Raw genomic sequence first — 72089 nt, forward strand, 5'->3', positions numbered from 1 at the left:
ATATATATATATATAGTATAGTATAGGGTAGTTTTATATTAGCTTAGTTCGAGTTATGTAAAGGTTATTTTACAGGTTTTTGAAGTCAAAATTATGTCCGTGTAACACTACGCGATAAATACTCAATGTAAGTTATGTTCTCCTTTTTAAATTAATGTCTCGTACTTAAGTTATTATTATGCTTATTTGAGCCAAAGTAATCATGATGTTGGACTAAATATTAAAGACGGGGTAATTGGGCTTTGTACCATAATTGGGATTTGGACAAAAGAACGACACTTGTGAAAATTAGACTATGGGCTATTAATGGGCTTTATATTTGTTTAACTAAATGATAGTTTGTTAATTTTAATATAAAGATTTACAATTGGACGTCCCTATAAATAACCATATACACTCGATCGGACACGATGGGCGGGGAATTTATATGTACGAATAATAGTTCATTTAACCGGACACGGGAATGGATTAATAGTCACTAGAATTATTAAAACAAGGGTGAAATTATGTACAAGGACACTTGGCATAATTGATAACAAAGTATTAAAACCTTGGGTTACACGCAGTCGATAACCTGGTGTAATTATTAAACAAAGTATTAAAACCTTGTTACAGTTTAAGTTTCCAATTAGTTGGAATATTTGACTTCGGGTATAAGGATAATTTGACGAGGACACTCGCACTTTATATTTATGACTGATGGACTGTTATGGACAAAAACCAGACGGACATATTAAATAATCCAGGACAAAGTACAATTAACCCATGGGCATAAAAATAAAATCAACACATCAAACATCATGAATACGGAAGTTTAAATAAGCATAATTATTTTATTTTATATTTCATCGCACCTTTAATTATTCGTCATTTATATTTTTTGTTATTTATTTTATTTTGTTAATTAAATTTACTTTACGCTTCGCTTAAAATATAAAATCGACAAACCGGTCATTAAACGGTAAACCCCCCTTTTATATATTATTATATATATATATATATATTTATATATTTTTGTACAAATGTAATTATATAAAAATACAGTGTAACCGTATCCCTGTGGAACGAACCGAACTTACTAAAAACTATACTACTCTACGATTAGGTACACTGACTATAGTGTTGTAGCAAGGTTTAGGTATATCCCATCTGTAAATAAATAAATAACTTGTGTAAAAATGTATCGTATTTAATAGTTTTTCCTAGTAAAATATACACTATTTCATATACACCTCGCATAACATCAGGCTATTAGTGAGCTTTATATTTGTTTAATTAAATGATAGTTTGTTAATTTAATATAAAGATTTACATTTGGACGTACCTATGAATAACCACATACACTCGATCGGACACGATGGGCGGGATATTTATAAGTACTAATAATCGTTCATTTAACCGGACATGGAAATGGATTAATAGTCAATGGACTCATTAAAATAGGGGTGAATTACATACAAGGAAAATTGGTGTAATTATAGTTTAAGTCCCCAATTAGTTGGAATATTTGACTTCAGATATAAGAATAATTTGACGAGGACACTCGTACTTTATATTTATGACTGATGGACTATTATGGACAAAAACCAGATTGACATATCGAATAATCCAGGACAAAGGACAATTAACCCAGGGTAATAAATTAAAATCAACATGTCAAACATCATGATTACGGAAGTTTAAATAAGCATAATATTTTTATTTCATATTTCATCGTACCTTTATTTACTGTCATTTTAATTACTTCAATATACTTTATCGCAATTTAAATTCTGTCATTTATATTATCATCATTTATCTTTACGCTTTATTTAAAATCGACAAACCGGTCATTAAACGGTAAAACCCCCTTTCTATAATAATAATACTACTATATTAATAATATTTATTTATATATTTATACAAATATAATTGTTTAAAAATATAGTGTACGCAATTAGCCGACTGGCTGTGGAACGAACCGGACTTGCTAAAAATTATAATACTCTACAATTAGGTACACTGCCTATAGTATTGTAGCAAGGTTTAGGTATATTCCATCTGTAAATAAATTAATTAAAACTTGTATCATATTTCGTCGTATTTCGTAGTAAAAATATAACTATTTCGTATACACCCCTACGCACATCAAAAACGTACCAGAAATCGAACGTTTTAAAGAAGTTTTCCCCACCTACCTGTGATGACCCGTCCTAATCCATCTGGACGAAGTTATCAACATCTGGTCCCATTGCGAGGTACTGACCTAAATATGTCATGAATGACTCCATGTATTATCTTTAAAATGAGCAAATGCACATCGGAAGATTTATTTCATACCTGAGAATAAACATGCTTAAAAGTGTCAACCAAAATGTTGGTGAGTTCATAGGTTTATCATAACAATCATTTCAATATATTAATTGACCACAAGATTTCTGTTTATAAATATATGTACACTCACATGTGTATAAAAGTATTCTATAAGTTGTTGAGCGCTTCGGTAACCATACTTAACATTTAATGTGGCATATTCCCTTTATTATGAAATCTACCTACACTGTACCAAGTGTAGTAAAAATGAAGTACTATGCAACCGTTTACGATACTAAAGCGACTAGCCCGGTTGGGGTGGTCAAACCCGATAGATCTATCAATAGGATTCACGCTTACATGTTCTTCCAACATGTAAATATTAGTTACCAAGCTATTAGGGAAAATATGCAAAGTGGTACAACTCAACGTAGAATATGTTTTTAGTACTTGTGTCCATTTCGTAAAACAGTTATAAAACAGCGCATGTATTCTCAGCCCAAAAATATATATAAAAAGGGAGTAATGAAACTCACCATACTGTATTTTGTAGTAAAAATACATATGACGTCATTGAACAAGTATAGGGTTGGCCTCGGATTCACGAACCTATATCATTTATATATTTATTAATATACATGATTGTAGTCGAACAAATGTATTATTATTAGTGATGTAATTCATATACATATATAGTAGATTTATAAGTTTCATTACATATATTTTCATTTTTTTTATATAGATATATTAATATAGTTAGGGTAGATGCATTAAATATGTATTTATACATTATCTTTATTTTTATGCTTGTAACTTTAACAACGTTATTAAAACTATTATTTTCATAATTATAATTATTAATAATAATGATATAGATAGTACTGATAACAATAATAATAATAGTTTTAATGATAACAAAATAATAATTTTAGTAAAAGTGATAATAATGATTATAATTTTTAGTAATAACAATGCTAATAGCGATAATCGTACTAATAATATTGATAATATTAGTAATAGTTGTAACGACCCGGATTTTTCTGCTAATATATAGAAGATTAATATTTACATAATTAATGTTTCCAACATGTTAAGCAATCAAACTCATTAAGATTTGGTTATTTGAAATGAATTTTATACAAATGTTTGGCCACCCAGTTTGTCTGACGATTCACGAACGTCATAACTCAAAATAATTATATAATGATGTATATATGGATATATATATATATACTTATGATTTGATAAAATGATATTTAAGTATCTCATTACATATAATAACAATTGGTTATATACATAAAATGAGATTACTAACTTAAGAACTTCAAGATTATATATATATATATATATATATATATATATATATATATATATATATATATATATATATATATATATATATATATATATATATATATATATATATATATATAACGATTAACGTTGTAATAACTTCTAAATTAAAATGTATGTATATGTATTGTATTAATATGTATTAATACACTTTTGAAGGACTTAAACATATATACTAACATACTTATACTCAACAAAGATAGCTATACTCATAATCTCATTCAATTCCATCAAGAATTCTATTCGTATTCATTCGGTATTTACACATGTATCATACCCAGCTTCCATACTTAAATACTATGAGTATATACCAATATGAAATACCAATTATAGCCTCCTTAGCAGCCCTATGAGTCATAAGACAAGGATAAACATGATGGAGACTTGTGGGAACCAACATTTAACTTCTAGTTTGCATTATTATGCTATATTCTAAATTTTGATAAAGTCTCTTAACCATATGCATGAACCACGACTTTTAACACTCTTTTTACTCATTTATATCAGCTATTTAACTTACCTTCACTCTCATAATACTCACACACAAGAACTCCAAGTATTCTCTCCATTTCTTACTCTTTAAACACACATACTTCAAGTACTAGAAAATCTTCATTCACTTTGATCATAAACTAGCTTCAAAAACACTTTGTTAACTCATCTACTCCTCTTTATTAAGGTAAGAATCATATATAAGCTTTAGTTCAATTCATATACTTATAACTATCTTAATTCAAGATAGAAATTTTATTCGAACTTTTGTTCATTCTATGATTCTACTCCAAGGATTACAAGCCATCAAGGATATCTTTGATCACAAGATTATCATCTTATTTTCTTAGAAACTTTGTTCATTTAATTTGAGGTAGTCACCTTATTCATAATATTTTTCGATTCATATCCATATAGCTATCTTATTATGAGTTTATAACTTACAACAACAAGAACATAGTTTAGATTAATTCTAAACTTGTTCACAAACAAATTTAATCATTCTAACTTGACTTTTAAAATACTTCAACATATGTATTATAACAGTATATCAAGCTAACATAAGGATATACAACTTGTAAACACGAAGAACACCTTAAAACTGAACATACACCGTCATAGATCATCGGGGTCTGTTTTGGGTTTAATTTTAAAAACCTATCTTAAACTTTGAATTAAAAGATTTCATTTGGTGAAAAATCTTATTTTATATGGATATGAAATATATCCAAAATCCATGGTTAAACTCTAAGGGGAAGTATGTTTTTCAAAAGGGTCATCAAGATGTCGTTCTTACGACGTATATGACTATCTTCTCTTATTTGACACCTAAGCTGTATTTTCGAATATAAACCTATACTTTTTCTATTAATATTAATAATGTTGAGTTTGATACGAAACCATGGCAACTCGAATCACTCAAAATGGATTTGTAACGAAGAAATTATGGGTAAAACAAAATTGGATATTTTTGCTTGTTTTTAGCTACGGTTTTGATTAATAAAAATGGATGCTAACCTTATCCTAGCTAACTTACCTTGTATCCTACATATATTTATATATGTCTTGGTCTCGAACTTATGGAAATACAATTTATAATAGTCGTGATTAAGTTCTACGACAATATATTATAGTCTTAATAAAGATTGTAAGGCACCATATATATATATATATATATATATATATATATATATATATATATATATATATATATATATATATATATATATATATATATATATATATATATATATGACTTGATCACCGTGGATCCGTATACAGCGTTTTGACATATCATTTTGATTTCTTCTATATATATTATTGGAATGAACTATAAGACACCATTGGCAGTAATTTCAAGTTAGGTGTGGGTCGAAGTGGATTCCAAAATATTATATACTTTGAGTTGTGATCGAGCCTGAGACATGTATACAATAGGTCGCGGATTGCTTCAGACAATATACATATTATGTGTCTTATTATATTAAGACAATATATTATAGTGTTAGTGAATTCTAACACAATATACGCATTTATATTTATATATATATTTATACTGTTGGACTGTTGGACTATTGGACTACGAACGTTGGACTACTAACAATGGACAATTAAAATTATCACAAGTATCATAAATATGGAATATATATATATATATATATATATATATATATATATATATATATATATATATATATATATATATATATATATATCTTGACACAAGAATATTATTATTAGGTTCGTAAATTTGTCAAAAGGCCAAGTCTTATCACCATCTATTCGGAAATCATCACAACTGAGTTATAGTCCCATTTTTACTATCTAAATTATTTTGGGATGAGAATACATGCAAATTTATAAATGTTTTACAAAATAAGCACAAGTTCATGAAACTACATTCTACGACTATTTTGTTATACCGGATATATGTACTTATTATTATTATGCTTGGTAACCTAAGAATTAGTGAAAAACACTAATTGACGCGAATCCTAAAGATAGATCTACGGGCACCAACCACCTCCATTTTTGAATAGTGGAAATGCTTTAGTACTTTTAAGGGTTCTTTTCATACATTTGAATAGTGGAATGTATGATGCCAGATATCTTAAGCGCTCTATGTTAAGGTCGGTTACCAGGCGACTCATCGTATGAATGATTTTTTTTGCAGTTGTAATGATCCTGCGCATTTAATTAAATAAAATCTTGTGGCTTATTAAATGTTATGATTATTATATAGAAATTAAACCTATGACTCACCAACATTTTTGTTGATGTTTTAAGCATGCTTATTCTCAGGTGAATATTAAAAACGCTTCCGCTGTCATATGCCAACCCAAGGTCAAGATTTGGAGTCGGCATAATTGTTTATATTGTTTAAACTTGCATTCGGAGTATTTGTTGTAATATATTTGATAATATTGTAATGGGTTGTGTAAAAACTTATTTATTTGAGGAGATTGTCTTTGATAGACAATCTAAATTATGTCATTAAGACCTTTATTCAATAATAAAGGTTATGGTTGTTTTTAAAAACGAATGCAAGGTTTGAAAAATGTCTCATATAGAGGTCAAAACCTCGCAAAGAAACCAATTAATATGAAATGTTTATAATTAATATGAACGGGGCATTTCAGTTGGTATCCGAGCGTTGGTCTTAGAGAATCAGAAAATTTTTCATTAGTGTGTCTAACTGATTTTTGATGCATTAGTGAGTCTGGACTTCGACCGTAATTATTTTAAAAATGATTGCTTAATATAATTATTGGAAATATAAGATTATTAACATATAAATATTATAAGATATATCATTCTCTGAACGTGCCTGCTATTATGTGATAGATGACTTCATCCGATCATATAAGCATCTCTAGTGATTCAGATTTCATTTACTTATCAAGTGATTCGGAGGCTGAGTCAAAGCATACGACTTATGAACCAACGGAAAAGTTAACTTTTGGTGCTACCATTAGAGAAGTTGTGGAAATAACACCGTGATTTGGGAAAATCTTTGGCTGTTATACCCGATCCCAAACTGATAAACCTATTATGACCCAAAATGTTTGTGATCATCCACCTGAACCACCTAAGAGACCAGTTTATAAAATGACCGCTCATATAAGGACTATTGGTTTTGCTCCCAAACAATTAGCCGAAAGAACCAATTGGGAGGAATTGGAAAAAGAACTATCTAAACGAAAATCCAAACGTTTGGCCGAGAAAGAAACAACGTCAACATCTAAGAAATCTCGCCGTTCTTGAACCATCGGCAGCTATCCTGTATTCCATGCATTGTATAATATGTATTATATTGTGTGTTTAAGTTTGTAAGAAAATCCGCAATGTAATTTTTCTTATGATTGTATAATAATAAGAATAAGCATGGAAGGTTTATTATTATTATTACAACTTATTATTACGTAGTAACGTAATAACTTACCATAGTTTTTCATATTAGAATTTTAGTAGTTAATTTGTGTGTTAGCTGCTAAGTATGAACATTATTATAGTTATAAAACGCTAATATGAAGAAAAGGCTTTTATAATAATAAGTTCATATTAAGCTACAAAATACTTTTTGGCTACTTCTAAAATTCTATATGATTAACTCAGTCGGCTATTTTAGAAGGAAATGGCTCCTCCAGCTACTTGACAACAACAATTGAACACATAAGAACTTCAAGCTTTCGCTGCAAATATGGCTGCAGTGGTGAATGCAATGAACAACAATAACCAATCGGGTTCCAGCAGTAGAGGAAACAATGGTAACCGGGTAGGATGTTCCTACAAAGCTTTTATGGCCTGCAAACGCAATGAGTTTGAAGGAACTGAAGGACTCGTTGGACTAAAGCGGTGGACAGAAAAGGTTGAAGCCGTGTTCGCAATCAGCAACTGTGCAGAAGAGGATAAAGTTAAGTATGCCACACATACTTTCAGGGGTACTGCTTTGACATGGTGGAATACCTACATGGATTACATAGGACAGAATACCGCCTACGCACTTCCATGGTCCGCTTTCAAGCACATGATGATGGAAGAGTACCGTCCCAGAACCGAAATCAACAAGCTCAAGGCAGAGCTTAAAGCACTGACAACCCAAGGGTTAGATGTCACTACTATAGTGACCCGAACTTTTACATGTTTATATATATATTAAATGAAATTGTTATTTACATGATTAAGTGTTTCCAACATGTTAAGCAATCAAACTTGTTAAGACTTGATTAATTGAAATAGGTTTCATATAGACAATTGACCACCCAAGTTGACCGGTGATTCACGAACGTTAAAACTTGTAAAAACTATACGATGACATATATATGGTTATATATATAGTTAACATGATTTTATTATAAGTATGTATCTCATTAGGTATTTTAACAATGAGTTATATACATAAAAATGAGACTATTAATTTAAGAAACTCGAAAACGATATATATAACGATTATCGTTATAACAACGTCTTACTAGGTACATATGAATCATATTAAGATATTGATACACTTGGTTAATTATGTTAAATGATAAGTAAATATATTATTAAGTGTATTAACAATGAAATACATATGTAAAAATAAGACTACTAACTTAATGATTTCGAAACGAGACATATATGTAACGATTATCGTTGTAACGACATTTAACTGTATATATATCATACTAAGATATATTATATATCATAATATCATGATAATATAACAATTTAACATCTCATTTGTTATAATAAATAATGGGTTAACAACATTCAACAAGATCGTTAACCTAAAGGTTTCAAAACAACATTTACATGTAACGACTAACGATGACTTAACGACTCAGTTAAAATGTATATACATGTAGTGTTTTAATATGTATTCATACACTTTTTAAAGACTTCAAGACACTTATCAAAATACTTCTACTTAACAAAAATGCTTACAATTACATCCTCGTTTAGTTTCATCAACAATTCTACTCGTATGCACCCGTATTCGTACTCGTACAATACACAGCTTTTAGATGTATGTACTATTGGTATATACACTCCAATTATTAGCTCTTAGTAGCCCATGTGAGTCACCTAACACATTTGGGAACCATCATTTGGCAACTAGCATGAAATATCTCATAAAATTACAAAAATATGAGTAATCATTCATGACTTATTTACATGAAAACAAAATTACATATCCTTTATATCTAATCCATACACCAACGACCAAAAACACCTACAAACACTTTCATTCTTCAATCTTCTTCATCTAATTGATCTCTCTCAAGTTCTATCTTCAAGTTCTAAGTGTTCTTCATAAATTCCAAAAGTTCTAGTTTCATAAAATCAAGAATACTTCCAAGATTGCAAGTTTACTTCCAAGTTTTCTAAATCCATTCCAAGTAATCATCCAAGATCAAGAAACCTTTGTTACTTACAGTAGGTTATCTTTCTAATACAAGGTAATAATCATATTCAAACTTTAATTCAATTTCTATAACTATAACAATCTTATTTCGAGTGGAAATCTTACTTGAAATTGTTTTCGTGTCATGATTCTGCTTCAAGAACTTTCAAGCCATCCAAGGATCCTTTGAAGCTAGATCTATTTTTCTCATTTCCAGTAGGTTTATCCAAGGAACTTGAGGTAGTAATGATGTTCATAACATCATTTGATTCATACATAAAAAGCTATCTTATTCGAAGGTTTAAACTTGTAATCACTAGAACATAGTTTAGTTAATTCTAAACTTGTTCGCAAATAAAAGTTAATTCTTCTAACTTGACTTTTAAAATCAACTAAACACATGTTCTATATCTATATGATATGCTAACTTAATGATTTAAAACCTGGAAACACGAAAAACACCGTAAAACCGGATTTACGCCGTCGTAGTAACACCGCAGGCTGTTTTGGGTTAGTTAATTAAAAACTATGATAAACTTTGATTTAAAAGTTGTTATTCTGAGAAAATGATTTTTATTATGAACATGAAACTATATCCAAAAATTATGGTTAAACTCAAAGTGGAAGTATGTTTTCTAAAATGGTCATCTAGACGTCGTTCTTTCGACTGAAATGACTACCTTTACAAAAACAACTTGTAACTTATTTTTCTGACTATAAACCTATACTTTTTATGTTTATATTCATAAAATAGAGTTCAATATGAAACCATAGCAATTTGATTCACTCAAAACTGATTTAAAATGAAGAAGTTATGGGTAAAACAAGATTGGATAATTTTTCTCATTTTAGCTACGTGAAAATTGGTAACAAATCTATTCCAACCATAACTTAATCAACTTGTATTGTATATTATGTAATCTTGAGATACCATAGACACGTATACAATGTTTTGACCTATCATGTCGATACATCTATATATATTTCGGAACAACCATAGACACTCTATATGTGAATGTTGGAGTTACTATACAGGGTTGAGGTTGATTCCAAAATATATATAGTTTGAGTTGTGATCAATACTGAGATACGTATACACTGAGTTGTGGATTGATTCAAGATAATATTTATCGATTTATTTCTGTACATCTAACTGTGGACAACTAGTTGTAGGTTACTAACGAGGACAGCTGACTTAATAAACTTAAAACATCAAAATATATTAAAAGTGTTGTAAATATATTTTGAACATACTTTGATATATATGTATATATTGTTATAGGTTCGTGAATCAACCAGTGGCCAAGTCTTACTTCCCGACGAAGTAAAAATCTGTGAAAGTGAGTTATAGTCCCACTTTTAAAATCTAATATTTTTGGGATGAGAATACATGCAGGTTTTATAAATGATTTACAAAATAGACACAAGTACGTGAAACTACATTCTATGGTTGAATTATCAAAATCGAATATGCCCCTTTTTATTAAGTCTGGTAATCTAAGAATTAGGGAACAGACACCCTAATTGACGCGAATCCTAAAGATAGATCTATTGGGCCTAACAAACCTCATCCAAAGTACCGGATGCTTTAGTACTTCGAAATTTATATCATATCTGAAGGGTGTCCCGGAATGATGGGGATATTCTTATATATGCATCTTGTTAATGTCGGTTACCAGGTGTTCACCATATGAATGATTTTTATCTCTATGTATGGGATGTATATAGAAATATGAAATCTTGTGGTCTATTGTTACGATTTGATATATATAGGTTAAACCTATAACTCACCAACATTTTTGTTGACGTTTAAAGCATGTTTATTCTCAGGTGAATATTAAGAGCTTCCACTGTCGCATACTTAAATAAGGACGAGATTTGGAGTCCATGCTTGTATGATATTGTGTAAAAACTGCATTCAAGAAACTTATTTCGTTGTAACATATTTGTATTGTAAACCATTATGTAATGGTCGCGTGTAAACAGGATATTTTAGATTATCATTATTTGATAATCTACGTAAAGCTTTTTAAAACTTTATTGATGAAATAAAGGTTATGGTTTGTTTTAAAATGAATGCAGTCTTTGAAAAACGTCTCATATAGAGGTCAAAACCTCGCAACGAAATCAATTAATATGGAACGTTTTTAATCAATAAGAACGGGACATTTCAGTTGGTATCCGAGCGTTGGTCTTAGAGAACCAGAAAATTTGCATTAGTGTGTCTTATCGAGTTTGTTAGGATGCATTAGTGAGTCTGGACTTCGACCGTGTTTTCTTTAAAAATGATTTCTTAACATTTTTGTTGGAAACTATATATTATTAACATGTATATATTATGTGATATATTAATCTCTTAACATGTTTGATATTGTGTGATAGATGTCTACCTCTAGCACAAATCCCATTAACTCACCTAATAATAACGAAGAGTCGAATATATATTGGACTGATTCACAAGTTCCCGAAGAGGAACCGGAAGAAGAATCAGAACCGGAAGAAGAATCAGAACTGGAAGAGGAGGAACCGGAGGAGGAAATAGAACCGGTGGGGGAAATAATAAAACGGTTAAGTAAAAGAAAATCCTCAACCAACCGACCAAGGTTAATTATGGTCAATGATGTTTCCGCCAAGGAAGCAAAATATTGGGAGGATTACCAATTCTCCGATGAATCGGATTCCGACGAGAATTCCGATGATGTTATAGAAATTACCCCAACTGAATTTAAAAAAAGCAAAAGAAAATAATAAGGGAAAGGGCATAAAAATAGAGAAATCTAATTCCAACCCTGATGAACTTTATATGTATCGTCAACCCCCGAAGTCCTTAAGTTGTAACAATGACCCGAGAACCTCTAAACCACCAGGTTTTTCTAAACTGTTATGGAAAGCGACAGCTAGTATTAGGGGAACATCATATATCCCTAGAAACTTGGCAAAATGGACCAAAACATAAGAAGAAGAAACGAGCGAGTCGGAATAAGATAGTTGTATTCGTGTTGTGTAATATATGTAATATAGTGTGCTTATGCTTTATGATATATGTAAAAATTGCTTGTATTAATAAGTATTTTTTTTATGAATCTAACTCTTGTCTATTTTACAATTTAAAAACACAAAATGGATAGACAACCCAATATTTTAAGAGACCTACCCGGAGACATGATTGATGAAATCCTGTCTAGAGTCGGTCAGAATTCCTAGGCACAACTATTTAAGGCGAGATCAGTTTGTAAGACATTCGAAGAACGTTCCAAGAATGTCTTGGTTTATAAGAGACTTTCGTTTGAAAGATGGGGGATATCACATTGGGATATCACATTGGGAAACCCATAAGTTACGATGTGTTTACTTTGACGCATATATTGCGGGGAACCCAAATGCTATTTTACGCAACGGGTTAAGAAATTATTTTGACTCAATGTATCCGAATATAGGACTTCATGATTTAGAAAAAGCGACTAACATGCAACATAAAGAAGCATGCTATGCTTACGGGTTAATAATGTTCGCTTCTCACCAAAATGAGAAAAAGAACATCGGGCTACAGCTATTAAACAAAACGTTCCCACAAGTGACGGAGTCGGTAATTGGGGTAAGAAATGAGGTTTTTAGGTTATTACGAGACTTTTGGTCATTACGTAACCCTCGTCCCTTTGACGACGTTACAACACGCTGTCTTATCAACGGCCATAACGGTTATGTTCCACAAGACCAAGGATGGGAAGTAGTCCTAGTAAAACCAGAATGCATGACTTGTTTCTGGACGTATGAATTACGTGTCTTTATTGCCTTTGCTGAACGACTTGTGTACTAGCTAGAATTATCTTCACAACTATCTTGTATCAAAGTTATTGTGTGCTATATTTCATGCTTTATGTAAAATAAGCGGTATTGTAAGTTTGTAAAATATTGTATAAAAGTTTGAACGCGAAATATTATTATAATCAGTTTTTCATATAGAATTGTAGTAGTTGAATTGTATATTAGCTACTAAGTATGAACTTAACGGGTAGGTACTACCCGAATTTAAACTTATAAAACGCTAATATGAAGAAAAAGCTTTTATAAATGAGTTCATATTATGCTACGAAATACTATTAACTACTCTTAATATTCTGTATGATTAACTTGTTCCATTTGAATATTTTGAAGGAAATGGCACCGACTACTCAACACACCGTAAATATGAATGAAGAGGAATTCCGTACTTTTCTAGCTTCAAACATAGCCACAGTACAGGCTGACCTACATACCAACAAGAACCTTGGATCTAGCAGTACAGGAAATCGTGTAGGATGCACCTACAAAGAATTCACTGCCTACAAACCTTTGGAATTTGATGGAACCGAAGGACCGATCGGATTGAAATGGTGGACCGAGAAGGTCGAATCAGTGTTTGCCATAAGTAAGTGTACTGAAGAGGACAAAGTGAAGTACGCTACGCATACCTTCACAGGTTCTGCGTTAACATGGTGGAATACCTATCTAGATCAAGTGGGACAAGATGATGCATACGCACTACCGTGGTCAGCATTCAAGCACTTGATGAACGAGAAGTACCGTCCCAGAACCGAGGTCAATAAGCTCAAGACAGAACTTAGAGGGTTACGAACCCACGGATTTGATATTACCACGTACGAAAGACGATTCACAGAATTGTGCCTATTGTGTCCGGGAGCATTCGAAGATGAGGAAGAGAAGATCGACGCATTTGTGAAAGGATTACCGGAAAGAATCCAAGAAGATATAAGTTCACACGAGCCCACCTCCATACAACAGGCATGTAGAATGGCTCACAAACTAGTGAACCAGATTGAAGAAAGAATTAAAGAACAGACTGCTGAAGAGGCCAATGTGAAGCAAGTCAAAAGAAAGTGGGAGGAAAACGGTGATAAGAATCACCAATACAACAACAATAGCAATTACAACAATAATCGCAACAATTATCCCAACAATCGCAACATCAATCGCAACTACAACAAACGGCCCAACAACAACAACAACAACAACAACAACAACAACAACAACAACAACAACAACAACAGCAGCAACTACAACAATCATCCCAACAACAATAATAACCGCAACAACAACAACAATCAGAAGCAGCTATGCCAAAGGTGTGAAAAGTATCACTCGGGGTTCTGCACCAAATTTTGCAACAAGTATAAAAGAAATGGTCATAGCGCGGCGAAGTGTGAGGTCTACGGACCAGGGGTTAATACAATGAAAGGAACAAATGATGTCAGAACGAGTAATGGCGGAGCAAGTAGTGTCGGAGCAAGTTATGCCAATGTAGTTTGTTATAAATGTGGAAAACCGGGCCACATTATTAGAAATTGCCCGAACCAGGAGAACACGAATGGACAAGGCCGCGGAAGAGTTTTCAATATTAATGCGGCAGAGGCACAGGAAGACCCGGAGCTTGTTACGGGTACGTTTCTTATTGACAATAAATCTGCTTACGTTTTATTTGATTCGGGTGCGGATAGAAGCTATATGAGTAGAGATTTTTGTGCTAAATTAAGTTGTCCATTGACGCCTTTGGATAGTAAATTTTTACTCGAATTAGCAAATGGTAAATTAATTTCAGCAGATAATATATGTCGGAATCGAGAAATTAAACTGGTTAGCGAAACATTTAAGATTGACTTGATACTAGTAGAGTTAGGGAGTTTTGATGTGATAATCAGTATGGACTGGTTGAAAGAAGTGAAAGCAGAGATCGTTTGTTACAAAAATGCAATTCGCATTATACGAGAAAAAGGAAAACCCTTAATGGTGTACGGAGAAAAGGGCAACACAAAGCTACATCTTATTAGTAATTTGAAGGCACAAAAACTAATAAGAAAAGGTTGCTATGCTATTCTAGCACACGTCGAGAAAGTACAAACTGAAGAAAAGAGCATCAATGATGTTCCCGTCGCAAAAGAATTTCCCGATGTATTTCTGAAAGAATTACTGGGATTACCCCCACATCGATCCATTGAATTTCAAATAGATCTTGTACCAGGAGCTGCACCAATAGCTCGTGCTCCTTACAGACTCACACCCAGCGAGATGAAAGAACTGCAAAGCCAATTACAAGAACTTTTAGAGCGTGGTTTCATTCGACCAAGCACATCATCGTGGGGAGCTCCTGTTTTGTTTGTCAAGAAGAAAGATGGTACATTCAGGTTGTGTATCGACTACCGAGAGTTAAACAAACTTACCATCAAGAATCGCTTCCCACTACCGAGAATCGACGACTTATTTGATCAACTACAAGGCTCGTATGTTTATTCAAAGATTGACTTACGTTCCGGGTATCATCAAATGCGGGTGAAAGAAGATGATATTCCAAAGACAGCTTTCAGAACACGTTACGGTCATTACGAGTTTATGGTCATGCCGTTTGGTTTAACTAATGCACCAGCTGTGTTCATGGACCTTATGAACCGAGTGTGTGGACCATACCTTGACAAGTTTGTCATTGTTTTCATTGATGACATACTTATTTACTCAAAGAATGACCAAGAACACGGTGAACATTTGAGAAAGGTGTTAGAAGTATTGAGGAAGAAAGAATTATACGCTAAGTTTTCAAAGTGAGCATTTTGGTTGGAAGAAGTTCAATTCCTCAGTCACATAGTGAACAAAGAAGGTATTAAGGTGGATCCGGCAAAGATAGAATCTGTTGAAAAGTGGGAAACCCCGAAAACTTTAAAACACATACGCCAGTTTTTAGGACTAGCTGGTTACTACAGAAGGTTCATCCAAGACTTTTCCAGAATAGCAAAACCCTTGACTGTATTAACTTATAAAGGGAAGAAATTTGAATGGAATGATGAACAAGAGAAAGCGTTTCAGTTATTGAAGAAAAAGCTAACTACGGCACCTATATTGTCATTGCCTGAAGGGAATGATGATTTTGTGATTTATTGTGACGCATCAAAGCAAGGTCTCGGTTGTGTATTAATGCAACGAACGAAGGTGATTGCTTATGCGTCTAGACAATTGAAGATTCATGAACAAAATTATACGACGCGTGATTTGGAATTAGGCGCGGTTATTTTTGCAATAAAGACTTGGAGGCACTACTTATATGGGGTCAAAAGTATTATATATACCGACCACAAAAGTCTTCAACACATATTTAATCAGAAACAACTGAATATGAGGCAGCGTAGGTGGATTGAATTATTGAATGATTACGACTTTGAGATTCGTTACCACCCGGGGAAGGCAAATGTGGTAGCCGATGCCTTAAACAGGAAGCACAGAGAACCCATTCGAGTAAAATCTATGAATATAATGATTCATAATAACCTTACTACTCAAATAAAGGAGGCGCAACAAGGAGTTTTAAAAAAGGGAAATTTAAAGGATGAAATACCCAAAGGATCGGAGAAGCATCTTAATATTCGGGAAGATGGAACCCGGTATAGGGCTGAAAGGATTTGGGTACCAAAATTTGGAGATATGAGAGAAATGGTACTTAGAGAAGCTCATAAAACCAGATACTCAATACATCCTGGAACGGGGAAGATGTACAAGGATCTCAAGAAACATTTTTGGTGGCCGGGTATGAAAGCCGATGTTGCTAAATACGTAGGAGAATGTTTGACGTGTTCTGAGGTCAAAGCTGAGCATCAGAAACCATCAGGTCTACTTCAACAACCCGAAATCCCGGAATGGAAATGGGAAAACATTACCATAGATTTCATCACTAAATTGCCAAGGACTGCAAGTGGTTTTGATACTATTTGGGTAATAGTTGATCGTCTCACCAAATCAGCACACTTCCTGCCAATAAGAGAAGATGACAAGATGGAGAAGTTAGCATGACTGTATTTGAAGGAAATCGTCTCCAGACATGGAATACCAATCTCTATTATCTCTGATAGGGATGGCAGATTTATTTCAAGATTCTGGCAGACATTACAGCAAGCATTAGGAACTCGTCTAGACATGAGTACTGCCTATCATCCACAAACTGATAGGCAGAGCGAAAGGACGATACAAACGCTTGAAGACATGCTACGAGCATGTGTTATTGATTTCGAAAACAGTTGGGATCGACATCTACCGTTAGCAGAATTTTCCTACAACAACAGCTACCATTCAAGCATTGAGATGGCGCCGTTTGAAGCACTTTATGGTAGAAAGTGCAGGTCTCCGATTTGTTGGAGTGAAGTGGGGGATAGACAGATTACGGGTCCGGAGATTATACAAGAAACTACCGAGAAGATCATCCAAATTCAACAACAGTTGAAAACCGCCCAAAGTCGACAAAAGAGCTATGCTGACATTAAATGAAAAGATATAGAATTTGAAATTGGAGAGATGGTCATGCTTAAAGTTTCACCTTGGAAAGGCGTTGTTCGATTTGGTAAACGAGGGAAATTAAATCCAAGGTATATTGGACCATTCAAGATTATTGATCGTGTCGGACCAGTAGCTTACCGACTTGAGTTACCTCAACAACTCACGGCTGTACATAACACTTTCCGCGTCTCAAATTTGAAGAAATGGTTTGCTAAAGAAGATCTCACTATTCCGTTAGATGAAATCCAAATCAACGAAAAACTTCAATATATCGAAGAACCCGTCGAAATAATGGATCGTGAGGTTAAAAGACTTAAGCAAAACAAGATACCAATTGTTAAGGTTCGATGGAATGCTCGTAGAGGACCCGAGTTCACCTGGGAACGAGAAGATCAGATGAAGAAGAAATACCCGCATTTATTTCCAGAAGATACGTCAACACCTCCAACTGCTTAAAATTTCGGGACGAAATTTATTTAACGGGTAGGTACTGTAGTGACCCGAACGTTTCCATGTTTATATATATATTAAATGAAATTGTTATTTACATGATTAAGTGTTTCCAACATTTTAAGCAATCAAACTTGTTAAGACTTGATTAATTGAAATAGGTTTCATATAGACAATTGACCACCCAAGTTGACCGGTGATTCACGAACGTTAAAACATGTAAAAACTATACGATGACATATATATGGTTATACATATAGTTAACATGATTTTATTATAAGTATGTATCTCATTAGGTATTTTAACAATGAGTTATATACATAAAAATGAGACTATAAATTTAAGAAACTCGAAAACGATATATATATAACGATTATCGTTATAACAACGTCTTACTAGGTACATATGAATCATATTAAGATATTGATACACTTGGTTAATTATGTTAAATGATAAGTAAATATATTATTAAGTGTATTAACAATGAAATACATATGTAAAAATAAGACTACTAACTTAATGATTTCGAAACGAGACATATATGTAACGATTATCGTTGTAACGACATTTAACTGTATATATATCATACTAAGATATATTATATATCATAATATCATGATAATATAACAATTTAACATCTCATTTGTTATAATAAATAATGGGTTAACAACATTCAACAAGATGGTTAACCTAAAGGTTTCAAAACAACATTTACATGTAACGACTAACGATGACTTAACGACTCAGTTAAAATGTATATACATGTAGTGTTTTAATATGTATTCATATACTTTTGAAAGACTTCAAGACACTTATCAAAATACTTCTACTTAACAAAAATGCTTACAATTACATCCTCGTTCAGTTTCATCAACAATTCTACTCGTATGCACCCGTATTCGTACTCGTACAATACACAGCTTTTAGATGTATGTACTATTGGTATATACACTCCAATGATCAGCTCTTAGCAGCCCATGTGACTCACCTAACACATGTGGGAACCATCATTTGGCAACTAGCATGAAATATCTCATAAAATTACAAAAATATGAGTAATCATTCATGACTTATTTACATGAAAACAAAATTACATATCCTTTATATCTAATCCATACACCAACGACCAAAAACACCTACAAACACTTTCATTCTTCAATTTTCTTCATCTAATTGATCTCTCGCAAGTTCTATCTTCAATTTCTAAGTGTTCTTCATAAATTCCAAAAGTTCTAGTTTCATAAAATCAAGAATACTTCCAAGATTGCAAGTTTACTTCCAAGTTTTCTAAATCTATTCCAAGTAATCATCCAAGATCAAGAAACCTTTGTTACTTACAGTAGGTTATCTTTCTAATACAAGGTAATAATCATATTCAAACTTTAATTCAATTTCTATAACTATAACAATCTTATTTCGAGTGGAAATCTTACTTGAAATTGTTTTCGTGTCATGATTCTGCTTCAAGAACTTTCAAGCCATCCAAGGATCCTTTGAAGCTAGATCTATTTTTTTCATTTCCAGTAGGTTTATCCAAGGAACTTGAGGTAGTAATGATGTTCATAACATCATTCGATTCATACATAAAAAGCTATCTTATTCAAAGGTTTAAACTTGTAATCACTAGAACATAGTTTAGTTAATTTTAAACTTGTTCGCAAATAAAAGTTAATCCTTCTAACTTGACTTTTAAAATCAACTAAACACATGTTCTATATCTATATGATATGCTAACTTAATGATTTAAAACCTGGAAACACGAAAAACACCGTAAAACCGGATTTACGCCGTCGTAGTAACACCGCGGGCTGTTTTGGGTTAGTTAATTAAAAACTATGATAAACTTTGATTTAAAATTTGTTATTCTGAGAAAATGATTTTTATTATGAACATGAAACTATATCCAAAAATTATGGTTAAACTCAAAGTGGAAGTATGTTTTCTAAAATGGTCATCTAGACGTCGTTCTTTCGACTGAAATGACTACCTTTATAAAAATGACTTGTAACTTATTTTTCCGACTATAAACCTATACTTTTTATGTTTATATTCATAAAATAGAGTTCAATATGAAACCATAGCAATTTTATTCACTCAAAACGGATTTAAAATGAAGAAGTTATGGGTAAAACAAGATTGGATAATTTTTCTCATTTTAGCTACGTGAAAATTGGTAACAAATCTATTCCAACCATAACTTAATCAACTTGTATTGTATATTATGTAATCTTGAGATACCATAGACACGTATACAATGTTTTGACCTATCATGTCGACACATCTATATATATTTCGGAACAACCATAGACACTCTATATGTGAATGTTGGAGTTACTATACAGGGTTGAGGTTGATTCCAAAATATATATAGTTTGAGTTGTGATCAATACTGAGATACGTATACACTGGGTCGTAGATTGATTCAAGATAATATTTATCGATTTATTTCTGTACATCTAACTGTGGACAACTAGTTGTAGGTTACTAACGAGGACAGCTGACTTAATAAACTTAAAACATCAAAATATATTAAAAGTGTTGTAAATATATTTTGAACATACTTTGATATATATGTATATATTGTTATAGGTTCGTGAATCAACCAGTGGCCAAGTCTTACTTCCCGACGAAGTAAAAATCTGTGAAAGTGAGTTATAGTCCCACTTTTAAAATCTAATATTTTTGGGATGAGAATACATGCAGGTTTTATAAATGATTTACAAAATAGACACAAGTACGTGAAACTACATTCTATGGTTGAATTATCGAAATCGAATATGCCCTTTTTTATTAAGTCTGGTAATCTAAGAATTAGGGAACAGACACCCTAATTGACGCGAATCCTAAAGATAGATCTATTGGGCCTAACAAACCCCATCCAAAGTACCGGATGCTTTAGTACTTCGAAATTTATATCATATCCGAAGGGTGTCCCGGAATGATGGGGATATTCTTATATATGCATCTTGTTAATGTCGGTTACCAGGTGTTCACCATATGAATGATTTTTATCTCTATGTATGGGATGTATATTGAAATATGAAATCTTGTGGTCTATTGTTACTATTTGATATATATAGGTTAAACCTATAACTCACCAACATTTTTGTTGACGTTTAAAGCATGTTTATTCTCAGGTGAATATTAAGAGCTTCCGCTGTCGCATACTTAAATAAGGACGAGATTTGGAGTCCATGCTTGTATGATATTGTGTAAAAACTGCATTCAAGAAACTTATTTCGTTGTAACATATTTGTATTGTAAACTATTATGTAATGGTCGCGTGTAAACAGGATATTTTAGATTATCATTATTTGATAATCTACGTAAAGTTTTTTAAAACTTTATTGATGAAATAAAGGTTATGGTTTGTTTTAAAATGAATGCAGTCTTTGAAAAACGTCTCATATAGAGGTCAAAACCTCGCAACGAAATCAATTAATATGGAACGTTTTTAATCAATAAGAACGGGACATTTCAACTACCTACGAGCGACGTTTCAATGAACTGGCTTTAATGTGTCCTGGAGCAATTGAGGACGAAGAAGCAAAAATTGAAGCATTCATAAAAGGGTTGCCGGAACGAATCCAAGAGCATGTAGGTGCTAACGACCCTGCAACAATGCAGAAAGCGGGCCGTATAGCCCACAAATTGATAGGCCAAATTACAGGAAGGATAAAGAAAGAAGCGGCCGAGGAGGCCATAATGAAACAGGGAAAAAGAAAGTGGGAGGAAAGAAGTGATCAGGGTCACCAGTACAACAACAACAATCAAAACAACAACTACAACAACAATCGCAACCACCCCAACAACAACAATAATTGCAACAACAACCGCAACAATAACCGCAACAACCATCCCAATAATAATAACAACAACAACAACAATCCCAATCACAACAATAACAACAATAAACGACTCAACAACAATAACCCTAACAACAACAACAACAACAACAACAACAACAACAACAACAACAACAACAACAACAACAACAACAACGACAACAACGACAACAAAAGGCAAAGAACTATATGCCCCAGGTGTGATACGTTTCATCCGGAATGGTTTTGTAGAGAATTATGTACCAAGTGTAATAGGAATGGCCATATTGCGGCAAAGTGTGAAGTCTATGGACCAAATAGAAACAAAGGAGTAAATAATGCCGGAACAAATAATAACGGCGTTGTTTGCTATGGATGTGGAAAACCGGGCCATACCATAAACCAGTGCAGGAATGGAAATAGGCAAGGCCGTGGGAGAGCCTTCAACATTAATGGGACAGGAAGGCCCGGAGCTTGTTACGGGTACGTTTCTTATCAACAATACACCTGCTTATGTTTTATTTAATTCGGGTGCCGATAGAAGTTATATGAGTAAAGAATTTTGTGCCAAATTAAATTGCCCGTTAACGTCTTTGGATAAAAAGTGTATAGTTGAAGTAGCAAACGGTAAACTAATTAAGGTTGATAAAATTTGCCGAAATCGAAAAATTAGTTTAGTTAGCGAAACGTTTGCAATTGATTTAATACCGGTGGAATAAGGAAGCTTCGACGTAATTATTGGAATGGACTGGATGTCCAAGGTGAAAGCCGAAGTTGTTTGTCATGAGAAGGCGATTCGCATTCCGAGAGAAAACGGGTTACCCTTAATGGTGTACGGAGAAAAGGGTAATTCCAAATTAAATCTTATTAGTAGTTTGAAGGCACGCAAACTAATAAGAAAAGGTTGCTATGCCATACTAGCACACGTCGAGAAGGTTGAAAAAGAAGAAAAGAAAATCGATGACGTTCCTGTTGCAAGAGAATTTCCTGAGGTGTTTCCGGACGAATTACCGGGACTACCTCCACACCGATCCATTGAATTTCAAATAGATCTTGTACCAGGAGCTGCACCAATAGCTCGTGCTCCATATAGACTTGCGCCCACCGAAATGAAAGAATTACAAAGTCAGCTACAAGAATTATTAGAACGTGGTTTTATCCGACCGAGTACGTCACCATGGGGAGCTCCAATTTTTGTTCGTTAAAAAGAAATATGGGTCTTTTCGCATGTGTATCGATTACGGTGAGCTGAACAAAGTAACCATCAAAAACTGATACCCTTTACCCCGAATCGACGACCTATTTGATCGACTCCAAGGTTCAAGCGTATACTCCAAAATCGACTTAAGATCAGGTTATCATCAACTGAGGGTTAAAGAAGCCGATATACCAAAAACAGCCTTCAGAACTCGTTATGGCCATTACGAATTCATGGTTATGTCATTCGGTCTAACCAATGCACCCGCAGTTTTCATGGATCTCATGCACCGAGTATGTAGTCCATATTTAGATAAGTTTGTTATTGTCTTTATTGATGACATTCTTATCTATTCGAAGAATAATCAAGAACACGAACAACACTTGAGACTTGTATTAGAGTTGTTACGAAAAGAACAACTTTATGCAAAATTCTCTAAGTGCACTTTTTGGTTAAATGAAGTACAATTTCTTGACCACGTAGTCAGTAGTAATGGAATCAATGTTGATCCCGCCAAGATCGAAGCCATCAAAAATTGGGAAACCCCGAAAACTCCAACGCAAATACGTCAATTTTTGGGTTTAGCCGGTTATTATAGGAGATTTATTCAAGATTTCTCTCGAGTAGCCAAACCTTTAACTGCCTTGACACACAAGGGGAAAAAGTATGAATGGACTTCCGAACAAGAGGGTGCCTTCCAATTGTTGAAAAAGAAGTTGACTACGGCACCTATTTTATCGTTACCTGATGGAATGGAAGATTTTGTTATCTACTGCGACGCATCAAGAATGGGTTTTGGGTGTGTTCTTATGCAACGGAAGAAGGTGATTGCATATGCTTCTCGACAACTCAAAATTCATGAACAAAACTACACCACACATGATCTAGAATTGGGCGCCGTTGTTTTTGCATTAAAGATGTGGAGACATTATCTATATGGGGTCAAGTTTATTGTATACACCGACCACAAAAGTCTCCAACATATTTTAAATCAAAAGCAACTAAATATGAGGCAGCGTAGGTGGGTTGAGCTGTTAAATGATTATGATTGTGAAATTCGTTACCACCCGGGGAAAGCGAATGTGGTAGCCGATGCCTTGAGTCGAAAGGAAAGAGAACCTATTCGAGTAAAAGCTATGAACATGATTATTCATACTAATCTTACTACTCGAATAAAAGAGGCACAACAGGAGGTTTTGAAGGAAGGAATTTTTGGAAAGGAAATACCCAAAGGATTAGAAAAACAGCTTAATTTTCGGGAAGACAGAACCAGGTATTTAGCTGAAAGAATTTGGGTACCAAAGAATGGGGATTTGAGGAAAGTGGTACTAGATGAAGCACATAAAACCAGATATTCAATACATCCCGGAGCGGGAAAAATGTACCAAGACCTCAAGAGAAACTTTTGGTGGCCAGGAATGAAGGCCGATATAGCCACATATGTAGTAGCATGTTTGACTTGTTCTAAATTCAAAGCTGAACATCAGAAACTATCGGGTCTACTCCAACAACATGAAATCCCATAATGGAAATGGAAAAATATTACCATGGATTTCATTGCTAAGTTACCGAGAACCGCAGGTGGTTATGATATGATTTGGGTAATAGTCGATCATCTTACTAAGTCAGCACACTTTCTGCCAATAAAAGAAGAGGATGGTATAGAGAAATTTGCACGATTATACCTGAAAGAAGTTGTTTCTAGACATGGTATACCAATCTCTATTATCTCTGATCGTGATAGCAGATTTACTTCCAGATTCTGGCAGGCATTACACGAAGCCTTAGGAACTCGTCTAGATTTAAGTACTGCCTATCATTCACAAACTGATGGGCAGAGTGAAAGGACGATTCAGACACTCGAAGACATGCTACGAGCATGTGTTATTGATTTTGGAAGCAGTTGGGATCGACATCTACCGTTAGCTAAGTTTTCCTACAACAACAGCTACCATTCTAGTATTGAGGCGGCACCATTCGAGGCACTTTATGGTAGGAAGTGCAGGTCTCTGATTTGTTGGAGTGATGTGGGGGATAAACAGATTACAGGTCCAGAAATTATCCAAGAAACCACCGATAAAATCATTCAGATTCAGCAACGATTGAAAACAGTCCGGAGTCGACAAAAGAGCTATGCAGATGTTAGGAGAAAACCTTTAGAGTTTGAGGAGGGTGATATGGTTATGCTTAAGGTATCACCTTGGAAAGGTGTTATTTGTTTTAGAAAGCGGGGGAAATTGAGCCCAAGATACATTGGGCCATTCAAGATTGAAAAACGCATTGGGCCGGTGGCCTACCGACTTGAGCTACCTCCACGATTAGAAAAGATTCACAACACCTTTCATGTTTCGAACCATAAGAAATGCCTAGCTATCGAAGATCTCATTATCTCTTTAGACGAAATTAAGATTGACGAGAAACTAAATTTCGTCGAAGAACCCGTCGAAATTATGGATCGTGAGGTCAAATGACTCAAACAAAGTAAGATACCAATCGTTAAGGTTCGATGGAATGCTCGTAGAGGACCTGAATTTACTTGGGAACGAGAAGACCAAATGAAGCTTAAGTACCCACATTTGTTTCCCGATATCGCACGTTAACTAGGTACAATTCTAAATTTCGGGACGAAATTTAATTTAACGGGTGTGTAATGTAACGACCCGGATTTTTCCGCTATGATGTCAAAGCAGAGGGGTATAAAATAGTTATTAAATTTTAGCAGAAAACACTATTAAATACGATACAATTTTACACAAGATATTTATTTATTTATAGAATGGATATACTTAAACCTTGCTACAACACTTATAGGCAGTGTACCTAATCGTACAGTAGTGTAGTTTTTAGTAAGTCCGGTTCGTTCCACAGGGAAATCTTTAAACAAAGCTCAACGCTATATTAGTTTACTTTTATAAAAATACAAATATATATATAAGTAATATTATTATTATAAAGGGGGGTTTTTTTACCGTTTAATGACCGGTTTGTCGATTTTAAGACTTTAGTCGCAGTTAAAACCTAATGTAAAATATAAAATAAATACAAGACTTAAATTAAAGCGTAAAGTAAATAACGATAATGAAATTGCGAATAATAAAAGTGCGATAAAATAAAATTGCGATAATTAAAAAGTACGATAATTAAAAGTGCGATTAAATAACAATAAATAAAAGTGCGATAATTAGAAGTGCAATTAAATATAAAATAAAGGAAATTAAATATGAAATAAAAGAATTATGCTTATTTAAACTTCCGTAATCATGATGTTCGACGTGTTGATTTTAGTTTTATGCCCATGGGTTAATTGTCCTTTGTCCTGGATTATTTAATATGTCCGTCTGGTTTTTGTCCATAACAGTCCATCAGTCATAAATATAAAGTGCAAGTGTCCTCGTCAAATTATTCTTATACCCGAAGTTAAATATTCCAACTAATTGGGGATTCGAATTGTAACAAGGTTTTAATACTTTGTTTAATGAATACACCAGGTTATCGACTGCGTGTAAACCAAGGTTTTACTACTTTGTTAACAATTACACCAATTACCCTTGAATGTAATTTCACCCCTGTTTTAATTATTCTAGTGGCTATTAATCCATTCCCGTGTCCGGTTAAATGAACGATTATTCGTACATATAAATACCCCGCCCATCGTGTCCGATTGAGTGTATATGGTAATTTATAGGGACGCCCAATTGTAAATCTTTATATTAACATTAACAAACTATCATTTAGTTAAACAAATATAAAGCCCATTAATAACCCATAGTCTAATTTCCACAAGTGTCGTTCTTTTGTCCAAACCCCAATTATGGTACAAAGCCCAATTACCCAATTTTAGTAATTAGCCCAACATCATGATTACTTCGTTTTAAATAAGCATAATAATAACTTAGCTACGAGACATTAATATAAAAAGGTTGAACATAACTTACAATGATTAAAAATAGCGTAGCGTTACACGGACAGAATTTCGACTTACACCCTTACAATATTCGCTAACATACCCTTATTATTAGAATTATAATTAAAATTAAAATTAAAATATAAATTATATATATATATATATATATATATTTTACGTATATATGAGAGAAGAGAGAAATAGAATATGAAAAATGATCAGAATTCGGTTTGCTTTATAGGCAGAGTTGATTTTTGGGGCTCCGCGACTCGCGGTAAAATCCTCTTCAAACTCCGCGAGTCGCGGAGAATGAATTTACAGCTCACACCCTTGGAGTCTTTCTCTGCCGACGGTTTTATAATTTATATATAATATATATATAATTAATATAATTAATTATATATTATATTATATTTATATACATAGTTAACTTGTAATTTTTAGTCCGTTGCGTCGAGCGTTAAGAGTTGACTCTGGTCCCGGTTCCGGATTTTCGAACGTCCTTGCGTACAATTTTATATTTTGTACTTTGCGTTTTGAATCTTGTACTCTTGTAATTTCGAGACGTTTCTTATCAATAATTGGAACCTCTTTGATTGTCTTTTGTACTTTTGAGCTTTTTGGTCGTTTGCGTCTTCAATTCGTCGAATCTGTCTTTTGTCTTCACCTTTTATTATTTAAACGAATATTACTTGTAAATAGAACAATTGCAACTAAAAGCTTGTCTTTCTTGAGGAATAATGCTATGAAATATATGTTCGTTTTTAGCATTATCAAATATTCCCACACTTGTGCGTTGCTTGTCCTCAAGCAATATCGTCTTGAAATACTAGAATCACTCCTTTATTCTTCACACTTTGTACATCAGTGATTTCTATACGGCGGTATAAACAATGGTAGTAACGATATGGTTTACAGTCCCACATGACTATAAAAATTTAGATCCATTAAGGAAATTGGATCTTTATGAAAACATTTGATCTTTTGAAAATTAAATCTAGTTTTTACCCTAGATAAGTTTTCCGGGATAACCCTTTACCGGTGTTTGCAAAATATTTTTGTGGGTTTGGTGGGTTTCAGATTTGAAAATTTTAGCTCAAACTTGCGGTTTTGTGTCACCCACTTGCTAACCTTGTATTTGGAAAGCAACACGTCCAGTTTACTTGTTCCGTATATTACCTTTCGGCAAACTACCGTCCGGTTGTAAAGGAAAGCGTTGAACAAGCAACTGTTAAGGCAATGTCCTCTGACATGCTTTTAATTATGGTCTATAACGTATCGGACGCAATTACTATCCTTGGTAGGAGCAATAGTAAAGCTCACCCTTATAATTTTTTCGGTCTGGCACAAGGTCCTGTCTTTGACCACTATGCAACCACCGTTCTTACGGTTGACACCCGATTTAGTTCAGGTGACCTAATGAATTCCAGATGAATTCCTAGGATTTTACGTTCAATGGTAATGAACGCATTGAAAATGGGTTTTCAGAAAACAAATCGGTTTGTAATTTTGATCAAAATATTTTCTCGTTTAAGCTCGAGTTTAGATATCATCGAATTCCATGAGTTTGTAATTCTCAATCTTTAAAGTCAATCTCTAGGATTGAGTAATATCAGTCTTAAAAGCTGATTTTTAATCTTTAAGGAGATTATCCTTTCTGGGGATCTGATTCATTAGTCTTATCCAGCTAATTTGCATGGTGCCCCCCCATTGTACGAGATAAATCCTTCTCATGGTTAGGATAAATCTGACCACATGGCGACCATGTTTAATGCTGAGGTCCGTGGATTTCCTGCTGATTTTAGTGATGACTTTTCTAGATTTTTCGTCAACCTACAGCTGGTCTGGACGACAACTTCATGACCTAGATCAAGAAGCGCGTTTCTTTTTCGGAAGACTTTACTTCCTTTTAATGATGGAATTGATTCATCGTGTAGATCCATCTCTTCTTTTCTTTCATTGGGTAAAAACAGTTTAGTTTAGTTCAAAGCAAAAGTATTTTCAGTTATTTGTTACAGATATATGTGACATATGTTTAAAATAACTTGGTAAATTTTCCCACACTTGGCTTTTATTTTCCTTTTTATCGTCCTCTATTCCATTTTAAATGAATTTTAACATTTTAGTTTGTTTCTCAATTTATGTCCTTTCTGAGGTAACAATAATTTCGGTGTTAAAACCTAGTTTTATCGTTCATAAATATGTATAAACATAATTTGAATTCATTTAATTGAAAATTTTGAAAAATTTTACTAGAATTGGGTAGTCAGTATATAAGACTAGGGCTGTTCTTTTTTTATCAGAGAGCACTAGATTCTAATACAACTACTGCTTTACTAGTATTTTTAATGGTAACCAAGTGTTTAAGATAAAAATTTTAAAATCCGAAAGAATTTAACCCCTTCCCACACTTAAGATCTTGCAATGCCCTCATTTGCAAGAAATCAGTAACAATTTAAATTATTGAGGGTGATTTGTGTGAAAATGATTAAATTTTTACCAAAGTTTCCAAATATATTGGCGTTTGTTTGCTGAATGATAAATGGTGCACATCATTTGTTCATTCCGTCTTGTTGTTATTTCACATATATTTTGCATCTTGTCGTCAAAATTAGTTGCTTTTGCTGAACTTAATGCCAGTCTTTGAAAATGCGTTGTTTTACCCTGTTGTGTACATAAGATAAACTGCAAACATATATACATATTTTTGAAGTTTGGTATATTACCCCACATTCAAAAATTATTAAAATCTAAGAATAAAAGTTAGATAATTATAAAAATGATTACAATATTAACAAAAGTATTAAACGTATCAATAATTACAAATTACAAAATAAAAAAAAAATTAATAAGTAAACTAAGGATGATATTGGTACCAATAGGGGTTCCAGGCATAACCATAAGTGCTATAGAATGCTTCGGCAGGGTCATACGTAGGATATGGTGGCTGCATCTCTATAGACCAAGGAGGGAAGATGGGTTTCGGTGTAGGAATATAGTTTCTACCTATATGTTGGCAATGAGCTATGATCTGGTTCTGATGAACTTGCCAATCTTCAAATGCTCTCTGTCTAGCATTTTCGTATTCCTGAGAAGCTATAAACCTATGCATTTCTTGCATCTCATTCCCCCCTCCTACATTACCTTGCTGCTGGTTTCTCTCCACCTGTGGATGTCTACCATGGTATCGTACTGCGGCGTTATTTCGCCTCTTCAAAACTTTCGCACCATGGTATACATTTAAACCTATAGTATCGCGGGGTTCCGGCTCTTCTAGTAATAATCCCCCCCGACTTATATCCACACCAAGATATTCACCAATCAAAGTAATAAAAATACCACCTCCTATTATGCTATGTGGTCGCATCCCCCGAACCATAGCTGATAAATAATAACCCACACAATATGGTATACTTACAGCGCTCTGTGGGTCTCGAATACACATATGGTAAAACAAATCCTGTTCATTTACTTTTTCTTTGTTCTTACCCCTTTGTGTAATCGAATTAGCTAAAAACCTATGTATCACTCTTAATTCGGCTCTATCTATATCCAAATAAGAGTAATTTCCCCCTTTGAAACGGTGATGGCTTGTCATTTGACTCCACACACCGTGTGTATCAAAATTTTCATCTATCTTTCTACCGTTTAGTATCAATCCTCTACAATCGGCAGACGCTAACTCCTCAGGCGTATATATACGTAAAGCCTGAGCCATGTCCAGTAAAGACATGTGGCGCATCGAACCGCCTAACAAAAATCTAATAAAAGAACGATCGGTTAAACTAGCTACCCGATCATTCAACTCTATACTACATAACAATTCTTCACACCATACTTTATATACAGGTCTACGTATGGTGAATAAACATATCCAGTCATTAAAAGAAGAATTACCATACCTCTGTACAAGTAATTCCCTAATTGGCCCGGCCAATTCTACAGCTTCTAAGGGTCCCCATTCTATGACCCTCGGTACCTCAACAACCTTGGAATGAAGAGTATGCAAACCCCGTCGATATTTTGGATAATCTATCCAAAGTCTGTCAAATCTCAGGTTCGGGTGCAACTCTTCCAAGTGCATATCAGAAAAGGTCATGACTGGATGAGGTATATCCTGCTTGTAGTAGTTATCCACTTCCTGTTGTTCCAAATTCTCAGCAGGAGCATTGCGGGCTTGGGATGAAGATTCACCCCTTTCATTCTGCAAAACACATCAAACACAATTTTTGTGCATCCAAATATGCATTAGTGTCAGCAAAATCATCAATCAAAATAATTACAATGACATTATCAATTTATATCAAACTTAAGCTCATTTTCACATTTTTATCAAATCTACACTTTTTCAAATAAGCATATACAAAAATGTTCGCCAAGTTCATAAGCATTCAACTCAAATAACATGTCAAAATAATCATTACTAGCAATTAAACAAGTCTCAAATGGCATTATCTTTCAAAAATCAAGTTCATGAATTTTAGACTTGAAAAAGTCCACTTTAATTCTTAAAATCATGTTTAGGCTCAAAGTTTGGATCATTTAACTACCTAGACATGTTACACTACTTAATTTAGCAACAATTCATGACAAAAATCGGCCATAACCTGTTTATATCAAAAAGCCCCAAATTTGCTCAAGAACACAAACCCTAGATTACTCAAAATTTGAAGTTTAAGGCTTCTAATCATGTTAAACAACATCAATCTAGGTTATACAAGCATAATACATAAACAATTTAAGCCTAATTACACTAAAAAGCATCAAAATCAAATTGGGGAAAAAATAGCTCAAGAACACCAAATTTCGAATTAAATGGTGTTTAGGTGTAGAAATTTACCGTTTTTCTTGAGTAATTCTTAGATAGCATCCTTCTCAACATGATTTTAGCAAAAAATTTGGTGATTAACGGTTAAAAATTGGGATTTTTGGGGTGTTTTTGGGTGGTTTTTCGGGGTTATGTTCGCAGTATTTTTGGGTTGAGGAGTATGAAACTGATCAGTTTGCAGCTCTTATTTTTTTTTCTGTAATCCGGCTCCTCCGCGAGTCGCGGGGATTTACCCTCCAAACTCCGCGACTCGCGGAGTTTTTTTTTTTTTTTTTTTTTTTTTATAATCATTAACTTATTAAAACAATTAAGTACTTAATTTTAAAATTTTGTTTCCCTTGTTATTTAGGACGAGGTCGTTTCGGATCGATGTCCTAGTCCGTCCTTCGACAAAATTTTAAAATTTGTCTTTTTGTAGCGATTGTTTTAAAAGCTAAGATTTTTGGGTTTTTTAATATTTTTGGCATATTCTAATTCAATAAGTTTAAAAATAATGATAATAAAAGTTCGCGTCCCTCCCTCGGGTAAAGCAATTTCGGTTCAAAGACCTAGTCTTCAACTTACGACGAATTTTAAAAATCATATTCTTAACTTAATGAGATAAAGTAAATTTTTGTTTTTAAATTCACACAACTTAAATATAAAATTCAAAATTATTATTAAAAATTCACACCAAACTTAAAATTTAAAATGTATAAAATTAAAAATTTATATTTTAAAAATTAAAAATTCACACCAAACTTAATTTAAAAATTTATAAATTCATACTAAACTTATATTAATTTTTCAAATATTTACAATTTTAAAAATATTGATATTACAAAGTTTACAATATTAATTTAAGATTTAAATATTAAATTTAAAAACATGGTAAAAATAAAATTAAAAATCTTTTTGTCTTTTTATCCCACTTTAATCAATCAAATATTATCAAAAATATGCGCCCCTCTTTTCGGTAAAGTAATTTCGGTTCCAAGACCTAATTTAACTCATGACGAATTTTTGAAATATTTTGGGTTGATTGATTAAAGATATTTATACCTTAAGAATAAACGTTAAATTTCGCAGTGATGTAATAAATTTTTTTTTGAATGATATCAATAATTTCAGTCGCCAAACCTAATTTTATTTAATACCAATTTAATACTTTTTAGCGAACAAATTAGCGTTTATTATCAAAAGGTTAAAAAAAATAAAAAAAATAAAAACTGTACAGACATACCTGTGAAATAGATTTCTTAGTTATATGATCTATCCCATTCATAAGATAGTCGGTTTAATTGGTTTTCCATGGCTACATAGGCGTAACCTCGAGCATTCAGTGTCTTTTCTTCTAAACATATGAACGGTCCGTCTCTGCATAAAGTAACAAATTCGGTATTTGAATAGGTTTGATTATTTGAACATTTACCTCCATGTGACCATTTTCCGCATTTGTGACATCTTTCTAGGTGTCGTGCTCTTCTTTTCGCTGCGGATTTTGATTTTCCTTTACCAAATTGTAACTTATTATCTTCGCATCTGGATTCTTTTCTAACTCCGTCCATTCTTTCTCTGATTACTGATACTATTTCACTCGGTAGTATGTCATTATTTCTTTTAGTGATCAAAGCGTGTAGCATTAGACCATGGTTTAGTTCACAGGCAGTCTTCATTTTGTAAAAACCTAAAAAAAATAAAAATTCAGAATGGGGGGAGAAGACTAGTTCTTTAGGGTCTGCTAGGGAAAGACCATACGTGTTCCATTTTCGAGAACTACACGAAAACAGACAATCTAACTCTAACAGAAATACATATTATCCTTTAAAGACTTGATTCTCCCCACACTTAGTTAGCTGTGGTGTCGAAATTGTGATTAACTTCGTTGTCGACTTCCATCGGACCATGTATGTAATGTTTAACTCTGTGACCATTAACTTTAAATTCAATCCCATTTGAATTTATTAATTCTATCGTTCCGTATGGGAAAACTCTTTTGACTATGAATGGTCCAGACCATCTTGATTTCAATTTTCCAGGAAATATCTTGAATCGTGAATTGAAAAGAAGAACTCTGTCTCCTTCTTTAAATTCTTTTGAACTTCTGATTCTTTTATCATGCCATTTCTTCGTTCTTTCTTTATAGATTAATGAATTTTCGTATGCTTCATGTCTTAATTCTTCTAATTCATTTAGTTGAGTTAATCGTAGACGTCCGGCTTCATATAAATCAAGATTACATGTCTTCAAAGTCCAAAATGCTTTGTGTTCAATTTCTACTGGAAGATGACATGCTTTTCCATAAACAAGTCTAAAAGGTGTGGTTCCAATTGGAGTTTTGTAGGCTGTTCTAAAAGCCCAGAGTGCATCCTCCAATTTAATGGACCATTCCTTCGGATTTGATCCTACGGTTTTCTCTAAAATACGTTTTAAAGCTCGGTTGGTATTTTCAACTTGTCCACTTGTTTGTGGATGATATGCGGTGGAGATTTTATGAGTTACTCCATATCTTTTAAGAACTTTCTCAAGTTGATTATTACAGAAATGAGTACCCCGATCACTTATTAAAGCTTTCGGTGTTCCAAACCTTGCAAAAAGACGTTTTAAAAAGTTGACTACAACTCGTGCATCGTTAGTTGGTAGAGCTTGTGCTTCCGCCCATTTAGATACATAATCAATGGCTACGAGTATATATAAATTATTATGAGATTTTGGAAATGGACCCATAAAGTCAATACCCCAAATGTCAAATACTTCACATACTTGGATGACATTTTGTGGCATTTCATCACGTTGACTTATTTTTCCGGCCCTTTGACATGCATCACAGGATTTGCAAAGAAGGTGTGCGTCTTTGTAAATTGTAGGCCAATAGAATCCAGCTTCATAAACTTTTCTTGCTGTTAGTTGAGGCCCATAATGCCCTCCTGTTGGTCCTGTGTGACAATGGTTTAAAATTTTACTAGCTTCATCTCCAAATACACATCGGCGTATTATTCCATCGGGACAACTTTTAAACAAATGTGGATCTTTCCAGAAATAGTGTTTTATATCACTGAAGAATTTCTTTCGTCTTTGGTACGATAATCCTTTTTCAAGGAATCCACAAACTAAGTAGTTTGCATAGTCTGCAAACCATGGGATTTCTTTATAATCTATCTTCAATAGATATTCATCAGGAAAGTTGTCTTGTATGGCCGATTCATTTAGAACTTCTAATTCGGGATTTTCAAGACGAGAAAGATGATCAGCGGCGAGATTTTCTGCTCCTCTTTTATCTCTGATTTCAATATCAAACTCTTGTAAGAGTAAGATCCAACGGATTAATCTTGGTTTAGCATCTTGTTTTGAAAATAGGTATCTAAGAGCAGAATGGTCGGTATAGACCACCGTTTTTGCTAGAACGAGATATGATCGAAATTTGTCAAAAGCAAAGACAATAGCAAGGAGTTCTTTTTCAGTAGTTGTATAGTTCTTTTGTGCTCCTTGTAATGTCTTACTAGCATAATATATAGGTTGAAATCGTTTTTCAATCCTTTGTCCTAAAACGGCTCCCATTGCAAAGTCACTTGCATCGCACATTAGTTCAAATGGTAGATTCCAATTTGGTGTTATCATGATCGGTGCATTAGTGAGTTTCTCTTTAAGAATATTAAAAGATTTGATACACTCATCTGAAAAGATGAATGGCGCATCCTTTTCTAGGAGTTTATTCATTGGAGTGGCAATTTTAGAAAAATCTTTTATGAAACGTCGGTAAAAACCGGCATGCCCTAGAAAACTCCTAACTCCTCTAACATTGGTGGGATGTGGAAGTTTAGCAATTACATCTACTTTAGCTCTATCCACTTCAATTCCTTCTTTTGAAATTTTATGTCCAAGAACGATGCCTTCTTTAACCATGAAATGGCATTTCTCCCAATTAAGTACTAGATTTGATTTTTCGCATCTAATTAGCATTCGTTCCAGATTAACTAGACATGATTTAAATGTATCACCGAAGACTGAAAAGTCATCCATGAATACTTCCATGCATTCTTCTATCATGTCGTGAAAAATCGCCATCATACACCTTTGAAAGGTTGCAGGGGCGTTGCAAAGTCCAAATGGCATGCGTTTGTAAGCAAAAGTACCATAAGGGCACGTGAATGTGGTTTTCTCTTGGTCCTCGGGCGCTATTGGAATTTGAAAATATCCGGAAAATCCATCTAGAAAACAATAGTAACTATTTCCGGCTAATCTTTCCAACATTTGATCAATGAAAGGTAAGGGAAAGTGATCTTTTCTAGTGGCGTCATTTAATTTTCTATAATCAATACATACATGCCATCCTGTTACAGTCCTAGTAGGAATAAGCTCATTTTTCTCATTTGTAATGACAGTCATGCCACCCTTCTTAGGTACGCATTGAACTGGGCTTACCCATGGACTATCAGAAATTGGATATATCAAACCTGCATCTAGCAGTTTAATAATCTCTTTCTTAACTACATCTTGCATATTAGGATTTAGTCTTCGTTGGCGTTGCACATACGTTTTATGACCTTCTTCCATAAGGATTTTATGTGTGCAATACGAAGGACTTATTCCTTTAATATCATGAATCTTCCATGCAATGGCTGGTTTATGAGCTTTCAACACAGAAATGAGTTGTGATTTCTCATTTTCAGTAAGAGAAGACGATATTATTACAGGTAATTCAGATTCACCATGTAAATAAGCGTATTCCAAATGGTTTGGAAGTGGCTTTAACTCTAATTTCGGAGGTTCTTCTATCGATGATTTATATCGATATCTGTCTTCTTCTTTTAGCATTTGAATTTCTTCTGTTGTTGGTTCATATCCATTAGCTATAAGTGTAGCTAACATTTCAGCTTCATCAATTGGTTCATTACCTTCTCCTAAAGAACATTCTCCTGTTCCTTGTAATTCTGGAAATTCTTCTAATAATTCTGCATGTGCATCTATAGTTTGAATATAATAACATGTATCATCTGCAGATTGTGGTTGTTGCATTGCTCTATCAACTGAAAAGGTAACACTCTCATCCTCTATACTTAGGGTCAATTTCTTACCGAACACGTCTATCATTGCTTTAGCCGTGTTTAAGAATGGTCTTCCTAATATGAGAGGAACTTGAGAATCTTCTTCCATGTCCAAAACAACAAAATCTACTGGAAATACTAAATTACCAACTTTAACTAGCATGTTCTCCATTATCCCTCTAGGATATTTTATTGATCTATCGGCTAGTTGTATGCTTATTCTGGTTGGTTTCAATTCTCCAAGGTCTAGTTTAGCGTATAGTGAATACGGCATTAGATTTATACTAGCACCTAAGTCTGCCAATGCTTCTATTGAACTAAGACTACCCAGAAAACATGGAATTGTGAAACTTCCTGGATCAGATAGTTTTTCTGGTATCTTATTCAACAGCACTGCTGAACAATTAGCATTCATAGTAACAGCCGAGAGTTCTTCCATTTTCTTCCTATTTGAGATTAGATCTTTCAAGAATTTAGCATATCTTGGCATTCCTGAAATCACATCAATGAAAGGAAGATTTACATTTATCTGTTTAAACATATCCAAAAATTTGGATTGCTCGGCTTCAAGTTTTTCTTTCTTCATTTTACTCGGGTAAGGAAGTGGTGGTTGGTATGGTTTAACATAAGGTTTATCCTTAACTGTGTTGTCTTCATTAACCTTCTCAACTACCGGTTCTTTTTCCTTATCTTGATCAGGTTGTGGTTCTTGTGGAGTAGGAATAGTTTCATCAGAAGTTACAGGTATTTCAGGTGGTTTAAGTGTTGTACCACTTCTTGTGGTAATAGCTTTAGCTGTTTCATTCCTGGGGTTAGCATTTGTATCGCTTGGTAAACTTCCCGGTTTTCTTTCACCTATTAACCTTGCTAGGTTACTTACTTCTTGTTCCAGATTTTGAATAGAAGCTTGTTGATTTCTAAATGCTTGAGCATTTTTTTCATTGGTTTGTTTCTGAGATGTGAAAAACTGTGTTTGAGTTTCAACTAGCTTCGTCATCATGTCTTCTAAATTCAGCTTTTTATCATCGGTTTGTTGTGGTGGTTTGTTTTGAAAATTCGGTCTTTGCTGATTATAAGTATTATTGGATACTTGTTGATTGCTAGGACCTTGTTGGTTGTTGTATGGAATATTTCGATTATAATTCTGGTTTTGATTGTAAATTGGTCTTGGCGGTTGATAATTATTCTGATAATTATTTCCAGGCCTTTGGTTTATGTATGAAATATTCTCTCTTTGTTCCATTGTTAATTCAATACTGAGACAATCTTTTGTCAAATGTGGTCCTCCACACTGCTCACAACTAATTCGTATTGAGTGAATATCTTTAGTCATCTTTTCCATTCGTCTCTCCACAGCATCTATCTTTGCGGAAATGGAATCTAAGTCATGGCTAGAATCGGCTCTAGCTGCTTTGGATGATCTAATGATATCTTTTTCTTGGTGCCACTCATGTGAGTGGGAAGCAGTGTTATCAATAATTTTGTAAGCATCAATTTCGGTTTTCTTCATAATAGAACCACCAGCTGCTATATCTATGTCTTTTCTTGTAGTGATGTCGCATCCTTGGTAGAATATTTGTACTATTTGACAGGTGTCTAAACCATGTTGCGGACATCCTCTTAACAACTTTCCATATCTAGTCCACGCCTCATATAGAGTTTCATTTGGCTTCTGTGTGAACGTAACAATTTCTGCTTGAAGTCTTACGGCTTTAGATGCAGGAAAGAATTGTTTAAGAAATTTGTCAACTAAAACGTCCCATGTATCAATCGCCCCTTCAGGTAACGATTCCAACCAATCTTTGGCTTCTCCCTTTAAAGTCCAGGGAAATAACATGAGATATATCTGTTCATCCTCCACTTCTCGGATTTTAAATAGTGTGCAGATCCTATTAAAGGTACGTAGATGTTCATTTGGATCTTCCTTCGGCGCACCACTAAATTGGCATTGATTAGTCACCATGTGTAGAATTTGTCCTTTGATTTCATAATCTGGCGCATTAATGTCTGGATGAGTAATTGCGTGACCTTGGCCAGTGCGTTTAGCTCTCATTCGGTCTTCCATACTTAGAGGTTCCAGATTCTCCATAATTGAATTTGTTGAATCGGTATCACTAGATGATTCTGTTTTAATGGTTCGTTCCTCAACAATCTCTGTTTGAATGATTGGTGGCTCCGGAGGAAGGTTTAGTGGTTCAGGATCTACGAACCGTTCCTGAATATTCTCCGGATTCTCAATTGTGAGGTCGGGTTCAAAAAATGGATTATCGGAAATTTGAACTGAAGTACTTGGTCTACTGGATGACGATTCTAAAGAAAAATCAACGGCGGTTGTATTTGCTAAATGTCTTGATCTAGTTACAGGTGGTGAACGTACAAAAGGTGATGAACGTCTTGCTCGGTGCATTCACTGAATATCCTATTAGTTTTTTAAAAAGAAAGAAAAATTATAATAAGTTATCCAATCAATAGACTTTTCTGATTTTGCCCACGTTTCGAATAGCCAAAAGATGCAGCAGAGGGGCAGGATTCGTTTGGTCTCAATATAATTGAGGACTGTTTGGCTCCAATAACCCGGTCCACGTACAAATCCAACTATTACTACGAACCAGAAAATTTTGATGTCTATTAATTTAACCACTTAAAATAAATTTTCGTAATTTTAAGAAAGTTTAGATAAGAAGTAGAATAAAAATCTATGTCCTAAAACTAGAATAGCGAGAAATAAGAAAGAAAAAGAGTTCGTCGAAAAAGGTCGAAAAAGAAAAATGGTTGAAAAATAAAAGGTGACGAAAAAAAAAAAAATAAAAGAAACTTATAAAACTTAAAAATACTAACCTAACCTTATTACTACAACTAACTTAAAATTATAATCGCAAATTGAGATTACTAATTGGAATGATAATTGATACATAGTAAAAGGTCTAAAAATATTAAAGCTTACAGGAAAAACTAAATCCCAAATGGAAATAACTTAAAAAGAAACTAAAACTTAAAAAGGCGTCGCAAAATTTTAAAGCACCTAAATCTTAGTCTAAAGAAAAAGCACTTAAGGAATTCTACGGCAAAGCCTAAAAATCTAGGAGTAAAAATAACTATAGCAAAAACTAAGTTTAAAATTAAATATGAGCTAAAAATACAAATATTACGCTAAAATGATTAAAAAGGGACAAAATATAAAAATATACAAAAAGTTGTAAAAAGTACAATTTTTATAAAAATATTATATTTATATTATTTATTTAATAAAACTACTAATTTTACAATTTAATTAAAACTAATTAATACTAAATACATAAATTAAATAAAAAGTAAATCTTAAAATAAAACTAATAATAATAATAATAATTAGGGTTAAATAATAATAATAATTAATTAAAACCCGTAATTAATGCTGAATTAGGGCTTCTATCTGTGTGTCAGAGAAGCTCCGCGACTTGCGGTATTTAATGCTTCAAACCCCGCGACTCGCGGGGTTCCAAAATTCAGATGACAGCTTATTTCTTCAACGCGTTTTTCTTTATTTATTTATTTATTTTATTTTCTGTTTTTTTAATTTTTTCTATATATAAAAGATATTTAATAAAACTTATATTTTTATAAATTAAAATAAGAATAAAGAAACTTATAAAACTTAAATATTTTAAAAAAAATACTTATATTTTTGTTTTTCTTTTTATATTTTTGAATAATTAAAACGTATTTTTATAAAAACGAATTTTAATAAAAGTTAACTAAAATTTTTTTTTTTATATATTAGCGTTGCGCTTCCGGCATTTAAGAGTGTTCCCCGGCAGCGGCGCCAAAAATACTTGATGTCAAAGCAGAGGGGTATAAAATAGTTATTAAATTTTAGCAGAAAACACTATTAAATACGATACAATTTTACACAAGATATTTATTTATTTATAGAATGGATATACTTAAACCTTGCTACAACACTTATAGGCAGTGTACCTAATCGTACAGTAGTGTAGTTTTTAGTAAGTCCGGTTCGTTCCACAGGGAAATCTTTAAACAAAGCTCAACGCTATATTAGTTTACTTTTATAAAAATACAAATATATATATAAGTAATATTATTATTATAAAGGGGGTTTTTTACCGTTTAATGACCGGTTTGTCGATTTTAAGACTTTAGTCGCAGTTAAAACCTAATGTAAAATATAAAATAAATACAAGACTTAAATTAAAGCGTAAAGTAAATAACGATAATGAAATTGCGAATAATAAAAGTGTGATAAAATAAAATTGCGATAATTAAAAAGTACGATAATTAAAAGTGCGATTAAATAACAATAAATAAAAGTGCGATAATTAGAAGTGCAATTAAATATAAAATAAAGGAAATTAAATATGAAATAAAAGAATTATGCTTATTTAAACTTCCGTAATCATGATGTTCGACGTGTTGATTTTAGTTTTATGCCCATGGGTTAATTGTCCTTTGTCCTGGATTATTTAATATGTCCGTCTGGTTTTTGTCCATAACAGTCCATCAGTCATAAATATAAAGTGCAAGTGTCCTCGTCAAATTATTCTTATACCCGAAGTTAAATATTCCAACTAATTGGGGATTCGAATTGTAACAAGGTTTTAATACTTTGTTTAATGAATACACCAGGTTATCGACTGCGTGTAAACCAAGGTTTTACTACTTTGTTAACAATTACACCAATTACCCTTGAATGTAATTTCACCCCTGTTTTAATTATTCTAGTGGCTATTAATCCATTCCCGTGTCCGGTTAAATGAACGATTATTCGTACATATAAATACCCCGCCCATCGTGTCCGATTGAGTGTATATGGTAATTTATAGGGACGCCCAATTATAAATCTTTATATTAACATTAACAAACTATCATTTAGTTAAACAAATATAAAGCCCATTAATAACCCATAGTCTAATTTCCACAAGTGTCGTTCTTTTGTCCAAACCCCAATTATGGTACAAAGCCCAATTACCCAATTTTAGTAATTAGCCCAACATCATGATTACTTTGTTTTAAATAAGCATAATAATAACTTAGCTACGAGACATTAATATAAAAAGGTTGAACATAACTTACAATGATTAAAAATAGCGTAGCGTTACACGGACAGAATTTTGACTTACACCCTTACAATATTCGCTAACATACCCTTATTGAAAGGACCCGTCCTAATCCATCGGGACGAGGTCCATATCGATTATAAACGATTCACAACAGTTGATTACATCGCGAGGTACTTGACCTCTATATGATACATTTTACAAACATTGCATTCGTTTTTGAAAAGACAATCTTTCGTTACGTCAAAAGTTGACGGCGTGCATACCATTTTATAATCTATCTAACTATAATTGACTTAATAATAGTCTTGATGAACTCAACGACTCGAATGCAACGTCTTTTGAAATATGTCATGAATGACTCCAAATAATATCTTTAAAATGAGCAATTGCACAGCGGAAGACTTCTTTCATACCTAAGAATAAACATGCTTTAAAGTGTCAACCAAAAGGTTGGTGAGTTCATTAGTTTAACATAAATAATCATTTCATAAATTTAATGGACCACAAGATTTCATATTTCCATTTCTCGTAAACATACGTCCCATACATAGAGACAAAAATATCATTCATATGGATTGAACACCTGGTAACCGACATTCACAATATGCATATAAGAATATCCCCATCATCCCGGGATCCTCCTTCGGACATGATATAAATTTCGAAGTACTAAAGCATCCGGTACTTTGGATGGGGCTTGTTGGGCCCGATAGATCTATCTTTAGAGCTCGCGTCAATTAGGGTGTCTGTTCCCTAATTCTTAGATTACCAGACTTAATAAAAAGGGGCATATTCGATTTCGATAATTCAACCATAGAATGTAGTTTCGATTACTCGTGTCTATATCGTAAAACATTTATAAAAATAGCGCATGTATTCTCAGTCCCAAAAAATATATTGCAAAAGCTTTTAAAAAGGGAGCAAATGAAACTCACGCATATAAATATTGTAAAACAGTTAATAAAGCATTTGCATGTATTCTCAGCCCAAAACGTAAAGAGTAAAAGGGAATCAAATGAACTCACAGTAATGTATTTTGTAGTAAAAATACATATGACGATACTGAACAATGCAGGGTTGGCCTCGGATTCACGAACCTATATCAGTTGTATATTTATTAACACGTATAATTGTAATCGAATAAATTTTACATATTATTATAATTGTTATTTTAGTAATTTATATGATTTATTAATAACTTAATTAACTATTTTTATTTTATATACATTAGATACATAATTAGTATTTATTATAAAAAATATTAATATAGTTGTGTTATATGTATTAGATATATATATATTTACGTTTGTATTTCATTTGTGTATCAAAACAGTAGTTCTATTATACTAAGTTAATATTAGTAAAAATAATGATATTAACATTAATAATATACATACGTTAATAATAACCTTATTAGTGATAATAACAATGATATTAATAATAATACTTGAAAAAAAATATTAATGTTACTATTTATGTTAATTATTAATGATTTACAATAATAATAACAATAATTAATATTAACAACATTATCAATAATAATAATAATAATAATAATAATAATAATAATAATAATAATAATAATAATAATAATAATAATAATAAAGTTACAACCTTTGAAGAGAAGATCAATAAAAAGAACACCCACGCCAGGACTCGAACCCTTGACCTCCCGTTAACACCACAACACCACAAACCATCCTTCTATCCTTACATTTCTAATTAAAGCTGCATACCATATATATATAACTAATTTCTTTCGGCCCAAGTAGAAAGGCAACCCAAAAACAACACTAGTATAACTCGGCCCATCAAGCAACTACTGGCCCAACATGTTATAATTTTCAGCCCAACAGTAAGCGAGTACGACCCAATAACAAATTGTGGGTAATTGGATTTTAATCGATGCATTCCAAACATAGGTTTAAAAATCTTGCTCGATGAGATTTTTATGATGTGTAGGTTCGTCTGGAAACAAGCAGCAACCGATCAGTCAAAGATTCATAGGATTCGTTTTAAAAGCAACTTATAACAGGAAAAAGGCAAGTTGCAAAAATCATACGAGTATTTCCATCATGCAACAATGTCTCACATCAATGATTAATCCAACTTTTATTATATGCTTTACCCTACCATAAACATTATATTCCCACTAACTCTTAACCATTTGATTTACTTAATTACTACAAGAAATCGAACGACCCTTTAATTTAATCCAAGTAGGTCGACCATAAAGCTCAACCATTAGCACATGTCCAACGAGAAAGGAACAAAAAAAATAAAAGAAAATCGGTGATGAGGGATTAGAATAATTCGAACGTGATGATTGACTATACACAACTTAATAGTTTTAATAAGTGGTTGAAGTGGGGTTTTGTTTGATTAGTGTATGTCGATCATAAAGTGAAAAGGAATACGCAAAAGTAATACAATTTATTTGCCCTTCACGTCTATACAATAGCTTTAGTTGTAACTGGTCAGATATATATATGTATATACATGCGCAGCAGTTTTAAAAGGGGACGATTAGGGTGATTTTGAGAGTGATTTTATGTGATAATTAAATAGAGGAATAAGGGTGGTGGCTTCACAAGGTAAAACATAAACGAGGTGTAAGATGGTTTGTGGAGGTAATAGTCGATATTGGAGGTTAAAATGGGTTTGAATAGAAACATGGTTCGTGGCTGGTTTTCTTTACATATATGGCCGTAGCAACCCGGAACACAACGAAGATGGTCATATGATGATAACGAGAATGTCTTGGAATGGGTATTCGAGCAGAAGAAGTTATCTAGGGAATCCATTTGCATCAAAAAGTGAAATGGAAGTAGATATATGGTTTAGTGATTGTTGAGTTATGAAACAGAAAGAGAGAAGAAAATAAAGATGTTGATGGTGGAAAAATCGAATAGCTTTTATCAATTATGTGAAGTGATTAATTGTTTTATAATGAAGAAAGGTCGACATAATTTTCTTTCAAACAGACAAAAATAATGAAACATAAATTAAATAAAATAAGATAGAATCGTATCTACTCCTTATTTGATTTGTACTAATGAAAATGATATGAAACCAATTTTGGAAGCATGAAGTACCAATTTGATATAGTAGATGGCGATGTAAACAGAATCCAATTATATATTTAATTATTTATTTATTTATTATTATTATTATTATTTTTTTTAGTTGTATAAATAAATAAATAAGTATAATAATAATAACACTAATAATAATATTAAATAATAATAACAACTATGATAAACAATTTTTAAAATTTGATATAAATAGTAAGTTGTATGATAATATTTATAATGATTTCAAATATAATGGAAATTATATAATAGTATTAATCATAATAGTTGATAATATCTAATTAATAATTTTTAATCATTCTTATAGAATTATTTATATTTTAAGTATTTATTTTGATAACATGACATTAAATTTATTTACATTTTAATACTTAATATTTATTAATATTACTAATATTGATATTAATGAAAGTAGTACTAATAATATTGGTCTTAACATGTTATATTTTTAACTTGTAGTTACATTTACTATATTTAGATTATCATTTATTACTTATATATTATTTACTAGTTATATGTATAATAATATATATTTAATATTTTATACGTTTTAATATATTATAATAAACATATAATCATCATTTATATAAGAATCATAATCTTATATATATTCATTTTTATAACCTTATTAGTTATTATTAATATTTCAAATTATTATATACACCTACATTGATATATCTATAAATATAAATATATATATATATTTATTTTCAATTAATAGTTCGTGAATCGTCGGTAATAGTCAAGGGTTAAATTAAATACATGGATAAAGTTCATAATGTTTGAGATTTAACTTAACAGACTTTGCTTATCGTGTCGAAATCATAATAAGATTTAAGTTTAAATTTGGTTGGAAATTCCCGGGTCATCACAGTACCTACCCGTTAAAGAAATTTCGTCCCGAAATTTGTGTGAGGTGGTCATGGCTAACAATAAAAATGTTTTCATGACGAATATGAGCTGATAAATAGAGTTTTCATTATTACAGAATAATACAGATAAAATAATTCGATTATTCGAAGAGCACGAATGAAACTATCATGAGAGAGATCCCACCGGGCATCGTCCACCTTCGCCCAAAAACTTGCCCAAATTTTTAGCCGTTAGTAAAAAAAAATTTTCAACGGCTATCCCAACGGTCATTTTTACACTATAAAAACACCAACCATATACTTTATTTTATACACTCAAACATATATTTCTTTTACATTTCCACCTTTCTCAAAATCAAAATCAAACACTCCCAAACTGCAAAAAATGTTAACACTTCCCCCAATGATTGTTTCATTCGATGTTCATTACGGAGGTGATTTCCATAATCAAATGAAGGAATATAAGTGGTGCGACAGTATTTCGTTTGAAGATATTGACATTCGTGATGTTGGTTTACAAGACTTGCTATCCTTTCTGAAGGAAAAAGTCCCGTGTGAATTTACGTCTGTGTTCTTTTATAAAGACGATTATGATGCGGATTGTAGGGCAAGTTTTCTGTGTACCGATGATCAATGGTACTTTATAAAAGATACCATTGAAGATCGTGGTAAACGTATTTCTTTGTATGCGGTTCTGGAAGATGAAGAGACGTTGAGTTATCGTTACCTCGATGAATCAACTGAAGCAGCAGTTGAGGCATCAAGAGAAATACCGATGTCTCCAGAGTACCTCACGGATGGTGAAATGACTGGTGAACGCTACTTTGCAGATGACAATTGACGACGACGAGTAGCTTGATTGTAATCTTTTAAATTTTTAATTGTCGTGATGTTTTAATTTTTAATTATTGTAATTTCAGTATTGTCGTCGAGTTTTATATCTTCCTTTATGTTTCGGAGCTCTTCGTCTTTTTAATCTCCTCTCGATCTCCAATAAAACGAGTAATGGTCTAGAATTTGTAAGTATGGAGTTGCGAATGAATTTAATGTTATAATCAAGAAAGAACGTAATAGCACGATTTGATTAGTCAACTTACCAGAATCATTGAGAGTAGAGCTATCAAGAATATACTTTCTTGATATGTTCAGAAGTTAATTAGAATGAAAGAGTTATGTAACATGACACATGATGGTGGTATGATTTACTGTGAACCATCATGTCCCATTAGAACTCAGCATGACTTACTATAATATAATCACGTTGATCAAGTGTCATTATATTATACTAACTCATGCATCAGTTCCCAACACTACTTCAAAAACATTCATATTTTAAATTCGAAAGTCTACATAATATAGAAACTAACAGCTTTTATATGATGTAATACTGATAGCATGAAGAGATTAATGATTTCAGATAAGAATAGTTATAAAAATATCTCCAGAAATATGGAGGATATTTATAATGAAAGATACGATAATATCTCGGAATATCTAAGATCAGAGGATGATAGAAACTATTGTCTGCAAGGGTTTAGAGTAAGGAGTAAGATATTCACTAAAGACTTTAGCAGACATTGAATCATTTGGATTCTTTGAAGTCAAACTTATTATTTGTGATTTGTCTACGGCTTTCTTCATAGTTTCGCATAATCTGCTTTTCGGTACTAAATTTTTCTATTGAATGTTTCCAATATAATGACACACAGGAAGCACGAAGAGGTATATAATTTCGGACGAGAATATTTATGAAAATATCCTCAGAAATATCGAAGATATTGATGATGATATTTTGGAATTTCTAAGTTCGATGGTTGATGGAGAAAGATTTTCCGCAAGATTTTAACATGACTTCGGAGCAAGATATTCTCTAAAGATTTCAACGGATCTAGATTTATCTGGGTTCTATGAATTTAGGGTATGTTACTTGTATTTCTCCTTGATTTCCTTTATGGTTAGCTCAATCTGCTTTTCAGTACCAAATTTTCTATCGAGTGTTCCTAACATTCCCTTATTTATCATCAAACTTTTGGCTGTTTAGACCATTTACAATTTTTCTGTTTCCTCTGCATTTAATGCTACTATATCTGAATCATCGGTTATCAATCCGAGGTGGTTTCAGGAGAATTGTGTTTTTAGATGATTAAACGCTGATGGTAATATGGTGGAATATAAAAGGTTCCCTGATAACAATAAAAGAGCACGCGTATATATCAAGATTATAATAAGGTTGTTTCGAACGAAAAGTCGAAGTTGACTTGCTGGAGCTGTGACAAAATTGACTAATTTTGAAAAGGAATTGCAAAGTTATTTTCGGTAATAATAACGCTAAAGGAATTAGCACAACTACGCGTTAAACGTTTACTCAGTTGCCGAGAGTTTCTCAGGTGTATAACTATACGCATCAATCTTTTCTTTCTGTAGATGAAGTGTGGTTGGTTCATCTTCTCGATTGAGATGTTTTCATGAACCATGAAAGGTTTGAACGCAGATTGTAATCGTCAAGATATAGATGAAGTTTAAGATGAGATCAAGTGGCAAACTTGAAGATATGTTTAGTTCCATATGTTATAATCAACATTTTAATTCATTTTAATTGTCCAATGTTAATAGTCCTCAGTTGATAATTCACAGTTAACAGTCCAATAATTCATATATAATTTAATATATAATATTCGATTTAATTAATATGTATCGTGACCCGTGTACATGTCTCAGACTCGATCACAACTCAAAGTATATATATTATTTGAGAATCAACCTCAACCCTGTATAGCTAACTCCCGCATTACTGCATATAGAGTGTCTATGGTTATTCCAAATAATATATATAGATGGGTCGATATGATATGTCAAAACCTTGTATACGTGTCCCGATATTTAAAGTGCGTAAAAATAAATAACAGAAATTAAATGACGATAAATAAAGTGCGTAAAGTAAATAACAGAAATTAAATGACGATAAATAAAATTGCGAGAATGTAAATTACGATAATTAAATTGCGATAAATAAAGTGTAATCAGTTAGCTGGGAACAATTAGTTAGGAACAGTTAGCGTGGATTCTTAACAAAATTTCTCATAGTTAATTTGTTTGTTTCTAACAAATTTTATTTTTGTCAAATGTTTTCTTCATTATGCCACTTGTTGGATTCTGATAGGTCAAAATCCAAATAGGTAATTGGATGAATATGGTTATTCTGTGGTGAACGGATTTGTATATCGGTGGATGTAAGTAGGATAGTATATGACTGTTGAAACAGATTTGAAGAACGTACAATGTAACTTATTAATGTGAAATTTAAATAGTCCTCGGGTATTACCTACCCGTTAAGATATTTTCACCATTAACAGTTTGTACAAGAGAATTTTTAATCACAATCTTTATGAAAATATACTTACATATATATTTTCTTCAGATGTAACCATGGATTTAACGAGTCAATATGATATTAAACTCTTCTGATTTACCGTTTGAACAAGTAGGTATAATCTCTAAAACATTAGAGTTTACATAATCATCATGTCGAACGAAGATAAATGATGTAGAACGTCATGTGGAACAATGATTATACTCGAGGTACAGAATGAGATGTCGAAGCTGGTGATGCGGATGTTGTTGTTGGTGGTACTAGTGCTGTTGGTGCTAAGGTTGGTGATGTGACTGGTGTTGGTGATACTGTTGATGCTTGCAAACTGTGTACCGTGCTCTCTAAAGTTAACACTCGAGCTCGGAGTTCTTTAACTTCTTCTACTAACCCTGGTTGGTTATCAGTGTGGGGTAGAGGTTGAATATCTTCTCTAGTTCCGTTAATGGTAGTCTCAAGACGAAAAATTCTGGCAAAAAGGGTATAAATGGTGTTGCGAACGGGTTCGCCGGTGAGCGGGTCAAGTACTCCAAGGTTAGGTGGTAGATTCGGTTCATGATATGGAGTACCTTCTTCCCTTCTCCATAGAGTGAGTATGTCACGAACCCACCCCCATTTTCTCTAGTAATCACGGTAGTTGATTGGTTGGTGTGCTCCTGTCACGCTGTCTTCGGAGTCAGAGGAACTTGGTCGATTCGTAGAAGCCATCTTACGCGATCTCAGAAAAGATTTTTGGTATGAAGAGTTTAGTGACAACAATTGATAGTCAGATGGTATTCTCAATGCATAATTTGCATAGATATATATAGTATCAGGATCCCTTAAATTAAGGAGAAATTTACGAGAGATATCAGGCAAGGTCTACAGTAACAGATACACTAAGATATAATTGTCATATACGCTAAGATATGAATTTTGTCTATACACTATTCATGCAGTCAATGCAGTAAAATGTGTCTAGACTAAGAATAATGAGCAGGTAATTTCCTAAGGATGATAAGCAGATGATTTCCGATAAAAATGATAAGCAAAACTTTTGACATGCAGATACGGTCGAAGTCCAGACTCACTAATGCATCCTAACGACTATCAGTTAGACACACTAATGCAAGACCTGGTTCGCTAAGACCATCGCTCTGATACCAACTGAAAGGACCCGTCCTAATCCATCAGGACGAGGTCCATATCGATTATAAACGATTCACAACAGTTGATTACATCGCGAGGTACTTGACCTCTATATGATACATTTTACAAACATTGCATTCGTTTTTGAAAAGACAATCTTTCGTTACGTCAAAAGTTGACGGCGTGCATACCATTTTATAATCTATCTAACTATAATTGACTTAATAATAGTCTTGATGAACTCAACGACTCGAATGCAACGTCTTTTGAAATATGTCATGAATGACTCCAAATAATATCTTTAAAATGAGCAATTGCACAGCGGAAGACTTCTTTCATACCTGAGAATAAACATGCTTTAAAGTGTCAACCAAAAGGTTGGTGAGTTCATTAGTTTAACATAAATAATCATTTCATAAATTTAATGGACCACAAGATTTCATATTTCCATTTCTCGTAAACATACGTCCCATACATAGAGACAAAAATATCATTCATATGGATTGAACACCTGGTAACCGACATTCACAATATGCATATAAGAATATCCCCATCATCCCGGGATCCTCCTTCGGACATGATATAAATTTCGAAGTACTAAAGCATCCGGTACTTTGGATGGGGCTTGTTGGGCCCGATAGATCTATCTTTAGAGCTCGCGTCAATTAGGGTGTCTGTTCCCTAATTCTTAGATTACCAGACTTAATAAAAAGGGGCATATTCGATTTCGATAATTCAACCATAGAATGTAGTTTCGATTACTCGTGTCTATATCGTAAAACATTTATAAAAATAGCGCATGTATTCTCAGTCCCAAAAAATATATTGCAAAAGCTTTTAAAAAGGGAGCAAATGAAACTCACGCATATAAATATTGTAAAACAGTTAATAAAGCATTTGCATGTATTCTCAGCCCAAAACGTAAAGAGTAAAAGGGAATCAAATGAACTCACAGTAATGTATTTTGTAGTAAAAATACATATGACGATACTGAACAATGCAGGGTTGGCCTCGGATTCACGAACCTATATCAGTTGTATATTTATTAACACGTATAATTGTAATCGAATAAATTTTACATATTATTATAATTGTTATTTTAGTAATTTATATGATTTATTAATAACTTAATTAACTATTTTTATTTTATATACATTAGATACATAATTAGTATTTATTATAAAAAATATTAATATAGTTGTGTTATATGTATTAGATATATATATATTTACGTTTGTATTTCATTTGTGTATCAAAACAGTAGTTCTATTATACTAAGTTAATATTAGTAAAAATAATGATATTAACATTAATAATATACATACGTTAATAATAACCTTATTAGTGATAATAACAATGATATTAATAATAATACTTGAAAAAAAATATTAATGTTACTATTTATGTTAATTATTAATGATTTACAATAATAATAACAATAATTAATATTAACAACATTATCAATAATAATAATAATAATAATAATAATAATAATAATAATAATAATAATAATAATAATAATAATAATAATAATAATAATAATAATAATAATAATAATAAAGTTACAACCTTTGAAGAGAAGATCAATAAAAAGAACACCCACGCCAGGACTCGAACCCTTGACCTCCCATTAACACCACAACACCACAAACCATCCTTCTATCCTTACATTTCTAATTAAAGCTGCATACCATATATATATAACTAATTTCTTTCGGCCCAAGTAGAAAGGCAACCCAAAAACAACACTAGTATAACTCGGCCCATCAAGCAACTACTGGCCCAACATGTTATAATTTTCAGCCCAACAGTAAGCGAGTACGACCCAATAACAAATTGTGGGTAATTGGATTTTAATCGATGCATTCCAAACATAGGTTTAAAAATCTTGCTCGATGAGATTTTTATGATGTGTAGGTTCGTCTGGAAACAAGCAGCAACCGATCAGTCAAAGATTCATAGGATTCGTTTTAAAAGCAACTTATAACAGGAAAAAGGCAAGTTGCAAAAATCATACGAGTATTTCCATCATGCAACAATGTCTCACATCAATGATTAATCCAACTTTCATTATATGCTTTACCCTACCATAAACATTATATTCCCACTAACTCTTAACCATTTGATTTACTTAATTACTACAAGAAATCGAACGACCCTTTAATTTAATCCAAGTAGGTCGACCATAAAGCTCAACCATTAGCACATGTCCAACGAGAAAGGAACAAAAAAAATAAAAGAAAATCGGTGATGAGGGATTAGAATAATTCGAACGTGATGATTGACTATACACAACTTAATAGTTTTAATAAGTGGTTGAAGTGGGGTTTTGTTTGATTAGTGTATGTCGATCATAAAGTGAAAAGGAATACGCAAAAGTAATACAATTTATTTGCCCTTCACGTCTATACAATAGCTTTAGTTGTAACTGGTCAGATATATATATGTATATACATGCGCAGCAGTTTTAAAAGGGGACGATTAGGGTGATTTTGAGAGTGATTTTATGTGATAATTAAATAGAGGAATAAGGGTGGTGGCTTCACAAGGTAAAACATAAACGAGGTGTAAGATGGTTTGTGGAGGTAATAGTCGATATTGGAGGTTAAAATGGGTTTGAATAGAAACATGGTTCGTGGCTGGTTTTCTTTACATATATGGCCGTAGCAACCCGGAACACAACGAAGATGGTCATATGATGATAACGAGAATGTCTTGGAATGGGTATTCGAGCAGAAGAAGTTATCTAGGGAATCCATTTGCATCAAAAAGTGAAATGGAAGTAGATATATGGTTTAGTGATTGTTGAGTTATGAAACAGAAAGAGAGAAGAAAATAAAGATGTTGATGGTGGAAAAATCGAATAGCTTTTATCAATTATGTGAAGTGATTAATTGTTTTATAATGAAGAAAGGTCGACATAATTTTCTTTCAAACAGACAAAAATAATGAAACATAAATTAAATAAAATAAGATAGAATCGTATCTACTCCTTATTTGATTTGTACTAATGAAAATGATATGAAACCAATTTTGGAAGCATGAAGTACCAATTTGATATAGTAGATGGCGATGTAAACAGAATCCAATTATATATTTAATTATTTATTTATTTATTATTATTATTTTTTTTTTTTTTAGTTGTATAAATAAATAAATAAGTATAATAATAATAACACTAATAATAATATTAAATAATAATAACAACTATGATAAACAATTTTTAAAATTTGATATAAATAGTAAGTTGTATGATAATATTTATAATGATTTCAAATATAATGGAAATTATATAATAGTATTAATCATAATAGTTGATAATATCTAATTAATAATTTTTAATCATTCTTATAGAATTATTTATATTTTAAGTATTTATTTTGATAACATGACATTAAATTTATTTACATTTTAATACTTAATATTTATTAATATTACTAATATTGATATTAATGAAAGTAGTACTAATAATATTGGTCTTAACATGTTATATTTTTAACTTGTAGTTACATTTACTATATTTAGATTATCATTTATTACTTATATATTATTTACTAGTTATATGTATAATAATATATATTTAATATTTTATACGTTTTAATATATTATAATAAACATATAATCATCATTTATATAAGAATCATAATCTTATATATATTCATTTTTATAACCTTATTAGTTATTATTAATATTTCAAATTATTATATACACCTACATTGATATATCTATAAATATAAATATATATATATTTATTTTCAATTAATAGTTCGTGAATCGTCGGTAATAGTCAAGGGTTAAATTAAATACATGGATAAAGTTCATAATGTTTGAGATTTAACTTAACAGACTTTGCTTATCGTGTCGAAATCATAATAAGATTTAAGTTTAAATTTGGTTGGAAATTCCCGGGTCATCACACTTATTATTAGAATTATAATTAAAATTAAAATTAAAATATAAATTATATATATATATATATATTTTACGTATATATGAGAGAAGAGAGAAATAGAATATGAAAAATGATCAGAATTCGGTTTGCTTTATAGGCAGAGTTGATTTTTGGGGCTCCGCGACTCGCGGTAAAATCCTCTTCAAACTCCGCGAGTCGCGGAGAATGAATTTACAGCTCACACCCTTGGAGTCTTTCTCTGCCGACGGTTTTATAATTTATATATAATATATATATAATTAATATAATTAATTATATATTATATTATATTTATATACATAGTTAACTTGTAATTTTTAGTCCGTTGCGTCGAGCGTTAAGAGTTGACTCTGGTCCCGGTTCCGGATTTTCGAACGTCCTTGCGTACAATTTTATATTTTGTACTTTGCGTTTTGAATCTTGTACTCTTGTAATTTCGAGACGTTTCTTATCAATAATTGGAACCTCTTTGATTGTCTTTTGTACTTTTGAGCTTTTTGGTCGTTTGCGTCTTCAATTCGTCGAATCTGTCTTTTGTCTTCACCTTTTATTATTTAAACGAATATTACTTGTAAATAGAACAATTGCAACTAAAAGCTTGTCTTTCTTGAGGAATAATGCTATGAAATATATGTTCGTTTTTAGCATTATCACGCTAATATATAGAAGATTAATATTTACATAATTAATGTTTCCAACATGTTAAACAATCAAACTCATTAAGATTTGGTTATTTGAAATGAATTTTATACAAATGTTTGGCCACCCAGTTTGTCTGACGATTCACGAACGTCATAACTCGAAATAATTATATAATGATGTATATATGGATATATATATACATATGATTTGATAAAATGATATTTAAGTATCTCATTACATATAATAACAATTGGTTATATACATAAAATGAGATTACTAACTTAAGAACTTCAAGATTATATACATATATATATAACGATTAACGTTGTAATAACTTCTAAATTAAAATGTATGTATATGTATTGTATTAATATGTATTAATACACTTTTGAAGGACTTAAACATATATACTAACATACTTATACTCAACAAAGATAGCTATACTCATAATCTCATTCAATTCCATCAAGAATTCTATTCGTATTCATTCGGTATTTACACTCGTATCATACCCAGCTTCCATACTTAAATAGTATGAGTATATACCAATATGAAATACCAATTATAGCCTCCTTAGCAGCTCTATGAGTCATAAGACAAGGATAAACATGATGGAGACTTGTGAGAACCAACATTTAACTTCTAGTTTGCATTATTGTGCTATATTCCAAATTTTGATAAAGTCTCTTAACCATATGCATAAACCATGACTTTTAACACTCTTTTTACTCATTTATATCAGTTATTTAACTTACCTTCACTCTCATAATACTCACACACAAGAACTCCAAGTATTCTATCCATTTCTTACTCTTTAAACACTCTTTAAACACACATACTTCAAGTACTAGAAATTCTTCATTTACTTTGATCATAAACTAGCTTCAAAAACACTTTGTTAACTCATCTACTCCTCTTTATCAAGGTAAGAACCATATATAAGCTTTGGTTCAATTCATATACTTATAACTATCTTAATTCAAGATAGAAATCTTATTCGAACTTTTGTTCATTCTATGATTCTACTCCAAGGATTACAAGCCATCAAGGATATCTTTGATCAAAAGATTATCATCTTATTTTCTCAGCAACTTTGTTCATTTAATTTGAGGTAGTCACCTTTTTCATAATCTTTTTCGATTCATATCCATATAGCTATCTTATTATGAGTTTATAACTTACAACAACAAGAACATAGTTTAGATTAATTCTAAACTTGTTCACAAATAAATTTAATCCATCTAACTTGACTTTTAAAATACTTCAACACATTTATTATGACAGTATGTCAAGCTAACATAAGGATATAAAACTTGTAAACACGAAGAACACCTTAAAACTGAACATACGCCGTCATAGATCATCGGGGGGCTGTTTTGGGTTTAATTTTAAAAACCTATCTTAAACTTTGAATTAAAAGATTTCCTTTGGTGAAAAATCTTATTTTATATAGATATGAAATATATCCAAAATCCATGGTTAAACTCTAAGTGGAAGTATGTTTTTCAAAAGTGTCATCAAGATGTCGTTCTTACGATGGATATGACTATCTTCTGTTATTTGACACCTAAGCTGTATTTTCGACTATAAACCTATACTTTTTCTATTAAGATTAATAATTTTGAGTTCGATACAAAACCATTTCAACTTGAATCACTCAAAACGGATTTGTAACGAAGAAATTATGTGTAAAACAAAATTGGATATTTTTGCTTGTTTTTAGCTACGGTTTTGATTAATAAAAATGGATGCTAACCTTATCCTAGCTAACTTAACTTGTATCCTACATATATTTATACATGTCTTGTTCCCGAACTTATGGAAATACAATTTATAATAGTCGTGATTAAGTTCTACGACAATATATTATAGTCTTAATAAAGATTGTAAGGCACCATATATATAAATGACTTGATCACCGTGGATCCGTATACAGCGTTTTGACATATCATTTTGATTTCTTCTATATATATTATTGGAACGAACTATAAGACACCATTGGCAGTAATTTCGAGTTAGCTGTGGATCAAAGTGGATTCCAAAATATTATATACTTTGAGTTGTGATCGAGCCTGAGACATGTATACAATGGGTCGCGGATTGCTTCAGACAATATACATATTATGTGTCTTATTATATTAAGACAATATATTATAGTGTTATTGAATTCTAACACAATATACGCATTTATATTTATATATATTTATACTGTTGGACTATTGGACTATTGGACTATTGAACTACGAACGTTGGACTACTAACAATGGACAATTAAAATTATCACAAGTATCATAAGTATGGAATATTAATTATATATATATATATATATATATATATATATATATATATATATATATATATATATATATATATATATATATATATATATATATATATATATATATATATATATATATATATATATATATCTTGACACAAGAATATTATTATTAGGTTCGTGAATTTGTCAAAAGGCCAAGTCTTATCACCATCTATTCGGAAATCATCACAAGTGAGTTATAGTCCCATTTTTACTATCTAAATTATTTTGGGATGAGAATACATGAAAATTTATAAATGTTTTACAAAATAAGCACAAGTTCATGAAACTACATTCTATGACTGTTTTGTTATACCGGATATCTGTACTTATTATTATTATTATGCTTGGTAACCTAAGAATTAGTGAAAAACACTAATTGACGCGAATCCTAAACACTCTATGTTAAGGTCGGTTACCAGGCGACTCATCGTATGAATGATTTTTTTTGCAGTTGTAATGATCCTGCACATTTAATTAAATGAAATCTTGTGGCTTATTAAATGTTATGATTATTATATAGAAATTAAATCTATGACTCACCAACATTTTTGTTGACGTTTTAAGCATGTTTATTCTCAGGTGAATATAAAAAATGCTTCCGCTGTCGTATGCCAATCCAAGGTCAAGATTTGGAGTCGGCATAATTGTTTATATTGTTTAGACTTGCATTCGGAGTATTTGTTGTAATATATTTGATAATATTGTAATGGGTTATGTAAAAACTTATTTATTTGAGGAGATTGTCTTTGATAGACAATCCAAATTATGTCATTAAGACCTTTATTCAATAATAAAGGTTATGGTTGTTTTTAAAAACGAATGCAAGATTTGAAAAACGTCTCATATAGAGGTCAAAACCTCACAAAGAAACCAATTAATATGAAACGTTTATAATTAATATGAACGGGGTATTTCAATAGTATTTATGATAATAATAATAATTCTATCATTTATAAAATGATATTTGTAATAATGTTTAGGAAAATAACAACAAATTGTTTTATTTCAAAATAATAATAACAATACTAAAATGATAAAAGTAACAATAGTAATAATATTAGTAATGCTTTTAATAATTATGATATTAGTAATAATACTAATTAATAATGATAATAATATTAGTAATAATTAGAATAATAATAAAAATCCTATTTGTTAATTATAATTAGGTTAATAATAATAAAAGGGTATCTACTACGCTTATTAGTAAAAAAAATGTTAATACTAATACTAATATACTAGTAATAATAACAATATCTAATAATAACAATAATATTAACAACAATAATAATAATTAAAAATGATAATAATAATAATAAATAATGATAATAAAAATAATGAAAATGGACTACCTTATAGAATTTAAAAAAAAAAACAGTCCTTGCAGGGGCTCGATCCCTTGACCTCTCGCATACCCGCAAACCCCTCTAACCACCCATCCGTTTCTGTTTTACTACCCAATTGAATTTATTTAATCATTCCTTATTTATCCTTCTTCTTCTTCATTATTAAGTCGACCAGAGGTACCCATATTAACGTATAACTAATTATTTTAGGATTTGGAAATTGAAACAAGATAAATTGGCTGTGACTAATTTGGATTAATCAGAAAAACAAAATAATAAAAATAAAAACGTTTAGCAGTAGCAGCAGGTCACGTAAGCATATTAAAAACTCAAAACATGTTTTTAAAATCTAAACACTTTTAGATTATACATATAACATGAAAAGGGTGTTAAATCGTTTATAGAAACTACTGAAATCATTAATTAAACTCAAATTATAACAGTAAATTCGAATTTAATCAAAGAACCATCGGTTGACTTTTTAAACCAAATATTTGACTCCAAAATTAAGATTAAATATGAAGAATTAGAAGGTGAACTTTTGCAGAAAGTTTAAAGACACGATTACTAGCAACTTGGCATTAATAAATTCTGAAATCTAATTCGAAATTGAGTTTTGATAAAACAAGACCAAGAACAGAGATATATGCTTTCTTTTCTAAAATTTTCTGTTTTAAATTAAAATTTTAAAAGCTGTAAAAGGATAGTTATGATTGATAACTGATGGTTTAGATCCAATGGTATCATCTAATACTGAATGTAATCATGCTTTATAGTAATTAAGAGTCGTCCTGTAAATATTCGATCAGACCAAAACAAGCAGAAGAAACAAATAACAAAATAAAAATGAAACAGACTTCTAACGGAATTTGGAATTTAGTTTTGATTCAGTATTACTTGATATCGACCTGAGTATCAATTTAGAGGACAAATTATACAGTGGGATAACGACTTGAAACTGAATTACATATTTATTTTATATTTATTTATATATATACCGTATTTATGTATATATTTGTATCTGTATTAATATATATAAATATGTATCTGGTATACGTATATATAGGTATATATATCTATATTTGTATCAAATATATATATATATATATATATATATATATATATATATATATATATATATATATATATATATATATATATATTAAGTATATAATGGATCATAATATTAATTATACACATTTTAATATCTAGTATTGATGAAACAAATAATAATAACAATAGAAATAATAATGATAATAATAATAATATCTTATAATAATATTAATTATAACAACTAAAATTAAATTTTTATTATTAGTTATAATGATATTAACTATGATAACAATAATATAACAAGTCAAATGTATCAAATTTCATATATATACTAATATTGATAATTAATCTTATTATTTATGTTTATGATAATAAGAAAAGTAATAATAAGAATTTTAATATATTAATTATATTTTAACTTATAAGTACATATATTTATTTTATATATACTATAAATTTTATAATATTAAATGTTTACATATTATATATTATATATTATATATTTAATATTTGTACATTTTAGCATTATACATATAGTAATAATTATGTATAGAATTCATATATATATATATATATATATATATATATATATATATATATATATATATATATATATATATATATATATATATATACATATATTTAATTATATTTTAACTTATAAGTACATATATTTATTTTATATATACTATAAATTTTATAATATTAAATGTTTACATATTATATATTATATATTTAATATTTGTACATTTTAACATTATACATATAGTAATAATTATGTACAGAATTCATATATATATATATATATATATATATATATATATATATATATATATATATATATATATATATATATATATATATATATATATATATATATATATATATATATATTCACATCACTAAATATTTGATTAGGTTTTTAAACATTAAGTTGTATTACTTAGATCAATATTAATTATTAAAATAAATAAATTCAAAGTATAACACTGTACATGTAATACTTTGTTAACGTTGACCAGTTATGTTCGAAATCCTTTATGTTCAATTTACTCTATATATTAAAATAACAAGTTTTAGTTACTTTAAGTTATCTTTCATAATAACTGAATCATATAACAGTTCATTAATATATTTAATTTATTATATATGATTTTTTACATATATAATTGTTCATATATACATTTCTGTTTACAATTATAAGGTTCGTGAATCGTCGAGAATAGTCGAAAGTCAAATGGATATACGAAACAGTTCAAAATTTCAACATTACAGACTTTGCTTATCGTGTCGAAATCATAATAAGATTAAGTTTAAATTTGTTCAGAAATTTCCGGGTCGTCACAGTACCTACCCGTTAAAGAAATTTTGTCCCGAAATTTGAGTAAGGTCGGCATGGTTAACCATAGAAATGTTTTCATGACGAGTATGAGTTGATAAATAGAGTTTTATCATCATTGAGTAATATGTGATAAACAATTCGTTTTATCTGAAGAGTACGAGTGAAGCTATCACAAAAGCATGCAGGTTCAACTTAACCGGTGACGTAGTCATAGTTGATTTTCAGAATTCAAGGGATTCAAAAGGAATCTTGGAGATCCATAAGATTTGGTTCTTCGGTAATTAAGGAAATTAGGATCTCCTTTGATTAAATGCAATAATCTATTTCGATTGCTCTGTCGGATACCTCCATTATAAATGTACCTCTACCGTTCTTATTATCTTCATTACTTCTATACTTTTCTTTCCTTGATTTTAAATATAACAAGAAATGTCCAGAGTTTGAAGGTATGAAGTTTCGAATGAATTCTAATTAAGATTTTAAGCAGAGAGGAATGGTAATAGCATAATTTGATTTTGGTAAATTACCAGAATTTAAGAGGCAGATAGGACTATCAAGAAATTTTGTTCTTGATATGTTTATAGATTAGATAGAATGTAAGAGTCGTGTAACATGGCACATGATGACGTTATGATCTGTGAATCATCACATTCCATTTAAAACTCAGCATGACTTACTGTAATATAATCACGTTGATCAAGTGTCATTATATTATACTAACTCATGCATTAGTTCCCAACACTACTTCAAAACCTTCATATTTTAAACTCGAAAGTTTACAGAATATAGAAACTAATAGTTTCTCATATGATGTAACACTAATAGTTCAAAGAGATAAATGATTTCAGATAAGATTAGTTATGAAAATATATTCAGAAATATCGAGGATATTTATAATGAAAGATACGATAATATCTTTGAATATCTAAGATCAGAGGATGATGGAAACTATTATCCGCAAGGGTTTAGAGTAAGGAGCAAGATATTCGCTAAAGACTTCAGCAGGCATTGAACCATTTGGATTCTTTGAAGTCAAACTTATTCTTTGTGATTTGTCCACGGCTTCCTTCATAGTTTCGCATAATCCAATTTTCGGTACTAAATTTTCTATTGAGTGTTTCCAATACTCCATTCTTTATCATTAAACTTTCGACGGTTAAGGTTGTGTGCAGTTTTTGCTGCTGTATTCAGCTTTTTCAGAATTTGTGGTATTGATTTGTAGACTGGGTTCTTTTCAGAATTTCGGAATGGAAGATCGTAATTCTAAGAGATAAATGTTATATGTTTACATATAACTGTTGATGTAGACATGCTGCGAGATTTGAAAATACTAATTACTGATTCTCGGTATTTGGTACGGCAATTCTCGTTACCAGATGCAGATGAGTAGATGATAGGATTTCAATGAATATAATAACTTTTCATAAAGTCAAAGATCAATGATGTTGCTGGTAAGTTTACTGCTAATGTAAAGTGAGATATAAACAGTTTTCCGGTATCGATGACGAAAGGCAACTTATATGTCAGGGTTATAATAAGCTAATCTGAGTGAAAAGTCAAAGTTGACTTGTTGGAGCTGTGACAAAATTGGCTAATTTGGAAAGGGATTGCAAAGTTATTTTGGGTAATAATAACACTAAAGGGATTAACACAGCTATGTGCTAAATGTTTACTCAGTTTCCGAGAGTTTTTCAGGTGCATAACTATATGCATAAATCTTTCCTTCCGTAGATGAAATGCGGTTGGTTCATCCTCTCAATTTAGGTGTTTTCAAGAATCATGAAAGGTTTGAACGCAGTTTGTAATCGTCAAGATACAAATGAGATTTAAGAAGAAATCAAGTGGCAAACTTGAAGAATTGTTTAGTTTCATATGTTATAATCAATATTTTAATTCATTTTTAATTGTCCAATGTTGATGGTCCAATAATCGGTTTATATATATATATATATATATATATATATATATATATATATATATATATATATATATATATATATAACCTTAGAATTATCCCACGATGTATTGTATACGTATTGTCTTTGCATCAACCCAGAGACGTATTGTATAGGTATTGTCTTAGAATGAACTAAGACGTATTGTGTACGTATTGTCTTAGGATTTATCAAAATGTATTGTATACTTATTGTGTTAGAATGTACCAAGAATATTATTATACATATATACAATTACTATGATATGTCAAAACATTGTATACGTGTCCCGATATTTAAAGTGCGTAAAATAAATACAGAAATTAAATGACGATAAATAAAATTGCGAGAATATAAACTGCGATAAATGAAATGTAATCAGTTAGCTAGGAACAATTAGCGTGGATTCTTAACAAAATTCTTATCATAGTTAATTTGTTTGTTTCTATCAAATTTTATTTTGTCCAATGTTTTCTTCATTATGCCACTTGTTGAATTTTTGATGAGTCAAAATCGAAATATGAAATTGAATGAAAATAGTTATTCGGTGGTGAACAGATACGTATATCGGTGAATGTAAGTAGGATAGTAATTGACCGTTGAATCAGATTGAAAAGAATGTACAGTATAACTTATTAATGTGAAATCTAAATATTTATCGGGTATTACCTACCCATTAAAATATTTTCACCATTAACAGTTTGTACAAAAGAATTTTTAATTACAATCTTTATGAAAACATATATACATATATATTTTCTTCAGATGTAATCATAGATTTAATGAGTTAATATGATATTAACCTCATATGAATTTCGGTTTGAGCTAGAATAAGTATTCTCTAAGACTATTAGGAACTACATATTCTTCACAGAATATTAATGAAGTTATGGGTCAATATTTCATCATTAACTATTAGGAATCACATATTCTTCACAGAATATTAATGAAGTTATGGATCAATACTTCATCGGTTATTGTTGTTGGTACTCCTTGGTATCTATGGTGCGTATGATGTTGATGTTCGTGGGACAGATTGTGAATTTGAGGTGTGAGATGCGGATGTTGTTGTTGCTGGATGGTGGTGGTACTGTTGATGTTGCTGATGGTGGTACTGTTTATGATGCTGGTGCTGCTGATGTTATCGGTGCTGCTGATGGTGACGGGGCTGATGTTGATGGTGCTTGTGGTGCTTGTGATGCTTGTGAATCACACACCATTCGTGTTAGGGTTTCTATCCTACCCTCTATCATTTCTATCCACCCACTCATCTGATTCGATAGATCTTGATTATCAATTCGAAGTTTCCTAACTTCTTCTATTATTCCCCTTCGATTGGTATTCGGAAGTAGAGGTAGAATATTTTCTGAGATTGCAGTAATGCGACCTTCGAGGCGAAATATTTTGGCAAGAAGGGTGAAAACAGTGTTGCGCATGGGTTCACTGGTGAGTACATCGTTTTCTCCGATGTTAGGAGGTAAGTTTGGGTCATGGTAGGGTTCGCCTTCTTCGTTTCTCCATCGAGTGAGTAAGTCTCGGACCCACCCCCATCTCTTCCAGAAAGAAAAATAGCTAAACGGTGGAGACAATTCGGGTTCATTGACTGCGGAGTCTACTTCAATACGCATCTCGAAATCACTTTCGAAACTAATGGAATCCAAGCCAGGTGTAGGATCCATCTTTTACGATTAGTAAGAGGATTTTGATATGGAATGATTTTCGGATATCGGATGATATTCTAATTACATAGAATACCTATATATATAGTACAGAAGATCCCGTGAATTACGGAGGAAATTAAGGAAACGTGTCAGACAAGATTTAATGTGATGGGATATGAATTTGTCTGTACATCATCTATGAAATAATTGCAATAAGACGTGTCGAGACTGATAATGATAGGTAGATATTTTTCTACAAATGGTGGTAAGCAAAAACTTTTGACACGTAGACCAGGTTCAAGTCCAGACTTAAATATATAATCTAACAACTACTAGATCGAAGTCTAGACTCACTAATGCATCCTAACAACTACTAGTTAGACACACTAATGCAAGACCTAGTTCACTACGACCACCGCTCTGATTGTAACAGACTAAAACCCGGGCTAGTTGTAAGTTACCTATTTTGCCCTTAGGGTTTGTGCTTAGTCTTAATTGCTTTTATTTTAATTATTTTATTAGTGTTTTATTATATTTGTGTTGTGACCAGTTTATGACAAGGGTCCCAGAACAGGTATGTTTATTTTATTTGGACCTCGTTTAGGTTACCTAATCTTATACGAAAGATTTCAGATAACTGGTAAATACATGTGTGTAGTGGGGTATGGGTTTTTAACCCCAAAATAAGTGTACAGGCAACTAATTCCCCTCATTTTGTTCCTGAACCTTTCTCCCACTCTCACTCTCACCTAACCTCATCTTCATCATCTTAAACAACTCTAAATCATTTGATCTCGAATTAAAGCTTGATTTTGGTGTTAAATCGTTCCTTGTGTTATTGTGATCCTCACAAGGTAAGTGTTTCATAGATTCATGCTTTGATTCTTGATCTAATTGAGTTTTTGTGTTAAATGGGTTTTTGATAGAAATTAGCTCAAATATAGTTGTTTGATGTATAAAAACATCAATTGATGTTAGAAATAAGTTGTATATATATGTTTAGTAACTTTCTTGTGCTTAAAATTTGGTCAAAAACACTTAGAAATCGAGTTTTTGGGGGAAAAAATCACAAAATGTTCGAAACCCAGTTTGCTACAGTACCCGAGTTGCTACAGTGTCACTATTTGCTACAGTACCGAGTTGCTACAGTGTCAGTATTTGCTACACTGTCACTATTTGCTATAGTGTCACTATTTGCTACAGTGTTCGGAAACCACTATTTGCTACGGTACCTTTATGAAATTGAAACGGGCGTAACTTTCAAAACGTAACTCCGTTTTTTATGAATAAACTATCGTTAGAATTGTATTAAAGAATAATTTTCAATGGTGAACTTTTAAGAAACTAGATCAAACTGTTTTTGGGTCGGAAAAGGAGTTTTAGTGTGTATGACGTGTTTTGCACGCACATGTATGCCATTATTGTATGGAGTCATGATGTAGACTCATAAAATTATGAATATATGGTGTTATGACCTAGTTAATTTTATGAAATGATTATATTATTTATTGGATATATATATTAACTTTGTTTGTGTTGTTCTCAGGTTATAAGGACAAGGAGGAAGCTCAGAAATAATAACTGAGCAGTTGCTGGTAATTGGTGAGTGGGTCTATCTCCAGATAGAGTTTAAGTAGCATATCATGCTACTGTAGTTGACTCTTTTACCATACATAGTGTAGAAATTGCCATGTTAGAATAATATATATATATATTTCATGCCGGATGTTGTATGTGAATTATGTGTACACTGTGTGAATGGCACCAGTCGGGCCTAAGGAGACTGAGGACTCGAGGCCGTGCTTAGGTGAGGTTAGAGTTCGTATGAGGTCAACCGTGCCTTTAGGAGGTTGGGTCCATAGGCTACTAATTGTGGAGTATAGTGTGAACGATGCATCACCTGCATCTGGATAACTATACTACGAATTGAGTAGCAGAGACTATCGGTAGACTCAAGTCCGATCAGCTAGGAGTCGTGTGCTCGTACAAGCCGCCGATCCTCGTATTGTCTTATTGTATGCTAGATGGTAGTTAGCAAGTTCTGTTGATGTATATAGCTTGTGTGTGGCTTAAGCTATATCTGTTAGATAGATTCCATTCACTTAGCAGTGCGCTAATACCCCACATAATTACCCCTTGCAGGTTTAGGTACTGCTAGTCAGGATGGGTGCTTATGCAGAAGACATGTTTGACAACCCTACTCTGATGTGGACTTTTGTTTAAATCATGTTTTGTAATAACGTAACACCGTTGTGTAAACTTAAACTTAATTACTCAGATTAATGTAATGACGCAACTTATAGTGTGTTTGTTAATAAAGTATTTCGCTGTGTTTAAAAAAAATGGCCGGTGTTACAAGTTGGTATTAGAGCATGGTTTGGCAGCAAATACGTGCGCGTATGTTGTTCCCAAACCCTGAGGCAAGTCAAACATGTCTGTGGGAGTGGGGGCTAAGTGAAAATAGGATATACGTGTGTTAGTTGTGATTGAACTAACTGTTATCCACTAAGCTTTTATGTGAGCTGTTTTGTAGCACATGTATGGCTGATAGAAACGCAACTGGCCCATCCAACCCCGGAACATTCAGAGCACCAGAAGAGGGTGTTGAGTCGGATGATGATCAGAGTAGTTACATCCTTCAGTTAGAAAGCAAGCTAAAAGAGGCTGAGGACAAAATTAATGAGCTTGAATTGGCGAGGCATTCTGGAAATGATGATACACCACCTGGATTCCCAACCGCGCAATCCCAAACGATACCTAATGTGCCCCAGAACCAGTTTCAGAATCAAATACCTAACCAATATTATATGCCACCACAAAACACCTTTACTTACCAAAATCCCATGATGATGAATCCATACCAAATGCAAATGTTCCATCAACCTTACATGCAACCACCCAAAAGATGTACTTATAAGAACTTTCGTGATTGCAAACCCTCCGAGTTCTCTGGAAGTATTGATCTGACTGTTACTCTTAATTGGTTGCGAGAAGTTGAAAGGGTATTTGATGCATGTCAGTGTGAACCCGAGCTGAAGGTAACATATGCTAGTAGACTGTTGAAAGGTAGGGCTATGATTTGGTGGGATTCTTTGATTTCCAGTATACCGAAAGAGCAAGTGAGTATGATCACAAGGGAGCAGTTTTATGGGAAGGTGTGTGAACAGTATTGTAATCCGTTTGATATGAACCGAATCAAGACTGAGTTTCTTGAAATGAAGATGACACCTCAAATGACAATCGATGAGGTAGTAGAGAAGTTTATGGATAAACTGAGGTTTGTACAACAATGGGTGCCAGCCGAAGCATCTTGTATTCAGCATTTTGTTAATATTATTCTGCCAGAGTACCGAACTTTTGTTAGAACAGCTACATCATTGTCTCAAGCTGTTGTGATGGCTAAGATGGTAGAAAGTGATGTTCAGGCCGCCAGAAACAGAATGTTTGGTAATGTGCTACAACAAGATGGGCAAGTATCTGGTCAATCAGGATTTAAATCCAAGAAGTCTAGTGGGTTTAAATTGAAGGGTAAAAGTGGTCAGAGTAGTACTGGATCTGGATCAGGTAAAGGGAATTGGTGTCACACGTGTCAATCTTCTTACAGTGGTCAGTGTTCTGAGGCTACAAGAAGATTTTTAAAGTGTGGTGTTGTTGGGCATGAGTCTTCAGCATGTCCGTATCCGAATAGTGTGTGTTGGACTTATCACAAACCAAGGCATCGTGCAGTTAGTTGCCCGTCGAAGAGTGGTAGTTCCGGGGCAGGGTCAGGGGCGCGTTCGGCATCAGCCGTAGGGTCAACTGCCTCAAGTGGGCAGAAGAGGAAGAACCCTCCAATAGTAGAGGCTAGAGCTTTTCAGATGTCGGTTGAGAATGATGTGGCAGCCGATGAAGTGATAACCGGTATGTTTCTAATCAACTCAATACCTGATCGCGTATTATTTGATTGTGGTGCCAATAGGTGTTTTATGTCCCTAGATTTCTATGCTAAGTTGAAATTACCAGTTACTGTGTTACCTAAGCCGGTTAGTGTAGAAGTAGCTGATGGTAAGATCACACCCGTCACAACATATGTGTCTGGGTTTGTATAGAAATCGAAGGAAAGTCTTTCCCGGTGACTTGTTTAGTGTTACCTATTCCTAGCTTTGATGTAGTACTAGGAATAGATTGGTTGAGCTCGCTTAGGGCTAATATTAAGTGTGATAGGAAAATGATTACCTTTCGTTCGACCGATGGAACCCGTGTTGTGGCCCGAGGGGAGCGGGGAGGGTATAATTTTTCGTTGATAACCATGATGAAAGCGAAAAAGTCGATGGCAAAGGGTTGTGAATCATTTCTTGCATATGTGATTGATGCGAAGAAAGAAAAGAAAACAGTAGCTGATATTCCGATAGTATCAGAATTTTCCGAAGTGTTCCCAGATGAGTTACCAGGTCTGCCGCCGGTAAGGGAAGTCGAATATAAGATTGAGTTGGTTCCTGGAACAACTCCAGTTGCAAAAGCTCCATACCGATTAGCACCGTCTGAAATCCATGAAATGATGTCACAGATTCAAGAACTATTAGATCGTGGGTTTATCTGACCGAGTTCTTCACCGTGGGGTGCTCCGATATTGTTTGTTAAAAAGAAAGATGGGTCAATGCGTATGTGTATTGATTATCGTGAATTGAACAAAAGAACAGTGAAGAATAAGTATCTGTTACCTCGAATAGATGATTTGTTCGATCAATTACAGGGTGCTTCATTCTTTTCTAAGATAGACTTACGATCCGGGTATCATCAGGTTCGTGTTACTGAATCAGATATATCGAAAACAGCGTTCAGAACAAGGTATGGTCATTATGAATTTCTTGTCATGCCGTTTGGGTTGACGAATGCGCCAGCAATCTTCATGGATCTAATGAATAGAGTGTGTCGTCCGTTCTTAGATAAGTTCGTGATTGTGTTTATAGACGATATACTAGTGTATTCAAAGACCGAAAGTGAACATGCTGAACATCTTAGACAGGTTTTGAACTTGTTGAAACGTGAACAACTATTTGCAAAATTTTCAAAGTGTGAATTTTGGTTACGTGAAGTGCAGTTTTTGGGTCATGTGATTTGTGCCGAGGGTATAAAAGTTGATCTGACAAAGATAGAAGCGTTAATGAATTGGAATTCTCCGAAGACTCTGACTGAGATTAAGAGTTTTCTGGGATTAGCGTGTTATTATCGCAGATTTATCAAGGATTTCTCAAAAATAGCGGGTCCGTTGACTAAGTTGACTCGTAAAGATGTAGCCTTTCGATGGACTGATGAACAGGAAAAGGCTTTTCATATTTTGAAACAGTTACTGTGTCAGGCACCAGTGTTAGCTTTACCAGAAGGTTCAGACGACTTCATGGTATACTGTGATGTATCATATGCTGGGTTGGGTTGTGTATTAATGCAAAGAGATAAAGTAATCGCCTACGCCTCGCGACAGTTGAAAGTTCATGAGAAGAATTATCCAGTGCATGATCTTGAAATGGCTGCAGTAGTGTTTGCTTTGAAACTGTGGAGACACTATTTGTATGGAACCCATTGTGTTATATGTACAGATCACAAGAGTTTGCAGTATATCTTCTCACAGAAAGAATTGAATATGCGTCAGAGACGATGGCAAGAGTTGATCAAAGATCACGATTGTGAAATTAAATACCATCCGGGTAAGGCAAATGTGGTTGCAGATGCACTAAGTCGTAAAAAGTCAAGTGAAAATGTGAAATTTCTTCGTTTGAGTATAACTTCAGATTTGATTAACAGCTTAAAAACCATTCAGGCATGTGCTTTAGAGGATGAACATATTAAATCTGAACAAATGACCAAACGAAAAGTGGACTTAATTGATGACTCACGTGGACTAAAGACCTTAAACAATCGTGTTTGGGTGCCTAAGCTTGGAGATTTGAGGGATTTAATCATGACGGAAGCTCACAAATCCATATTGACAGTACATCCGGGTAGTAATAAGATGTATCATGATTTGAAAACAGTGTATTGGTGGCCAACAATGAAATCAGATATCGCCCGTTATGTCGAAAAGTGTCATATATGTGCTCAAGTGAAGGCAGAACATCAGAAACCTTATGGTTCGTTACGTCAGTTACAGATTCCAGAGTGGAAATGGGAACATATAACGATGGATTTTGTGACCAAATTACCTCGAACTCAGAAAAGACATGATATGATTTGGGTAATAGTGGATCGTCTAACTAAAAGTGCTCATTTTCTTGCTACTCGTGAGAAAGCTTCGTTAAGTGAGTTAGCCGAATTGTATGTGAAAGAAATAGTTAGTCGTCATGGTGTGCCGTTATCGATCGTTTCAGACAGAGATTCCAGATTTGTGTCAAATTTTTGGAATAGTCTTCAACAGAATCTGGGTACACGTGTGAATTTAAGTACAGCTTATCATCCTCAGACAGACGGACAGAGTGAAAGAGCAATATAGACTTTGGAGGATATGTTAAGGGCTTGTGTGTTAGAATACGGTGGTTCGTGGGATACACATTTATCGTTGGTCGAATTCGCGTATAATAATTCATATCATTTGAGTATAGGGATGCCGCCCTATGAAATGTTATACGGTCGTCGTTGCAGAACTCTGACTTGTTGGTTAGAAGCCGGGGAGAAACAGTTTGCAGGTCCCGAAATTGTTCAAATGACAGCCGAAAAAGTTGCAATCGCGCGAGAAAAGTTGAAAGCCGCTAGAGATAGGCAGAAAATGTATGCTGATCCACGTAGACGTCCGGTAACCTTTAGTGTGGGTGAACGAGTGTATCTGAAAGTTTCGCCGTGGAAAGGGTTATCAGATTCGGTAAACGTGGTAAGTTAGCACCGAGATTTATTGGTCCGTTTCGGATCAGTGAAGTATTGAATGATCAGACTGTGGTATTAGATCTTCCGCTAGAGTTATCCGATATTCATAATACATTCAACGTATGTTATCTTCGTAAGTGTAAAGTCGACGATGAAACACAACTTCTTCCTTTAGAAGATTTAAGGGTCGATTTGCATAAGAAATTGGTGGAAGAGCTGGTCCGTGTGGTTGACCAAAAGGTGACTAAGCTGAGAAAGAAAGAGATTCCGATGGTGTTGATTGAGTGAAAACACAGTTTGGGTTCTAACTTTACGTGGGAGACAGAAGAGTTGATGAGAAATCGCTACCCTCGTTTGTTTGACCAAGACCAGATTCCGAGGACGGAATCTTCTTAAGGGGGTAGATTTGTAACAGACTGAAACCCGGGCTAGTGGTAAGTTTCCTATTT

The sequence above is a fragment of the Rutidosis leptorrhynchoides genome, chromosome 5, assembly GCF_046630445.1.
Source record: "Rutidosis leptorrhynchoides isolate AG116_Rl617_1_P2 chromosome 5, CSIRO_AGI_Rlap_v1, whole genome shotgun sequence".
Lineage (NCBI taxonomy): Eukaryota > Viridiplantae > Streptophyta > Magnoliopsida > Asterales > Asteraceae > Rutidosis > Rutidosis leptorrhynchoides.